Source organism: Neomonachus schauinslandi, chromosome 11 (assembly GCF_002201575.2).
Source record: "Neomonachus schauinslandi chromosome 11, ASM220157v2, whole genome shotgun sequence".
NCBI lineage: Eukaryota > Metazoa > Chordata > Mammalia > Carnivora > Phocidae > Neomonachus > Neomonachus schauinslandi.
Genome location: NC_058413.1, coordinates 57057035 through 57128832, shown reverse-complemented (window position 1 = coordinate 57128832; position 71798 = coordinate 57057035). Strand labels below are relative to the sequence as shown.

At 39.6% G+C, this 71798-nt stretch overlaps 3 protein-coding genes across 5 annotated transcripts in view; 2 read left to right on the top strand and 1 right to left on the bottom strand.

The window, feature by feature from the left end:
- The window catches only part of RSF1 (remodeling and spacing factor 1), a 165430-nt gene extending 161766 nt beyond the window's left edge, over positions 1-3664 (top strand). The window contains exon 16 of the mRNA XM_021704606.1: positions 828-3664. Within this exon, the coding sequence (XP_021560281.1) occupies positions 828-1393 (566 nt within the window). The 3' untranslated portion in view covers positions 1394-3664. The remainder of the gene's footprint in view (positions 1-827) is intronic.
- A 19064-nt stretch (positions 3665-22728) lies between these two features.
- CLNS1A (chloride nucleotide-sensitive channel 1A) lies at positions 22729-53054 on the top strand. 2 transcript variants are annotated; one of them, XM_021704641.2, is made up of 7 exons: positions 22729-22979; positions 28685-28821; positions 35226-35330; positions 36005-36112; positions 37229-37402; positions 49688-49777; positions 52275-53054. In XM_021704641.2, the coding sequence occupies exons 1-6, from the start codon at positions 22855-22857 to the stop codon at positions 49753-49755; spliced, it is 717 nt and encodes a 238-aa protein (XP_021560316.1). In that variant the 5' UTR covers positions 22729-22854; the 3' UTR covers positions 49756-49777; positions 52275-53054. The 2 variants fall into 2 exon arrangements, with proteins under 2 accessions (XP_021560316.1, XP_021560315.1); XM_021704640.2 differs by lacking the exon at positions 37229-37402 and having other exon boundaries at positions 22789-22979.
- A 17977-nt stretch (positions 53055-71031) lies between these two features.
- AQP11 (aquaporin 11) overlaps positions 71032-71798 on the bottom strand; it is a 10781-nt gene continuing 10014 nt past the window's right edge. For both annotated transcript variants that reach the window (XM_021704698.2, XM_044919522.1), the window contains one exon: positions 71032-71111. In XM_021704698.2, the coding sequence (XP_021560373.1) occupies positions 71032-71111 (80 nt within the window). The remainder of the gene's footprint in view (positions 71112-71798) is intronic.

The window sequence follows — 71798 nt, the reverse complement described above, 5'->3', positions numbered from 1 at the left end:
GTGGTAGTAAAGGGGTGAAAAGCAGTCAGATTATGGCTCTATTTTGAAGGTAGACTCAAAGGATTTACTGTTTGGTTAGATGGGAGAAAGAAAACAATCAAAATATGACTAAGGAATTAGAACAATAGAGTTGCTAGTAACTCAGATGGGCAAGACCAGAGCAGTGCATGTTTGAGGCAGAAGCGTAGGACCTCGGTTCTGGACATGTTAGGTTTGAAATGCCTGTTTAGAAATCCCAGCATAGATGTTGAGTAGGCGGGTTGTTGATAACATGAGTCTGGAATTTAGGGGTGGCCTAAAACAAATGTGAGTCATCAGCATATAGATGCAAAGCCATGAGATTAGGAGAGACAACCTAGATGTAAATACAGACAAAAAGAAGACATTTAAAGACTACCAAGGAAGGACATTTAATAACATGGGTTAAGAGTTAGCACACTGTTTCAGATGCCCAGAGTTGGGTACTCAGTTTAATCTTTCCTTATCAGTATGTATACATGATTCCATAATTGGAGAGACAGTGGATAGGAGTTTCTCAGTTTGTGACTACCCTATCTTCATTTAATTTAAGGATCATCCTATTTGTTTTCTAAGAAATGTGATTTTGCTCTTTCCTAAAATCTGAGTTAAAAAACACACTATAGATCTTTCTGTGGATTGTTACAGGCCTGAGAGGAGAGAGCAATCAGGCCAATTATTGGAGGGAAATAGGATGCACGGGCAAGTCCGAAAGCAGGATATGGGGTGAATATGGGGAGGAAAAGGAAAATTACTTCAATCTGTTATGGTTAACTGTATCGATGGCTGAAATGTGCTGTTTATTCTAGAGAGCTATATGTCCAAGAACTCTGAAGATGATGAGCTAGCTAAAGAATCAAAGCGGTCAGTTCGAAAGCGGGGTCGAAGCACAGATGAGTATTCAGAAGCAGATGAGGAAGAAGAAGGCAGACCATCTCGAAAACGGCTACACCGGATCGAGACAGACGAGGAGGAGAGTTGTGACAATGCTCATGGAGATGCAGATCAGCCTGCCCATGACAGCCAGCCCAGGGTCCTGCCCTCAGAACAGGAGAGCACCAAGAAGCCCTATCGGATAGACAGCGATGAGGAAGAGGACTTTGAAAATGTAGGCAAGGTGGGGAGCCCTTTGGACTATAGCTTAGTGGACTTGCCTTCCACCAATGGACAGAGTCCTGGCAAAGCCATTGAGAACTTGATTGGCAAGCCAGCTGAGAAGCCTCAGACCCCCAAGGACAACAGCACAGCCAGTGCGAGCCTGGCCCCCAATGGGACAAATGGTGGGCAGGAGGCAGGGGCACCAGAAGAGGAGGAAGATGAGCTTTTAAGAGTGACTGACCTTGTTGATTATGTCTGTAACAGTGAACAGTTATAAGACTTTTTTTCCATTTTTGTGCTAATTTATTCCACGGTAGCTCTCACACCAGCGGGCCAGTTATTAAAAGCTGTTTTATTTTTCCTAGAAAACTCCACTACAGAATGACTTTTTAGAAGAAAAATTTCAACAAACCCTGAAGTCTTTCTGTGAAGTGACCAGTTTTGAACTTTGAAGATAAATAATTGCTGTAAATTCCTTTTGATTTTCTTTTTCCAAGTTCATGGTCCTTGGCAATTTCATTCATGGAAAAAAATCTTATTATAATAACAACAAAGATTTGTATATTTTTGACTTTATATTTCCTGAGCTCTCCTGACTTTGTGCAAAAGGGTGGATAAGAATGCATTCCGAATCTGTGAGGGCCCAAAACAGAATTAGGGGTGGGAGAAAGCACTTGTGCTTTAGCTTTTTCATATTAAATATATATTATATTTAAACATTCATGGCATAGATGATGATGAACAGACTGTTTAAAAGTTCCAGTCTGTATTGTTGCAGTTTGAGAACTGTAGATAACATCATACATAAGTCATTCAGTAACAGCATTCATAATATCAACTTGTTTACTATTGGAGATAACCACACTTAATAAAGAAGAGATGGAGAAAGCACCATCATTAAAAACTCTAACCTGAGTTTCTGTTATAGCGGAGTTTCTTATTTAAAAAAAAAATCATCTGAAGAACATTTGTACAGTAAAATGTATAATGAAGCTTTGACAACCAGATTGTGCTAGCAGCAAATTTTTCTAAGCAGCTTTATGCAGTGGTGATGAGGTGGCCTCTAATATCCTATCAATGAGAGTTATTAGTGAAATAAGTGTGGTCTTTCTTTAGGCCCAGGTGGACTGTAAACTTTGCAGATAGTGTAACTCTTGTCTTCTGGCCACTTAATATTTAAATATCTGAAATATCCCATTTTGAAAGAAATACATCTATACATAACATACATGAAGAGATGCTAAGCTGACAGCAGTATTTTAGCACATTTGATGACGGGGAAAGGATTTTCAGGTGAATTTTAACTGGTCTATTCTTGCCCTTAGTATCTACTTCAAATTGAAGTCTACAAACAAAGCAGTTCCTTTGGGAGGTTTTTAGTTTGAGTTTTAGCATGTATGTGTGTGTATACGTGTGTGTGTATGTGTGTGCGTTGGAATTTCCTATCTGCCTGGATATATTAGCAGGGTTTGAATGTAGTTTTGGCCTTTGGCCATTAGACTTCTATTAAAATTCATTAATAGTCACACGACCAACCTAGAGTTGATTGAGAACCGCCAGTATGCTTAATGGGCATGACATCCATTTCAAACATCTCAACACTTCAGTGAAAGATGAGCCCTTTGTTTCAAGAAAAAGGGGTTTATAACTAAATATCTAACATGTAATTGACACTAAAATATGAACTTTGTCTTATTTAGTTACTGTTACAGCTGTAAAATTTCAGGCAGAGCCATAAATAACATTGTATAAAGTGTAGCACTTGTGATTAAACCTTGCCTGTCAAATTCTGAAACCTTCAGCCATTACTTCTGTGAATACTTTTGCCCTGGGATTTGGGTTTTTCTGTTCCGGTGTTGTGTCTGTTGCCGGCAACGGACACACCATATCTGCTGCTGGCCCAAGGAACTTTGTTAATTTTTCTTTCCAAATTAAGCATTATATGTGCTAGTCAGTGTATAGTAAAGCACTTCTCTTTTTTATGATTAAAAAGCTGGCATTAGACTTGCATTATAAATACCTCTCTAGAAACTTTATACTCCTTCTTTTCCTTCCTCAACGGGTGTTGCCCTTAAATCTTATCTTTTGGCCTTGAAAGTTTATAGCTGTTGTTTTTCATTTGTTGGTTCTTTTGTTTGTTTTGTTTTGTTTCACTTTAGTTGTGTAGTACCTGCCCATTAATATTTTTGCTTTGATTCTAGCAATGTGTATGTATCTGTATAAAAAATAAAATAATGAAAGCAGCCTAAAAATAGGATGCACCAATAGCATGTGGTTCCAAGCAAGTTGTGATTTTTATTTTGAGACAATGTTCCACTGGAAGGGAGGGAAGGGCTTACACTTACAGACAGTAGAGCAGGGTTACGTAAGGACCATATTCACGTACCAAGCCACCATTCTAGCCAGATTTGTTCATTTGTTTGAAAGTCAGGTAAGAATGTTAGCTAGCCTTTTTAACTGTCTTAACAGGCAGGCAACAGAAGGATTCCTACTAGTGCAAGGTAAGTGTTTAGAACGTGCGGGCGGCCTCCCCTGCCCCCCGTTGTTCCTCTAGATTTTAGTCCTGCAGCTGGGTAAAGCCACTATGGTGTAGAAACTCGCACGTACGCTGTCTCTACCTCTGGACACACCACCTCCTGCTTCCACCACTCTATAGTTAAGCAAGTGATAAGAAGTATCCAATGGGGTAGATTATTTATTTTACAGGATGCCTAATGTGAAATAAAGGAGTTCTTTTTACCCTTCTCCTACAGAGAGCAAAAGGTCATTGTTACCATAGTAAAGACTGAGTATTCAAGTTAGCATAGGTCCCACTGACATGGGTTATGATACCACTTTTGCTGCCTATTAATTTACCGAACTTGAATTAAGTATTTGTGAACTTGATAGTGAATGTCTGCCTTCTAACCTTACATTCTAATTAAGCCAATTAACTGTTTCACCTACAAAGAGTGCAATCCAAGCAGCTGAACTTAAAAATTACTATGCAGACAGGTTAATTATGGGCAGTTAAATGTTGGACAGTGCAAAACCAATTCTGCTGCTTGGTGATTAGATTTAGTCCCTCATAAAGTCTTAACGTTCACTGAAATATTAACTGAACATGCTTTGAAGAAATTTTTAAAAATGTAGGAAAAAGTAAATGGTCCTGTATCCAAAGATATAATTCAGTCATTAGGAACTGGACAGAGTATAGGAAAGCAGCAGCTCATCTAGAGTTTAGAACACCTTGGATCCTTAGAGTACTAACCATGGATTTAGATGCATCCGTAGCTGCCATATAATACAGTCCTTTAATACTTTAAACCTTTTTTGAAATACAGGTGGACTCCCAATGTCCCACTAACAGTCTAGCACATGTATTAAGGGGAGATGTAGTTTAGTGCACAGAATATTTAGTTTGCAATTTCTGTATAAGTTTGAAAGCTAGCCAAATGTTCACAAAGCAGAAGCTTTGAATTAAAATATATGAAAGGAACTCAGACTGAAAATACACATTTTGGTTTTGTAGACTTGTGTCGATGAAATAGGGTGTCGTGTAAAACATTTTCCGTTGTTGGCACGTTATTAGAGAATGATGGCAGAGAGCTTTTCAAGAGTTTACCTGATACAGTGAGGTTGGATTTCCTTGACACATCTTTTTCCAGTTGGTCAAGGTTGCAGATGCAGAGAATAAAGAGGAGTTTCATTTAGAATAAATTCATGTCTACTGATAGTCTTTTTTTTTTTTTATGACCTGCCAAAGAACCAAGGACTGAATGCTAAAGAAGTTGTTGAAAAAAACATTTTTAAACAAATTTTAAAAGGATATTACAAACTCCAGTTTTCACTTTTTGGTTGCTAGAGCCCATCCCATAGTATGCATCTAAGCAAAGTATATATACTAAGACAAATGTAGGAGTGTACTTGTTTAGAGGTAAAATGGTGAGAAAATGTTACCAGTTTTTAAATGGGTTTGATAGAATTTACTTTGCCACAAAGAATGCCTTTTTAGCTTATGTTTGTGGGGATGAGAGATGTTAACCATGCGCTAGTTCTACCATATGACTAGAAGGAACCCAGGGAATCTGTAAGTTGAATACTCAGAAAAAGTTGTGAACTCTGCCCTTCACCAACACAGTGAAACAAGTCCGTGATTGCCTCACAGCTATAGAACAAGTATTCAAAGACCCAGATCTTCTTTAAAAAATAGAACATGCATATATGTATGTATATGTATGTTAATATGTGTATACATACTTTAGATGTTAGCAGAAATTAAGAATGAATCCTTTGAAATCATTAATTGACATTGTAAAAAGACATAAGACAATTGTAACTGATGTGAAATTACGAACATTTAATTACAGAAAGTCCAGAGAAAAATAGTGAAGTTCCTCTTCTTGATATTCTAAGAAAATATTCCTGGTTCTCTAAGAAGTAAGAATGCCAAGACTGCTTATCTGCTATAGTCTACCTAGTCCTCTGCTTAATATTGTTATTAAACCCTCTTAGAATAAAATCCATTCCTATTTTATCCACCATTCCCAGTGTGTACCTGTAAACCTACTTTGCAAGTGGCAGTTCAGCTGCTGATTTTCTTATTTTTATACCAATCCCAGAAGACAAGGCCCTTTGCTATCAGTGTATTTAAACTGGGTTATTGTGTTATGTGTACACTTAATAATTTGTTTTCAAGATATTTCACTTCAACTTAAATTATCATTTATCATTTTTTGAGTGCCAAGAATTGCTAAGTAACTAACATACATTGAAGAAGAGTCATTCCCCAGCAAGCAAGCAGTCTTCATAAGCCAAACTGTAGGGTGCTTGGTATATAACCACTTTATAGATTATCCACTCGATACTTCTTTTATTCACATAAACCCTCTCAGAAATTGATTAGGACTCCATTAGTGGATTTTTTTCCCCCTGATTTTGGTCATGTGAGCGCAATTTTTTTTCATTTTATATTTATATGATTTCATTCTGGGAAATGCTGCAAACCCAGTTCTGGCACATTGTGATTTCAGTTAATGAAAATGTTATTTTTATTTTAATAACTTTTTAAGATATAGCCTATGCATAAGTTATATGAGAGGGCATAACAAATTATTAGATGAATAGAAATTTATTAATTAAACTCCTTAGACATTTTGAATGAGAAAAAACATCTAAAGGAACTACATTTGTGTTTTTTGCCAAACCAGTACAAGCTAGTAAATGCACTAAGGACTGAGTGACCTGCCTTGTTCATTTTGCCACTGGATGATGTAAGTTAAGAATGGAATTGTTAACCCTCATTATATATTTTCTTGACTTTCATCACTTTCTAAAGAAATCTAATTTAAGTGTTTGGGGTTTTGTTTGACCTGTATTTATTGAGTTCTGGTCATAGACCAGGAGCTGCATGTCATGCTTATGGATGGCCAGAACACAGTCATTGGGATACTTAATGGCTCAAAACCTTCTGAATCATTTAACTTATTTTGTATGTTGCAAAAAAAAAAAAAAAGGTTTATTTTGCTTGAGAGTCACATTTTTTATATAACTGTACAGCTTTTAAGGGTTGGGAGGTGGAAAAATACCCTAAAATAGGATGTAGATTTTTACAATTGTGTTTATGCTAGAACATCTACAGGTGCATTATGTAATTAAACCTAAAATTGTTTAAAAATTTGTGCCATGGTCTTTTTCATTTTCCTGCCCTTTAGCAGAGTTTGTGCATGTCAATACTGCTATGTGGACAAGCCTTGGAATTAGGCTAATAACCCTTGTCTCCAAAGCTTTAAGATCATTGCATGAAAATTATACACAAACACATATATACACACACACATATAGACACATACATGTGCACACATGGATCTAGTTTATATTAGTGTAAATGAATTTTCAATTTCGGAACAGCTATAATAGCCTAAATTTGGCAGTTAACAGCATATTATAGTGTGTGATTTTCGTGATGCCTAACTAGGGTATTCTCAATGTTGGTCTAGTGTTTTGTTCTCTTAGCAAAGTAGCTTCTTGATAAGTATCTGAATTGTAGCTTGCCCAAACCTGCCGGGAGGTTTTGCATACAGCTTGAAAGGGAGTGTCCTGTGCTGGGATAGGCGGGGTGGGTTGGGGCAGAGCTTGGTTTCTTTTCAATCTGTAAAAAAACGGAAAACTAGAATTGCTTGATTTGGTTCTTGTTATTCAGTAGACTTAATGCCACAGGAATATTTTTCTGCTGGAAGGGATATGAGATTCAAATTTCAATTCTCTCCACATTTGATGAAAAGTATCTTTAAAGCTTGTAGAGGTGCTGATTCTAGCAGTCTTTTACATGGCACATTTTACCATAACTTATATTAAGACACCAGTATGTTTGCCATCTGATAATCTTACCATTCTAACTCCTCACCTTTATAGCACAAGTGTATTCTTATAAAGAACTAAATTCATCTAAGTGTGTCAAAATTTCTATCTAAACTACCTTAATCTATTGTCAGCTAGTGTGGGATTGTCAATTTCTTTGCTAGCTTCATCCATTCAGAGGAGAAGCCTGGGAATCATGAATTTCCAGGTGAAGAATACAAATTCCAGATAAGAATTTGTAAATGGTATATGTTAAATTTTCATTTTGATTTTAAAGTAAAAGTAGCTGAGATTCAGGGAGTATTTGATCAAAATGCCTCTTGGATTTTCAGACATGCTTATATGAAATGCTTTATTTTCCTATGCATAAAAAAATTATTCCTGGAATAGGTTCTCAGAATGCTTTATTTTGTTTCTAGGAGATGAGAGCTAAAGCAGAAGCTCCAAGATTAGCATAAAACTGTCGAGGTAATCAGGAACGTGCTGTTAGTCAAATAGGGGAAGCTGGAGTGCTCTCTGCCACATATAATGTACTGCATGTGTGTGTGTGTTGGGGGGGGAGGTTTGAAAACTGGAAATGTGATTCCAATAATGCACAAAGTAAATTTTGTGCATAGAAAATATGGGAATTCCTGGTAGCTTAAAGCTTCAGGGGTTAACTGCAGTGTATGAACACCTAGTGTGTTAGAATTGCAGTGCATAGTTGTTTAAATATAATATTCCTTGTGACAACCAAAATATGTTGTGGCTGGTGCCAACATTTTTTGTTAATGAAATGTTCAATGTCTCACTACAGTCTGATCAGAACTCTTGGTGTTATAAGCCAGGCCTGAAGCTATTTTATAGTTACTGGCCTAATTGTGTAACTTTTTCTTTCAAAATGTTTTATTATAATACTTCTGTCATTTCTTTCACTTAATATATGTCAATTGTCATAATAAAAAATTTAAATAATTTCATGTATTTAGCATGATGTGTTTGCAAACTTAGTTTAAACTTCATGGCACATAGAAAGCTAAGAATTTTCAATAATAGTTGATGAAGCCTGAACATTTTGTCATCTAAGCAACAGATGAATTGTTCTCTACTGTTTAGAAAGTAAATTTGCAAGTGTATCAATTTCCCCAAAGTAATTATTTTTTTAAGATTTTATTTATTTGACAGAGACACAGAGGGAACACAGCAGGGGGAGTGGAAGAGGGAGCTGAGCTCCCCGCTGAGCAGGGAGCCTGCTGTGGGGCTCGATCCCAGGACCCTGGGACCATGACCTGAGCCGAAGGCAGACGCTTAACAACTGAGCCACCCAGACGCTCTTCCCCAAAGTAATTTTAAAAATTTTTAATTTTAGCTCTATGCCAGCTAGGGGAATTACAGGTATTACAAGGCTATCTATTGGGGCACCTGGATGGCTCAGTCGTTAAGCGTCTGCCTTCGGCTCAGGTCGTGATCCCAGGGTCCTGGGATCAAGCCCCGTGTCGGGCTCCCTGCTCTGTGGGAAGCCTGCTTCTCCCACTCCCACTCCCCCTGCTTGTGCTCCCTCTCTCACTGTCTTTCTCTCTGTCAAAAAAATTAATAAAATCTTAATAAATAAATAAACATAAATAAATAAATAAAAGGCTATCTATTGGGAGATTTCTCTTTAGCTTCTAGAGAATTGACACATTAAAGACGCCTTGGACTTACTTGTTCAGTGTGGGCCTGTGGGAGCACAGAACTAGACCAGAGGGCACACAAGCCATAAGGCAAAAGCTTTTATTCTATAAGAAATTTTTTTACAGAGTTCTGTAGTAATAACTTTGGGAGTGAATTCTCACCAATAGGGGATGTTTGGGTTTAGGCTGAATTGCCACTTGGCAGGAGTGTAACAGATCAACACATTTGAAAAGTGGTTAGACCAGATGACTTTAGGGGGCCCTTCTAACAATCCTGAGTGTGATTCTTACGTACAAATGCTTACGTATTCTGGGATATAGTAAGATTGACAGTGAACTCTCTCTCTGTCTCTCTCTTTTTTTTTTACCAACAAACTAGTGGAATTCATCACTATTTGCAATTCTGATTTAAAATACTGATTAACTGGGGAGCCTGGGTGGCTCAGTCAGTTGGGTTACCGACTTTTGATTTTGGCTTAGATCATGATCTCAGGGTGGTGAAATCTAGCCCTGCATGGGGCTCTGTGCTCAGTGGGGAGACTGCTTGAGATTCTCTCTCTCCCTGTCCCTCTGCCCCTCCCCCTGCTCACGCTCATGTGCTCTCTCTCTTTCTCTCTAAAATAAATTGGAGCGCCTGGGTGGCTCAGCCAGTTAAGCATCTGACTCTTGATTTCGGCTCAGGTCATAATGTCAGGGTCGTGAGATCGAGGTGAGATGGAGCCCTGCATCAGGCTCCCCACTCAGCCAGGAGTCTGCTTCTCTCCTCCTCCCTTGTCCCTCCCTACCCCCCGCAAATAAATAAATAAATAAATAAATAAATAAATAAATAAAATCTTTTAAAGAAAATACTGATTAACTGGCTCAGCAGGTGGAGCATACGACTCTATGATCTCAGGGTCATGGATTTGAGCCCCATATTGGGCATAGAGATTACTTAAAGAAAATACTGATTGACTATTTAGGTAAAGAACTTTTTAAAGCAGAATTTCACTTAATGGAATGAAAGCTGATCTATGCTGACAAGAAATGACCAGCTACATTTTCTCAGTGGTTTATTTGAAATTTTCACTTAAACAGAATCAGTTAAGTGGAGGTGACAGTGCTGTGGCAGCCTTGAGAGAGTTTCAAGGAATCTTTTCTGGAGCTGAGAGTGACTCCAGAGAATGGCTATCAGCCCACATCTCTTTCAGGTTATGAGACCAGAGGATGTAGAAGAATTCTTTTAAAAACTGAGAATTGGTATACTATACTGGGACCATTTAGTGGAGGTACAATTATAAAACTGGGTGGCTCAGTCGGTTAAGCATCTGCCCTCGGGTCAGGTCATGATCTCAGGGTGCTGGGATTGAGCCCCACGTCGGGCTCCTTGCTCCTCAGGGAGTCTGCTTCTCCCTCTCCCTCTGCCCCTCCCCTCCTGCTTGTGTGCTGTCTCTCTCTTTCTCTCTCTCAAATAAAGAAATAAAGTCTTTTGGGGGCGCCTGGGTGGCTCAGTCGTTAAGCGTCTGCCTTCGGCTCAGGTCACGATCCCAGGGTCCTGGGATCGAGCCCCGCATCGGGCTCCCTGCTCTGCGGGAAGCCTGCTTCTCCCTCTCCCGCTCCCCCTGCTTGTGTTCCCTCTCTCACTGTGCCTCTCTCTGTCAAATAAATAAATAAAATCTTTAAAAAAAAAAAAAAAGAAAGTCTTTTGAAGAAAATAACGAAAATATTCTACTGAAACTAAACTAAATGTTGGGTGAAATGAATGCTTCTATCATTTTGACCCTTCAATGACTTTGCATGAGTTCCTTAAGTTCCTAAAAGTCTAAATGAAAATCAAAGAAAAAGAACATTCTAAGGGGATGTGACTTAATATTTGCAGCATTAATTTAGCACATGAAGTCATATCCCAAATGAAAAGTTAACTAGGAACCTACTAGTTCACAGTATAGGCCACCTATAGCTTCCTTATTCTTCTCCTTGTCCATTTCAGAGCTACTTTATCCACACTCAAGCACTCATCCTTCTCTCCAGCCTGTCTCCAAGAAAGAGGTGTCTCCTGTTTTTGTCATATCCCTTCCGTGTCCCTGATCTGGCCCCTTCCCTCTTACCTCCTATAGGTCTTCACATTTCAGTGATCTCACTCTGCTCTCCACCCCTCTATACTCCATTCCTTTCTATACAAACCTCTATCCTGGAAAACAAAAGTGTCACCCTGTCTTCCATTCAATCTGCCTCTCAGATATTTCTTTTTTTTTTTTTAAGATTTTATTTATTTGTTCATGAGAGACAGAGACAGAAACACAGAGAGAGAGAGAGGCAGAGGCAGAGGCAGAGGGAGAAGCAGGCTCCCTGCGGATCCCAGGACACTGGGATCTTGACCTGAGCCAAAGGCAGATGCTTAACTGACTGAGCCATCCAGGCAGGCACCCTCTCAGATATTTATTTGACTACCAGTCTTTAAAATAATAAATAGATTATAGAAATGTTAAACTTTATTTGAAGACTTGCTGAAATGTCAGAAATTCCTAAGAGAAACTCTGGGAAGCAGCAGGCTTCTCAGCAGTGTACTTGAACTCCATCATTAGGAACAACTGTTACAGAAAGCTGAAACTTAAAATAGGGGAGATGTTGCTCCCTTTTCCCTGCAATTGTTTCCTATCTTTCTGTGAAAATGTCCATTTTATTTTCTCTTTGGCATTATTGCCTGCTAGCAGGATACCAGTAATTGCACCATGAACTCATGAATCAAATAGCCCTTACTCTATTTTGGAGCCAAGAAGTTAGAGGAAGGACTTGATTAATGATGATAGAACCTGATTAGAACCTGTGCTATCTCTAGTCTGCACCATAAAAGTAAATTTTCTGTATTTCAAGTCTAGTTTTTTTTTTTTTTTAAATAAGGATGAATTTTGACAGTAACTAGGGCTTAAGAGAAGCACGCTGGCTCAAGTCTGGAAAACTGGAAAGTTGGCTTCAGATTCAGACTGATCTGGAAGGCAGGGCTGGAGTTTGAACTGGGAGATGTTGTAAGCAGAATCAGGACAGTGTCAAAGAGGCAAGGACCCACAACCAGAAAAGGCATATGAGAGAGGAAGAGAGGGCTAGGAAGCAGTCTTTGCGATGATTGTCCTCTCTGAGACACAGCCATTTCTAATAATCTAGATGAACTTATGCAGTGGTTTCCAAAACAAAAGTTCTTGTAAATTTCATTTTAAAACCTTTCTTCTTGGTTTTTAAAATTGAGATATAATTCACATACCATAAAAGTCACCATTTAAAGATGTACAATTTAAAGGTCCTTAGTATATTCAGAAGTTTGTCATCACCCCCAAAAGAAACCCAATATAATTGGCAGTCTCTCACCATTCTCTCCTTCCCTCAGACCCTGGCAACCATTAATCTACTTTCTGTCTATTGCCCATTCTGGACATTATATAGATGGAATCATACAAAATGTGGCTTTTTGTGTCTGACTTCTTTCATTTAGCATGTTTTAATGACTTAATCCATGTTTTAGGCATGGATCAGTACTGCATTCCTTTTTATGGATGAATAATATTCTACTATATTGTTTATTCATTCATTGGTTGATGGATATTTGGATTATTTCCACTGTGGGGCTATTATGAATAGTAAGCATTTGAGTACAGATTTTGTGCGGAAATGTTTTCAATTCTCTTATGTACATACCTAGGAATGGAACTGCTAGATCATATGGTAACTCTTGTTTCACATTTTCAGGAACTGCTAAACTGGTTTATGCAGCATCTGCATCTTTTTACGTTCCAACTGGTAATGCATGAGGGTTCCAATTTCTCCACATCAGTCATGCTTATTGTCAGTCTCTTTTTATTATAGCCATCCTAGTGGATATGACGTGGTTTCTCATTGTGGTTTTGATTTGCATTTCCCTGAAGTTTAACGATATTGAGCATCTTCTCATGTGCTTATTGTTTAACTTCTTTTCAGAAACATCTGTTCAAATCCTTTGCCCATTTTTTAATTGGATTACCTGTATTTTTTATTGTTGTGTTATGAATCCTTTATTTATTATGGATACCAATCCTTACCAAATATAGGGCTTGACTTGCAAATATTTTCTCCAATTCTTCAGATTGTTTTTCTGCTTTCTTGATGGTGTCCTTTGACACAAAAAAGTTTTTAATTTTGATGAAGTCCAATTTGTTTTTTTCTGTTTGCTCGTACTTTAAGAAACTGTTTAAGAACTTAACAGTTAACTGTTTAAGTTTCTTAGGTTTAAGAAACTAAACCTAAGAAACTGTTGCCTAATGCAATGTCACAAAAATTTGTTTTATGTTTTTCTCTAAGTTTTATAGGTTTAGCTCTTAAGTTTAGGTGATTGATTCTTTTTGAGTTATTTTTGTATATGGTGTCAGGGAGAGATCCAAATTCATTCTTTTGCCTGTGGCTATCCAGTTATACCAGCACCATTTATTGAAAAACCTATTCTTCCCCTCACGGAATTATCTTGGCATCCTTTCCAAAAACCAGTGGACCAGAAATGTATGGGTTTACTTCTGGACTCTTAATTTAATTTTATTCCACTGATTTATGCATCTATCCTTATGCCCAGTGCTACACAGTATTGATTACTGTAGCTCTGTAGTAAGTTTTGAAATCAGGAAGTGAGTCCTCCAACCTCTTTTTCTTTCTTTATAACATTATTTTGACAATTCTGGGTACCTTGAATTTCGTATCAATTTCAGGTTCAGTTTGTCAATTTCTGTAAAAAAGATAATTGGAATTTTGATAGGGACTGCATTTAATCTGTAGGTCTGTTTTTCTAATTCCCAAGAGATTTGAAAAGATACTTACCAAATATATATATAGCCAATAAACACATGAAAATGTGCTTAACACTATTAGTTGTCAGAGAAATGTGAATTAAAACCACAATAAGGTATACTACACACCCACTAGAATGTTTAAAATGAAAAAGACTGGCAACACCAAACGTTGATAAGGCTATGGAGCACCTGGATCTCCCATACATTTTTCTGGTGGCAATGTAAAATGGTAAAACCACTTTGGAAACTATTGGCAGTTTCTTAAAAAGACAGACAAACCACCTAGCCTATAATATAGCAAATCCACTCCTAGGTACTTATCTTAAAGAAATGAAAACCTATACCCACACAAACCTATGTATAAGAATGTTCACAAAGCTTTATTCACAATGGCCAAAAACCAGAAATAGCCCAGATGTCCATCAACAGAACAGATAAAGAAACTGTGGTATATTCACACAATGCAATACGACTCAGCAATAAAAAGGATCAAACCACGGATTGAGTAACAACATGAATGAATCTCAAAAATATTATGCTGAGTAAAAGAGGATTTGCACAAAAGCATATATTCTATATAGTTCCATTTATATATAAAGTTCTAGAATAGGGGCACCTGGCTGGCTCAGTTGGTAGAGCATGTGACTCTTGATCTCAGAGTTGTAAGACTGAGTGCCACGTTGGATGTAGAGATTATTTAAAAATAAAATAAAATAAAAATAAATTTCGGGGCGCCTGGGTGGCTCAGTTGGTTAAGCGTCTGCCTTCAGCTCAGGTCATGATCTCAGGGTCTGGGGATCAAGCCCCATGTGTTGGGCTCCCTGCTCAGTGGGGAGTCTGTTTCTCCCTCTCCCTCTGCCTCTCTCCCCGGCTTGTGCTCTCTCTCTCTCAATAAATAAGTAAATCTTTAAAAAAAATAAATAAAGGTCTAAAATAGACTAATCTACAGTGATAAAAATCAGATTAGTGGTTGCTTCTGGGAGGGATAATTGCTAGGAAGAAAATGTATTTTTTTTTTTTTTTTCTTTTTATTTATTTATTTGAGAGAGAGAATGAGATAGAGCATGAGAGGGGGGAGGGTCAGAGGGAGAAGCAGACTCCCTGCCGAGCAGGGAGGCCGATGCGGGACTCGATCCCGGGACTCCAGGATCATGACCTGAGCCGAAGGCAGTCGCTTAACCAACTGAGCCACCCAGGCGTCCCAGGAAGAAAATGTATTTTATATATCAATAGGGTTGTATGTGTATTTGTCAAAACTGTACATTTAAGGACCATGAATTTCAGCATAAAAAATATACGTCATCAGAAATTTTTTTTTCAACGTGGGGCTTGAATCCTTGACTCTGAGATCAAGACCTGAGCTGAGGGCACCTGGGTGGCTCAGTTGGTTAAGCGACTGCCTTCAGCTCAGGTTATGATCCTGGAGTCCCGGGATCAACTCCTGCATCAGTCTCCCTGCTGAGCAGGGAGTCTGCTTCTCCCTCTGACCCTCCCCGCTCTCATGCTCTCTCTATCTCATTCTCTCTCTCAAATAAATAAATGAAATCTTAAAAAAAAAAAAAAAAAAAGACCTGAACTGAAATCAAGAGTCGGACACTTAACTGACTGAGCCACCCAGGTGCCCCATTTCATCAGAAAATTCTTTTTTTTTTTTTAAGATTTTATTTATTTATTTGAGAGAGAGAGAATGAGAGAGAACACATGAGAGGGGGAGGGTCAGAGGGAGAAGCAGGGAGCCCGATGTGGGACTCGATCCCGGGACTCCAGGATCATGACCTGAGCCGAAGGCAGTCGCCCAACCAACTGAGCCACCCAGGCGCCCATTATCAGAAAATTCTTTAAAAAATCGAATCCTTTTACGAATTTATGTTATAGCATTTCACAGTTCATCATGCACAACATACACCTTATTTCTTTTCACCTGGCTAATTCTAAATGATAATTATTTAAGATGCCACTCAGGCACCACCTCTTCCAAGAAGTCTGTCCTCACCCTTCAGGTTGAGTTAGGTGCTCCTGTATGATGCTGCGTATTCTATATTATACTGCTTAATGAACTATACTGAATTTGTTTTTCCAGCTACTGTTTGATAGTCAAGGGCTATCTGCTCTCAATCCTCAATGTCTAGCAAAATGCCTTACATTTAAGTCATTTAAAAATAATAACAAATCTCACTTGTCACTCACCTAATCACAGGAAGTATTATTGTTCCCATTTTACAGAAGAGAAAACTGAGGCTCATAGATTAAGTATTTGTCTAAGACTCCAAGTCAATATTCTTTCTACTACAGCTTCTTTTAATTCAGAGGCATAGATAATAACCTGACTCAGCTTGCATGCCAAGTAAGCACTCAGCCTCGCTGTTTCGTGGGCCATTCCAATGAGTCATTTCAGGTTTCTATCTGAAAACCATACCAGCAGAGAAGGCCAATTCTCTAAGTCCTAGAGTTTCTCCCACTATTAGTCTTTTTTTTTTTTTTTTTAAGATTTATTTGAGAGAGAGAGAGAGAGCATGAGCAGGGGGAAGGGCAGAGGGAGAAGCAGACTCCCTGCTGAGCAGGGAGCCCGTGGGGCTCGATCTCAGGACCCTGGGATCATGACCTGAGCTGAAGGGAGACACTTAACCAACTGAGCCACCCTGGCGCCCCATTATTAGCCTTTTTATTTATTTTTAATTTAATTTAATTTAATTTTTTTAAGATTTTATTTATTTATTTGAGAGAGAGAGAATGAGAGAGAGAGCATGAGAAGGGGGAGGGTCAGAGGGAGAAGCAGACTCCCTGCCGAGCAGGGAGCCCGATGCGGGACTCGATCCCGGGACTCCAGGATCATGACCTGAGCCGAAGGCAGTCGCTTAACCGACTGAGCCACCCAGGCGCCCTATTAGCCTTTTTAAATAGAGTTTTTCTTTATTGATAAATTTATATATGCTTATTATAGTAAACAGACAATAAGAAAAATTAGTCACATCCCCACCACTCAGAAATAACCACTCAAAAAGTTAGTGCATTTCCCTTCAGTATTTTTTATTTGCAGATTAAAAAACTAGATCTTTCTGAACAAAGATCCTTCATAATAAATTTGACAGTTTATATTACCAAACAACACACTCCATTATCTGTAAAAGCCAGATGACCCAGGCTGCAGGAAGCTTTGAGAATGAAGAGCACAATCTTTGCTCCTGGGTCAGCTGCAGCCCTGAGGGGACATGGGAGGTTTTCGATAGAGAAAGGCAGTGGCAGCTGAGGAAGCAGAAGGCGGGGAGTCAGTATTTTCCTGGCCCAGACCCTCATAGTTTAGGCTTTGAAACTTCTTTCCTAAATTGCTACCTCTGGTCACGAGATCTCTGCTGCCATATGTTGTAACACAAGCTGCTTTCTTCAGTTTGGGTCACTTTCTCATTCAGACTCTGGCATCTGAAAGAATGAATGTCTGCTGATGTGGTGATGTTACACCCTCTGTGATTTACTAGCTATACAGTTAAAAGAGGGACCTCAGTGGTTTGTTAAAACAAGGGCATTGTTGTCTGATCTCACCTCCTGGGCCTGTTTCAAGATTCACCATCTTCCCTGATAATCCTTGCCCTGCAACTCAAGGACGAAGGGGGAACCCGAAGTGAACCTTACAGCTTTAATATTAACCTTCTCCTGAAAACCCTGTACACAGTGGGGGACTATGTTGCCTGGCACCTTGGTGTACAAGCAGTGGGAGTTGTGAAACATCATTAAGTGGATTAAACTCTCAAATCCATATGCTTGAGAAATCAATGGGTTAGGAGCAATTCTTTTTCAAAGTTAAAACCCTATGATAGGTGTCACATAGAGCTAACACAGAAACAAAATCACTATTCTAATACATTTTCTCACTTCATGGTTTTTATTTTTTCTATATTCTTTTTCCTCCTGGTTCGTGTTTTTCATCTATTTAATTTTACTTGTTTATTCATATGCATCACCCATTACCTTATAAAAGTTCACTTTTGCTCACACATGAGATTGTCCAGGTATGTTAACAGAGACCTTCTCAAATCCTTTAATTCAGGAACATCACCATAGTGTATATGGTACCCTCTCCTCCAACCACCCCCTCCCCACAAGAAAAGAAACTCAACATAGTATAGTTTTTTGTATTTTTTTTTTTTTTGAAAAAGCGAGCACATGCACGTCAGGGGAGGGGTAGATGGTGGGGAGGGACAGCGGGAGATGGAGAGAGAGAATCTTAAGCAGGTTCCACGCTCAGCGTGGAGGCCAATGCAGGGCTGGATCTCACGATCCTGAGATCATGACGTGAGCAGAAATCAAGAGTCAGACGCTTAACCAACTGAGTCACCCAGGCCCCCTGGTAAACTATAGTTTTGCGAGAGTGGAAAGGTACCTTAAGTCATGGTAAGAGGCAGGAAAGCTGCTAAGTTGAGTGCAAGTGCAGGGCAGTCGACTGGGCTCTTTCATCATTTCACCATTGTTTTAGCAAAATGTTACAGATTTGAGGGATAATCTGTGGCAAGTCATTCACCAAGGGTTTGCTGTATACCTGGCCCCTCCCAGACCATCTTGGCCTACTTTCCAGCCCCATCATGCCATCATGTGCCACACACAAATTCTTGCAATTCCTCAGACACTGCATGCTCCTTCCTATCTCTGTGCAACAAAATGGAATTACCTCTACCCGTGCTTTTCTTTATCTTCGAACTCTTCATCCTCAAGTACCAGCTCAAATGTCATGTTCTCCTAGTTCTCTAGATTCTCATGCAGAGCAATCCCATGGCACTTGGCGCAGACTTCAATACAGCACTTACCACATGAGATTATAATTCCTGTGCCTCTGCCCCAAAGACTGTGAAGTCTCTCGGTTCAGTGAACCAAGACCAGTTTGGAGACTCTTAATAGAGAGATGACCTGAGTGGGCAATAGTGGAGGAGTGAGGGGTCAGATTCATGAGATGGGAGTTAAGAAGGAACAGGACTTGGTTGACTGGACGCAGTAGAATATCGTGGTTAAAGGATGCAGGGCTTTGCTGCCCAACAGCATAGATTCTAAATCAAGCTCTGCCACTTAGTAGGTAAGGACCTTGGGCAAGTTACTTCATCCTGATTTGTTTTTTTAATCTGTAAAACAGGAATCATGATAGCATATATTTTCTAGGGTTGCTATGAAGATTAATTGATACACATAAAATGCTTAGAACAGTGAGTACCTAGCGTATAGTAAGCCTTCCATAAATGTTATTTGCTGTTTTTGTTGTTGTTATAATAATTATAATTATTATTATTACTGAATATGAAGAGTGAGGGAGAAGAAGGAAATAACGATGAATTCCAGATTTCTAACTTGAGCAACTAAACATGAGGTGGTATTTTCCCACAGAATGGACACTGAAGAAATAGCAGAATTGAGTGAGAAGTTGGCAAATTCAGATTTTTATTAAAACTATTTCTTAGAGTAGTTTTAAGTTCACAGCAAAATTGAAGGGATGATACACAAATTTCCCATATACCCCTGCCCCCAGTCATGCACAGCCTCCCTCGTTATCAACATTCCCCACCAGAGTGGTACATTTGTTGTAGCCAATGAACCTAATTGAGACATATCATTAACACCCAAAGTCCACAGTTTACAAGTTCAATCTTTGATAAGCTGAATGAGAAGTGTCTGTGGAACTGCCAGTACAGAAGTCTAGCAGGCTGTAGGAGGTAAAAGTCTGTAGTTCATGAGAGAGTTCTGGGATGGAGATACAGACCTGGGAGTCCCTGCACAGGGTAATTCAAACTATGGGCATGGACAAGCTTGCCAAGCCAAGTGTATAAGGAGAAGCACAGTGACAACACTATTCAAGGTTCTCTCTCACTTCTCTTTAGCTAGTCTGTTAGTTACTGCTAGGTTTACCCCAAAACTTAGTGACTTAAAATAGTATTATCTCACAGTTTCTGTGGGTCATCAATCTGGGCCATTTAGCTGAGTGCCTCTGCCTCAAAGTCTCTCCCAAAGCTGTAGTCAAGGTGGCAGCCAGGGCTGCAGGCATTTCATGGCATATAATACTACAAGGTTCATTAAAAAAAAGAAAAAGAAAAACCCAGCCGATCCTACTTGTGGTCACACTCTGTAACTTCCAAGGCTAGGTTAGAAGAGCAGTTTCTATCAGTCTCTCTTTTGGGATACTCACCTTCAAAACCCAGCTGCCATGCTGTGTGGAAGCTCAGGCCACATGGAGAGGCTATGGAAAGGTATTCCAGCTGATAGTTCCCACAGAGGTCCCAGTTGTCAGCCACAATATGTCAGATGTCAGTATGGAAGGCTGGGAATCTCAGGGTATATCTAGTCCTGGTACATGGTTTTCACCAGTTCTTCTTTCAACTCTATCACTTATCTTCAAGAGTCTTTTTTTTTTTTAAGATTTTATTTATTTATTTGACAGAGAGAGAGAGACAGCGAGAGAGGAAACACAAGCAGGGGGAGTGGGAGAGGGAGAAGCAGGCTCCCCACCGAGCAGGGAGCCCGACGCGGGGCTCGATCCCAAGACCCTGGGATCATGACCTGAGCCAAAGGCAGATGCTTAACGACTGAGCCACCCAGGTGCCCCTCATCTTCAAGAGTCTTAAGAGGACTATCAGGAGTATGATCCTAGTAAGAATGGATATACAGGAAGCTCAATTCTTACTATCACCAAAAGGCAGGACATCTTTATACCTCTCTGCTAACTAGTTGTAAGAGGTGGTGGTTTGTAGTGAAAACACTGAACTTGACATAAAAAGGAAGGAATTTAATTTCTAGCTGAGTACTAGTAATGTAGCCAGCAGCAAATCACTTACTTTCTCTGATTTCAGTTTTCTTATCTGTACAGTGGGCATAATAACAGCCACCCTGCCTACTTACAGAATTATTATAAAGATCAAAGGAGCTAACGGGTGAGAAAAGCATTCTTTTGAAAAGTAAAACACTATGCATTCGTGAGACCTATTATGCCTTGCTGTTTACTCGTTGGGATTTACATAGGAGGCAAAGGAGCAAATCCTGCCCTTCTTTAAATTCTTAGTGATATGCCTTTTTGCTCTGACATACATTTGCTTAAATGCCTCCTCTGAGCCTGTCACTGTAACAGGTGAAGAACTCTTTGTCATAGCCAAGATCCCCTTTCTTCAGTTATAAACTTGAATAAAATGTTTTGCCATTAGACAAGCATTTTTTACAAAGACACTATGAAAACTATGTCAAATTGATATGAAATTATTATACAGGTTTTAGCCAATTTTCTCTCTGCATGATTTGGGGGAGTCCATTTCTGAACAAAGCACTGGCTGCTTTACTAAACAGCCAACCACATGTAGCTGTCCCATGGAACCTTGAAACTCTCCATTTCTCATATCAGATTGTTAGCTGCTCTCAAAGCTCCTCCCGAATTCTCCATCTTGGAGAAATGAGCCAGCATCCACTCAATCACTTAGCCTGGGAATCATCCTTGACTTCTCTCTCTTCATCCATCCTCATTAGCATTTTCACCACCTTCTTTCTCTGTCTCTGAGGATTTTACCTTTGTAATAGCTCCAGCCTCTTCTGTTTCCATTCTCACTGCCACTCTCTCACCTACACTGTGGCAACAACTTCCTAATACTCTCCCTGCTCAGAGTGCCCTCCTCCAGTCTCACTACCAACAAACGAATCCTAGATAAAAAACAAAAACAAAAAATCTAACACTCCTCTCTTCAGCAGACAGAAATACAGCTACTCCACATGTCCAGTCATCCAGCCTCAACAGTGCTACAGCAATAGGTATGATCATGCTGATTTCACAGGCAAGAAAATTTGGCCTAGAAACTGACTGACTTGAATTCCACTAGGTCTCTCAAGGCTAAACTCTCGCTCTTCAGTTAATGCCTCAGGCTTTCCATCTGTAAAACTGGATCAATAATAAATTTCTCATATAATTGGCATAAAGAGGAAATGAAGAAATAATGCCGGTAAAGGGCCTGGAACAGTGCCTGGCACGGAACACTCGGTTACCTTTACCTATTATTTCCTGATGAAAGCTTTCATTGCTCTGATTACTTCGCTCTTCAGTGCCCAACAAAGAAATAAAGCACGGGTTCCAAATCTGATGGACTAATTCTTTCCTTTCAGCGCTCCAAGTCCTCCCTGACATAGCCAACTCTTCACCCAGAGCTCATTACCTGTTTGGGCTCGTTTGCCCGCCTGAGACGCGGGGATACGCGGCTGCCGCAGTGGGGCAGCGTCAGCACCTAGACTGATGGCGGAGGCACGGCCGTTAAGCTGGGATGTGGACAGGCAGGGCTGAGGCCCGCGCAGGCTAGAAGAGCCCTGAACCCATTAGACCTCCGACCTCTAGATGAGCGCGGTCTTTGATTCCTGTCCAAGGCTCAGGCCTCTGTTTCCTTTTTTGTAGAAAAGCACATTCCTGGGCGCCTGGGTGGCTCAGTTGGTTAAGCGACTGCCTCCGGCTCAGGTCATGATCCTGGAGTCCCAGGATCGAGTCCCGCATCGGGCTCCCTGCTCGGCAGGGAGTCTGCTTCTCCCTCTCCCACTCCCCGTTTGTGTTCCCTCTCTCGCTGTGTCTTTCTCTGTCAAATAAATAAATAAAATCTTTAAAAAAAAAAAAAAAAAGAAAAGCACATTCCTTGCGCCTCCTCTCTCACAGGGTTGCTGTGACGACCCAGCAGTAGGACGTCGGAGAGAAAAGTTCAGGTATCTCAAGCGCGGAGCCTTAAAACGGCGAGGAGGCGGGGCCCGGAGAGAGGAGTCACGTGACCAACGCGGCCGGGTCCGGTCAAGCCTCCGGGGGCTCGCCCCCAAACGACTCGTCTCTATGGTGGATGGGGCTCAAATTCCGGTGCGGACTAAGTTGCTCTTCCGGGGTGATTGCCACCGCTTCCGGGGCGGGGCGAGGCTTGCAGCTGGGGTCGCCGTGTTTCAGCTCCCTCCTGGCCTGTGTCTCCGCGCTAGCTGCTGCAATGAGCTTCCTCAAAAGTTTCCCGCCGCCCGGCTCGGCTGAGGGGCTCCGGCAGCAGCAGCCGGAGACCGAGGCTGTGCTGAACGGCAAGGGCCTCGGCACCGGCACACTTTACATCGCTGAGAGGTAAGCTGGGTTCCTGTTTGCCAGTGTCGGCTTCCTGCGCGCCGCCTTCGTCCCGCTGGCGCGGGCTGAGTGGCGGGCCGGGGGCGAGACCGCGGTCTCGGGGGCTGCTGCAGGCTGAGCGCGCGTGCTCCGGGTCGCCTCGGGGAGGCTTCTGCCGGGGCGAAGACTCGATTGTTGTGGTGTCCTCTCCTCCCGAGTCTTCCTCTTTTTCTTCACGCGGAGTTCTCTTATTGATTATGCTTTTTACCTGCCTGTTTTCCCGACGTCTGGTGCGTGCGTCGCTCTTTACTCAAGGTTTCGTTTTAAGGTTTTGGGTTTCCAGCCCCTGAGAATCATCGATGTGCCTCTCTTTCCTGTAAAAAGGTGCGGGAGGTGTTGCCCTGGGCAAAATATGTAAGTTTAGAGCGGACTGTGGAGGATTTTAAAAGTTTGGTTAAGAAGTATGGCTTTTCTTCTGTAGGTGTGGATGGGGAGAGGAACATCCTCAACCCCACGCAAGCTGAGGTCATATCCAGAGGGACGAGACTCCCATTTCTCGTTTCCCATTTCTGACTCCCATTTCCATTCCTAGAAGGAATCGCCCTTTTATTTGGCCGCCTGAAGCGCTGTACTTTTACAGTAAGACAGTAGTGTCTCAAATATCGTAGTTGTAGGACTGAGGTCCCTATTTCCTTGACACATGGTTCCAGTCATCATCATGCCCACAATGACACACTGAATCCTTCCCTTCCTTGAAATTTGTCTGACTGCTTTTGTCTACAGTCAGGGAAATTTCTCTCCTTTTAAGAGCTCATGTGATTCCATTGGACCCCCACAGAATATCCGGGATGATCTCCCCATTCTGTTAACTGATTAGTGACCTTAACTGCATATACAGGTTTTCTCTTGCCATGTGACAATATATTCACAGGCTTGACACGGGGGAGGGAGGATTTGAAGGTCCTGGGGGAGGCAAATTTTTGCCTACCACAGAGGGCACAAAAAAAATGTAAAGAACCCTTTGTTTGAGGGAAATCTAAACATTGAGCAAAGCTTAGGCTTTTTTTTTTTTTTTAAAGATTTTTATTTATTTGACAGAGAGAGAGAGAGCGAGAGCAGGAACACAAGCAGGGGGAGTGGGAGAGGGAGAAGCAGGCTTCCTGCCGAGCAAGGAGCCCGATGTGGGACTCGATCCCAGGACTCTGGGATCATGACCTGAGCCGAAGGCAGACACTCAACGACTGAGCCACCCAGGCGCCCAAAGCTTAGGCTTTTGACCAATGACTGAGATAGGAAAAACAGATGGGAGGAAAAGCAAGTTGGGGGTGAGGTGCAGATATTGGTCTGGACATATGTGATTAATTGGACACAAGAGTGTGTATCTTGGAAGAGTGGAATTAAAGATAGAGATTAGGAAATCATTAGTATAAAGGTTAGCATATACTCATGTGGGATAGGTTAGATACCCCAGAAGAGAAGAGAACCAAGGCATATATCTACAGTAAGAGGTAGGTTATGGAAGAAGAGACTTGAGAACAGACAAGAGGGAGAAGCAGTCAAAATCTGAAAAGCATCTGTTGGGTAATGACAAGGAGATCTTTAATGATTTTGGGAGAGCAATTTCTTCTAAGTGGTGGAGAGAGCAGCACAGATAGATTATTAGTCCCTACACCATCCCTTTTTCTCCATGGCTTCTCTATATATTGACTCTTTCTAAAATACAACTACTGTTTGGGGAAGGAAGACAAGGCCCTAGGTTTGTCTTTTCATTTTGAAAAACTTCAAACCTAAAGAAAAATCTCAAGTGTTGTTAATTAATACACACAAAGATTCATCAGTTGTTAACATTTTACCACAGTTATCTTTTTTCTGAGCTGTTTGAGAGTTGCAGACATGTCCCTTCATCCATAAATACTTTAGCAAAAATTTCCTAAGAACAAGGATATTGTTCTGTATAATCACAATACAGTTATCACACTGAAGAAATACAAACTCCTTGTAAGGTCTTATATGTTTAAAAAAAAAATTTCGTATCAACTTTTCACTGAGAAATCTCTTACCTTCTTTAAGAAAATATTTTTGTAAAATATACATACAAAAAGGAATATACATTATATATGGATGATTTAAAGAATTATAATTAAACCAACCCTTGTATGTCCACCATCTAGGTTAAGAATAGAATATTATGGGGCACCTGGGTGGCTCAGTCGGTAAGCGTCTGCCTTCGGCGCAGGTCATGATCCCAGGGTCCTGGGATCGAGCCCCGTGTCGGGTTCCCTGCTCCGTGGGAAGCCTGCTTCTCCCTCTCCACTCCCCCTGCTTGTGTTCCCGCTCTCGCTGTCTCTCTCTGTCAAATAAATAAATAAAATCTTTAAAAAAAAAAAAAAAGAATAGAATATTATGAGTACCATGGACAGCTATATTCATCACCCTTTACTCTGTTAGCATTACATCCTTGGTCTCTTTCCACTTTTCTTTCCCCCAAGCATTTCCAGGTCTTGATAGAATCAAGGCCTCAACAAACTAGGAAGGTTTCCTAGAGGATATGACAAATGAGTATTAACAGCCAGGTGAATGAGTTGGGGCTGAGGGGGAACATTCTGTTTAGAAGAGACAGGATGCTCAGAGGCAAGGGTGAGAAACAATATTTAGTTAGTGCCAGAATATATAATACACCATATTCATCTGAGGGAATGAGGGGAAAAGAGTGGAAAAATAATAAAGCTGGAAAAGGAGAGAGCTATGCTCCATGAGTTTGGCTTATTGCCCAAAGGCTTTGAGAAAATTACTTTAGGATTTTAGGCAAAGAGAGATAGGGTCTGATTTAATTTAGGTGGTTTCTCAGATGTGTGTTGAGAGATACAGAACTCTCAGGCTTATTTTCAAAGTTGAGTTTTCACAGGGAGTTGACTTTGTTACTCAGGTAAGGAACGGATCAGAGGCATGAATCATTCAAAATAGCTCATGTGAAATGGATAAAGAGGGTAATTAAATTATATCTTAAGCCAAAGTTAATTTTAAACCAAATAATTAAGCCAACTCAAATTCAAAACTTTTCTCTTTCTATCCTGTTTTTCACCTCATGCCAGGAATAAGGTATAATGATCATACTTGTTCAAAAGCATTAGAAATTAGCAAAACGTTCCTTTGTATTACTGTCTAATTGTTTTTCCCTTTTGTGACTCATGGCTTCTTTGGGTTGGGTATAGTTAATTAGATATTTTGGTTTGGGAGGGCTTTTCTTCTAGAATATGTGAAAAATGAATAAGAACATAGCAGTCAGAGTAAATGTTGCTTTTGAGTGGAACTTGCTTCTGTTTTGTAGAGTGCATATCCATGTCCATGTATAAGGAACTACAGAGCAATTATTATGTGCTTTTTAAAGACCATAGGGGCGTGTTGGTAGCTCAATTGGTTAAGCGCCAGACTCTTGATTTGATTTCGGCTTAGGTCAAGGTCTTGGGGTTAAGAGATCGAGCCTGATCGAGCTCAGCAGGGAGTCTACTGGGGATTCTCTTTCTCCCTGCCCCCCCCAGGTGTCTCAGATAAATAAATAAATCTTTAAAAAAAATAAAGACCATAATTTGATAGGCACTGAGTCCATTTTATATTTCAGTTTTTCCATCTTCTAATTGAGTCATTAAAGTTTTGTGGCTCTGGATATTTGAAATCATTTTGGACACCCAAATTTGGGCTATTACTTTCGGAATTGTGATGATGCTGGGGCATTTTTGAGATGAGAAAAGGGAGTTTATTTGCTTAAAATAATAGAGTTTTAGTAAAGGACTAGCAATATTTCATGGATATGTGAGGACTATTTCATCTCCACATTAAGAAAGCAGTGGACAGGAAAGGCACATATAGCACACACAATCTATTACAATAATAAAATCTATTTCTTTGGAACTAATGGGATGAATCATTCTGGAAAATCATTTCTAGAGCTTTTACCTCTTTAAGCTTCTTAAGATTTATCACTTTAAGCCTCCCAGGTTTTCTTTTTCTGTTTTTAATAAACATGTTGAAGGGAAATCCTTGCAAATGACAGTGCATCTTTTCTTGTTTTTGCTTTCTTCAGTGTACAAGTCATTGCATTTTAGTGTATTTACAGAGTTGTACACATTTTCACCACAATCTAATTCTGCCTTTGCTTTTGATAAGTGAGGGTCATGTATTATATACACTTAATTGTGTTGTCAGACATGAATTTCCTTTAGGGGGACTGAGGTGTCAAGTTCAACCTCCCCTTACATTGAATGTGAATGATCTCAGACTGCTGGGCTGCCATTTTTCTTACCCAAGAGAGTCCTAGGTTCATTATTGTATTTGTTTTTGCTTGGTTAGAAATGAGACAACCAGGCTTGTTAAAATTGTATAAAAAGTAGAATGATATGGGGGTGTTATTACATTAATTTCTTTTTTTAATAAAAGTTTATTGAGATAATTCACATAGTATACAATTCAGTGGTCGTTAGTCTATTCACAGAGCTGTGCAACCATCACAATTGATTTTAGAATATATTTTTTAAAAGATTTTATTTTATTTATTTGAGAGAGAGAGAGCACAAGAGGGGGTCGGGTCAGAGGGAGAAGCAGACTCCCCACTGAGCAGGGAGCCCGATGCAGGACTCGATCCCGGGATTCCGGGATTATGACCTGAGCCGAAGCAGTCGCTTAACCAACTGAGCCACCCAGGCACCCTAGAATATTTTCATCACCCCAAAAGAAACCGACACGCATTAGCAGTCAATCTCTATTTCTCTCCAGCCCTATGCAGCCACTATATTGCATTAACTTTTATCCCATTAACATTTTTTTGTGTGTGGTCTCTTAAGGATCTTTTTGCTACTTTTTTTTCCTGCTAAGTGGTGCAGTTCCAGATGGGTGAAGTATTGCCAAAAAGTTAGCCAGCCTTTAATCAAAACTCAACATACTGATTTTGGTGATATGTTTCCTTTATTATACCAATAAAATATTTGCATTTGGCCACTTTTGAAGGAAAACTAGACTTTATTTGTGGCTTTCTTTTAAAGCTGCAGAATAAGTGAAAGGCTCATAAAGTCTTTCAATGGGATAAATATTGTCTAACTTGTGGTAAGTATTACAGCCATTTCATGTGTATGTCATTTAATGTAGGACTTGTGGAGAAATTAGTGACTCCCAAGCATCTATTGCACACTTACATGCTGAGCACTAATGCTAGTGGTTTTGAAGAATGTGAAATAAAGGAATATGACAGGTTCTGTCAAGTAGCTCATATTCTGTCAGGGTACATATGAGATTCATTACCACAGAGTTAAGTGCTAAGTGGCCTATTACTGCGCATAAGTGCAGTTCAGAAAAAGAAGAGATTATTATGGACTGGAGTAATTGGAGGGAGGGCTCAAGGAGGAGCTGGGACTTAACCAGTTGAGGAATTGCAAAAGCAAGGCACCTGAAGACATTCTAAATAAGAACCAGCATGGAAGGCATGGAAACACATGTGACTTAAAAAAAAAAAAAATTGCATTTCAAATTTTTTTGAATTTTTAGCTAGAGGAGAAGAGAACAGAATCAAGAAAGTCATTTCCTGCTGCTGAATTTTATTATTTTAGGAATATTTCTAAACACTAAGCTTGAATTTATTCACATGCATAAAAGTGTCCAAGCTGAACCTTTATAAACTTTAGGATTAAATTAGGATTTAATTTCTTAAAATAATCTACTTTACACATGTTTTTCAGCCGCCTGTCTTGGTTAGATGGCTCTGGATTAGGATTCTCACTGGAATACCCCACGATTAGCTTGCATGCAGTGTCCAGGGACTTAAATGCCTATCCACGAGAGCATTTGTATGTTATGGTGAATGCCAAATTTGGAGGTATGTATGGTGTAATTTAATCTTGAGCTTCCTTTGGTGGAATATTAAATATCATATATTTAAAAAGCAGTCTTTGATCATAAAGTAATATTCAAGCCATTGACCTCTTTTGGATAATGGTTTATTAAGCAAAATTTCAACTCAGTAAAATAATTTGGACACTGCTTTTTACTTTCTCTATATATTTGCACTTAGAATTATTCAGTTATTGTGGATTTATATTTCTACTTTTTCCTCTTGCATTGAATTGTTTATTCTTTTTTTTTTTTTAAGATTTTATTTATTTGAGAGAGAATGAGATAGAGAAAGTGAGCATGAGAGGGGGGAGGGTCAGAGGGAGAAGCAGACTCCCCGCTGAGCAGGGAGCCCGATGCGGGACTCGATCCCGGGACTCCAGGATCATGACCTGAGCCGAAGACAGTCGCTTAACCAACTGAGCCACCCAGGCGCCCTGTTTATTCTTTTTGTAAAGGCATTTATATTTGGCACCCTTAGAAGCTTGGATCAGTATACTTTGTGCTTCTAAGAGTTTAGCGTAGAACCTGTTGTTTTGTTTCGTTTTATTAGAAAAGTGGTTCTCAGTGGGGGACAGTGTTGTGTCCCCCCCCCCTTTAGGCAGTGACATTTCGATTGTCATGACTGGAAGGGGCATAGAGTGCTGCTGGCATCTAGTAGTTAGAGGCCAGAGATGCTACTTAACATCCCACAAGGCACAGGACAGCCTCCCACAATCAGGAATTACCCAGTCCAAATGTCAGTAGTGCCAAGGTTGAGAAACCCTGTGATACAAGATTCCCAAGTTTTTGCTATTGAAATAATTTGAAAGATTCATAAAAATCTAGTGAAAGTGATAAAAGAAGGGGTAAGAAAGAGAAGAAAAATCCACTTTGGGGGTTGTTGACAATGGGTTGTAGGAATTCCAAATGAGAAGTTAGGCACAAAATTAAAACTTGTGTTTAATTTTTGTAAGCGTGACTAGATGAGAAGTTTTTCCTATATTGTGTTAGTTTAATATGCTCAACTTTTGTAGAAATGCAGGACTTTGTGACTGAAAGGACAATTTGTTACACTTTTACTGAACTTGTGCTTTTAAAATAATGGGTTGCCTTTCTCTGAAATAGTGTGTAAGAGACAGTTCCATGAATTTACCTGTTAAGCTATTGCTCCTCCAATTTAGGATTTTAATATGATTTCACATATAACATGACCACTTATACTTAGTGTGACGTTAATTATCTAATAACTTTTAGGGCTTTTGGCAAGCCCTGTCTCATCAGCCCTGCCTGATTCAGCTATCTGAAAATATTTTTGTTATAAGATTTCAAACACTTGCCATTGGAAAAAGTGCAAAGATTTCTAATGAAATTTGAAAGAGAGGGTAAGGAAAAGAAAAAGCTGTTGACCTTGGGTTGTAGTAAGACTTCCAAATGAGGAGGTATTGGGCACAAAGTTCACTTTCCAAGTAGGTGCAACTCTGATTTTATAACCGAGATTATTATTATTTCATGTTTAGTTTAAGCCATTCATTCATAGAATTGCAAAGACTCAGAGGTGACCTTGCCAGTCATTTCCAAATCCTGGTGTGAAATGCCCATAGATAGTGGAGAGCATTAGCTTTGGGCAAAGGTGTATGTCAGGTGTATGTCAAAAAATTAGGTTAGAGAGGCAGGGCTTCAATAAAGCTAAAGAGAAAAACACATTGGATGAGACTGTCATTAACTTGGTAAGCAAGTTATTTTCGTCTCTCTGAGCCTCAGTTTCATCCAGAAAAATGAGGGGATTGTAGTAGTCTTTAGTTCTTAAACCTGGCTGCACAGTAGAAACACCTGGGGAGCTTGTTAAAAATGCAAATACCAGGAGTCCCAAACTAGGCAGTAAGGATTCAGTAGGTTTGGGATAGGTATTTTAAATGTTTCCTCTATATGATTATTTTCTTGAAATTAATGGGACTGTGATTAATCCTTTCTTACTAAACTAAGTCAGACTTCACTTCTTACTAAAAAGTAGAATCCTCCTGGGTCACATTTATGTAGTACTTCTCCAGTTCCGTTTATGTGGGATTCAACTCTTCTCATAAGTTACACGTGCTTGGATCCTGTTTTCCCAGCCTTTGTTCCTCTCATCCTGATTCTCCAAGCTTCAGATGTTTGTTTCTCTTTGGAACCTCCATAAACCTTATTAAAGTGGACTTTCAGCTTATAGTTGAAGATATTAGATTATTTTTAAAATAACTAAAAACTTACTCCCACTGTTGAAAATTTAGAAAGATTTAGAGACTGGAAATACGGCAGATACTATGATCTAGCATGAGATAATGAGTGTTGGTCATGGTTGTGTTTTTTTCTTACTTGCAAAAATACTGTATTGCATTTATATTTCTTGCCTTAAGGTAGATTCCTGAGGTAAAAAACAGATTGTTATAATTGTTACTTCTAGGGAGAGGAACTAGAGTGGTAAGGACTTACTTTTTCCTTGGACTACATCTACACTCTTTCAATTATTTTTATACCAGCATGTATTACTTTTATAATATAAAAAGTGATGTTCATTCAGTTATAGAATAATAGTTCTAATATGATACCATTTTGTTTTTTAAAACACTGAAAAAGTTTGGTAATACCATAATGTATTCAATTCAACTGTTCAGAGTTATTTTATTTTATTTTATTTTATTTTTAAAGATTTTATTTATTTATTTAAGAGAAAGAGAATGAGAGAGAGCACATGAGAGTGGGGAGGGTCAGAGGGAGAAGCAGACCCCCCGCCGAGCAGGGAGCCCGATGTGGGACTCGATCCAGGGACTCCAGGATCATGACCTGAGCCGAAGGCAGTTGCTTAACCAACTGAGCCACCCAGGCGCCCTGTTCAGAGTTATTTTAGAATTCTCCAGTATTTTTGTATTATTTCACTTGTTTACAGAGGACGGTATAACAATGTAACCATATAACAGCAACAGGACAGAAAAAGTCCTATGAAATCTGTGATTTAAAATTGTAAATACTGGGCATTTAAAATTTTTTCCTTTTTTGTTTATCTGTATTTTTTCATTCTATATTCAGCTTGTATGACTTAGAGGAAAAAAAAAGCATTTAGATACCCCCTATAATTGATTCCTATGAGTAGAATTGCTGCTTTAAAGGTAGTACTTTTAAAGCTCTTAACATGTGTTGTCAAATTGCTTTCCAGAAAGTGTATATCAATTTACACTTTCAGTAATAGTATAAGAACCTTTCTACCTTATTTTCATCTGCATGGAGAATTAAAATTTTTTTAAATGGTAACTTTAATATGCTAAACAACATTTAATTTATATTTTTATGTGTTTTTTTAATTTAAATTCAGTTTAGTTAACATATAGCGTATTATGAGTTTCAGGGGTAGAATTTAGTGATTCTATTTAAGTATTTTGTTGACCTGGTTTTTAAATTTTTTATACTTTTTATTTTTTAAAGATTTTTTTTTTCTTTAAGTTGTTTTTTTTTTTAAAGATTTTATTTATTTATTTGACAGAGACACAGCAAGAGAGGGAACACAAGCAGGGGGAGTGGGAGAGGGAGAAGCAGGCTTCCTGCTGAGCAGGGAGCCCCATGCGGGACCCGGTCCCAGGACCCTGAGATCATGACCTGAGCCGAAAGCAGACGCTTAACGACTGAGCCACCCAGGCACCCCTAAGATTTTATTTATTTATTTATTTATTATTATTTTTTTTTGTATGTGTTTTCTTTTTATTTTTCTAGTAATTTATTTTTATTTGTATTTTGATACTTTTGGAAATAAGAAACAACTGGTGCTTCCCCACAAATGGTCTGAGGAGCAATGCTCTAAAGTGGTGCTTTTCAACCCTGGTTGCACAGGACACTGACCTGGAGGAGTTTTGTTTTTTTTTGTTTTTTTTTTTTTTAATTTATTCATGAGAGACAGAGAGAGAGGCAGAGGGAGAAGCAGGCTCCCAAGGAGCAGGGAGCCCGATGCGGGACTCGATCCCAGGATGCTGGGATCATGACCTGAGTCGAAGGCAGACGCTTAACCATCTGAGCCACCCAGGCGCCCAGACCTGGAGGAGTTTTTAAGATTTTATTTATTTATTTGACAGAGAAAGACACAGCGAGAGAGGGAACACAAGCAGGGGGAGTGGGAGAGGGAGAAGCAAACTCCCCGCCGAGCAGGGAGTCCGATGCGGGACTCGATCCAGGGACTCCAGGATCATGACCTGAGCCGAAGGCAGTCGCTTAACCAACTGAGCCACCCAGGCGCCCCTGGAGGAGTTTTTAAACAAATCCCCACACCAGGGTTCATACCGCACATCAGTAATTTTTTCTCTTTTTGACTTTTTTTTTATTATGTTAATCACCATACATTATTACATCATTAGTTTTTGATGTGTTCCATGATTCATTGTTTGCGTATAACACCGAGTGCCCCATTTAGTACATGTCCCCTTTAATACACATCACCAAGCTAACCCATCCCCCCACCCCACTCCCCTCTAGAACCTTCAGTTTGTTTCTCAGAGTCCATTGTCTCTCATGGTTCATCTCCCCCTCCGATTACCCCCCTTCATTCTTCCCCTCCTGTTTTCTTCTTCTTCTTTCTTTTTTTTTTTTTTTAACATATAATGTATTATTTGTTTCAGAGATACAGGTCTGTGATTCAACAGTCTTATACAATTCACAGTGCTCTAAGATTTTATTTTTAAGTAATCACTGCACCCAAGGACTTAAATTTAGAACTCTAAGAGCAGGAGTCTCATTCTCTACTGACTGAGCCAGCCAGGCACCCCTAAAGATTTTATTTTTTATGTAATCTGTACATCCAGTGTGGGGCTCAAACTTAAAATCCCGAGATCAGGAGTCAGTGTCCTCTACCAACTGAGTCAGCCAGGTGCCCGACCTGGTTTTTTAAAATTATGGAATAATTCAAACAGTGAAAAGTACAGAGAGTAATAAAAAATTTTCATTATTCATGATCTAGCATAAATTCTAACTTTTTTTCATAGTTACTCTGGTTTTTAAAGAAGTAAAACTGGGGGTGCCTGGGTAGCTCAGTCAGTTAAGTGTCCGACTCTTGATTTCTGCTCAGGTCATGATCTGAGGGTCCTCAGATCGAGCCGTGTGTCTGGCTCTGCGCTCAGCGGGGAGTCTGCTTGAGATTCTTTCTGTCTCTCTCCCTCTGTCTCTTCTCCCTGCTCGCTCGCTCTCTCTTTCTAAAACAAATAAATAAATCTTTAAAAAAAACAAATAAGACTGTATCAGTACTGTTAATCCTTTTCGTACCTTTCCCATTTTGTTTCATATTTTATCTCCCAAGTTAAACATTATCCTAAAGGCGGTATGTGTCCTTCGCATCTAAACTTTTAGATTTTTACTGAATATGTATAAATCCATAAGCAATATAATGGTTTTGTTTTGTGTTAAACTTTTAATATGTAAGTGGTATTATTCATATATATTCTTTTTTTTTTTAAAGATTTTATTTATTTATTTGGCAGAGAGAGAGATAGCGACAGCAGGAACACAAGCAGGGGTAGTGGGAGAGGGAGAAGCAGACTTCCTGCTGAGCAGGGAGCCCGATGCAGGGCTCGATCCCAGGACCCTGGGATCACGACCTGAGCCGAAGACAGACGCCCAATGACTGAGCCACCCAGGCGCCCCTATTTATATATATTCTGCCATTAGTTTTTTCACTCAGTTACATTTTTTAATCTATGAGTTTTGATACATATAAATATTTGTTCCTTTTTAACTGCTGTCTATAAAATATAATATGATCGGGTTACAATACATGTTTCCTTTTTTTTAAATTAACATTAATTTTTAAAATTTTCGCGAGTACTTCAGTAAACATTTATGTATAAACTCCTTGTGTACATAATAAATACATAGATGAGGAATTGCTGCATAGTAGGATATGCACACCTCCAGAATAGTTGTAGCAGTTCCTGCTTCCACTGTGCTAGTTCTCTTCATTGAACATTTGTATTTTTTTCTTGCCTACAGACTTTGGTAATTTATCTGTTGGGTTTGCTAACTTTTATGGGCCTTAGTTTTCTCATCTGTAAATTATTGGTGATAAATCACATCAGCGGTTTACAAACTGCTACTGAACCCTTTGTTTCATGGTAAAAGGTAAGAGAGACAGATGACAGTGGAACTGTACTTGTTAGAGGCCTGTTTGGGTTTCCTCACCCCCACCATGACTTTGAAGGGGGCTTGGAATCCCTAGGGCTCAGTGAAAGTCCACAGTCTTTTTTAGCTCTAAAATAACCATGTTCTTATAATTTGAAGTAAAAACTGTGTTGCACTATTTAGATACATCAATAAGCATCCTTTATGAAATTATTTTAGGCTTCTTTTTTTCCAAAACAAAAAACATCATTTAAAAAGTTCTTTTTATTCCCTTTCTAGAGGAATCAAAAGAATCTGTTGCTGAAGAAGAAGAAGAAGAAGACAGTGATGATGATGTTGAACCTATTGCTGAATTCAGATTTGTGCCTAGTGATAAATCAGCATGTGAGTATTCTATAGAATTGATTCTTTTCCCTTTACATACCAAGCATCCCACCCCCATACACACACACACACACACACACACACACACACTTTTACTGTTACCCTCATTACCTTCTGTCCCATTGCTTTTTCTTCATTCTAACATCTGTCATATCGTTGAGGACCAGATACCTATTAATATCAAAGATTGTCAATGTGGTGAGAGTATAGGAGACACTATGTTATTTGGTGTGTTTGTGAATGAAGAGATCTGGTTATTTTTATTGACTTGATGCTGTTGACTTTGAATCTTACCAGATAGACGGCAAGGGTCATGGCATTTCCAAAGTGGAAGATGCCAGGATAGCTGGAAAAGAGTCCTATCAACTAAAAGGGGCTCCGCCCTGATACCAGCAGTCTGACCAAGACTCTGACTCTTTTTCTCAGAAAATCCAGCCAGGCATGAAGAGATCTCTCTTAAAATGAACTATTACTATTTTGTGACTTGTCCATTGCCATCAAGTACTTCTCAAGATTGATTCTCCTTGGAATTTAGCAGGTTTTGTAAATAGTGTGACTCTGGTATATTTCTTGTCTACTCATTGAATTTATTTGTACTGGTGGTTATATTATTAAATTTTTACTCTACACTGGCCAGAAAAGAATGTTCATTACAATTTAACTTCCTTGTTCAGTGGAGGCAATGTTCACTGCAATGTGTGAATGCCAGGCTTTGCATCCTGATCCTGAGGATGAAGATTCAGATGATTATGATGGAGAAGAATATGATGTGGAAGCACATGGTTAGTGACACGGATTTTTTTTTAAATGTGTGTGTGTTTCATTTTAAGCACTTATTTGTACTAAGGGTATGGGATTATAGTTCTTTATATCTCTATTAAATACTCATAGTGTGGTTATTAATAAAAGTGAATGGCACAATTCATGTCTAAGCCAAACTGGAAAAATAGTTGGACTTTCCAAGCTTGAAGGTAAAAAGTAGATATTATTGGGAGCAGAAAATGGATAGAGATAAATGGAAGGGAAGAAAACAATAGATGAGAAAGTGGGTGGTTGGGAGAATCTTTTAAGTTGATGCAGCTCCTCCCAGAGAACAAAGCCTTCTCCCTCCACCACTTGAAATCTTTATCATCTGCATCTTTACTTAACATAATCCTTCAGACAACTCACTACCAAAGTCATTTTCTCCCCCCAGAACCATACTTCATTTGTCTAAGATTATTTCTCTTTGCCTCCCCCAGACCAAAATACTGTCACTAGCCTGGTAGAGTCTTGTAACTTGAGGTGCCTGCTCTTCTCTTTTCTTCTTCCCACTGCTCTCATGTCCACTGATCTGGCTGTCCAAAGTCCTTTCCTCCATATGTACCTACTTCCTGGCCTGAGACAAATTCGGTTCTGGAATTCTCCTTCATATATCTAAATACGTTCTCATTTCTGCTGAGATTTTTGAATGATTTTGTTTTTTTATCCTTTTTATATTTTCCAGAATTTCTGAGTTTTTAAAAGGAGCATGTATTTTAATCCACAAAAAAATCAGTACAAGTTAGTATCAAATTAATTTGCACTCACCTATAAAATTCCCAGCTTGGGATAACATAAGACTTCCTGGCCTTAGGTACACCCTCTTTTCCTTCTAGTCCTTGGACATTTGATTTTTTGAGAATTGCTGTTTACTGGGTCATTATCTTTTGGAATCCCTTCTCATTCTAGAGGGTAGAGACATTTTCTTTCTGTCTTTATTTTTAACAGATGACCTACATCTGAGTATTAAATGAATATTGAAAAATATTTTCCTGGAAGCCTTTTTAAACTGTACCTTATCTTCAGTAAATGCATTATTGATTATCCATGTTTTTCTAATTGCTTTATAATAGCTTAAAAGCATTTTATTTGTTTAGAACAAGGACAGGGAGACATCCCTACATTTTATACCTATGAAGAAGGATTATCCCATTTAACAGCAGAAGGCCAAGCCACATTGGAGAGATTAGAAGGAATGCTTTCTCAGTCTGTGAGCAGCCAATATAACATGGCTGGAGTCCGGACAGAAGATTCAGTAAGAGATTATGAAGGTGAGTATCCTTTCTTTCAGTGTGAGCAGTCAGATGGTCCTTGGGTAACAAGGAAAGTTACGGAGATAGATACATATACATAGATATGTACGTATGTTCTTTTGGAAACTCTTAAGACAGAGAAATCTCAGAATTAACTTACAGTGTAGGAAGCAAATGTAGAATTATATAGAATGGGAATTCTCATGAAACTTTGTTTTTGGTTTTTTTACTTCTTTCCCTCAACTACAAAAATAGTGTGTTCACAATCAAAAAATTTTTTAAATGGGCACAGGCAAAGAAGAAATGAAAAATCAAGTGTAATTACAATTGGAAGACCTCTTAATTTTTCTATTGCCTATCTTTCCAGTCTTTTTGTTTGTTTGCTTATGTGTATATGTGTGTGTGTGTGTGTGTGTATCTATGCTGCTGTTTTTATTTTTAAAATGAATTCCTACATGATTATGTGTAAAACTAGGATAGTCAGTTGATTAAAAGGGCTAGACAGCATTCAAGAAACTTGGGTTCTTGTTTTGTGACACACTTCTGGACCTTAAACAAGTGGCTTTCGAATTTGCTTCATTTGTCTCCACTCTGTAGGCTTCTTTGTAAATATTTCCCCTATAAGACTGGTTTGCTTTTCTGAGTATCCTATTTCAATCAGACTGTTGAAGTATTCTTTTGACTCAGCCTTTACTTCCTTTTTTTTTTAAATTTTATTCTTAAAAAAAATTTTCTTGTTATGTTAATCACCATACATTACATCATTAGTTTTTGATGTAGCGTTCCATGATTCATTCTTTGTGTACAACACCCAGTGCTCCATGCAGAACATGCCCTCTTTAATACCCATCACCAGGCTAACCCAACCTCCCACCCCCCTCCCCTATAGAACCCTCAGTTTGTTTTTCAGAGTCCATCGTCTCTTATGGTTCTTCTCCCCTTCCGATTTCCCCCTCTTCATTCTTCCCCTCCTGCTATCTTCTTCCTTTTTTTTTTTAACATATATTGTATTATTTGTTTCAGAGGTACAGGTCTGTGATTCAACAGTCTTGCACAGTTCACAGCACTCACCATAGCACATACCCTCCCCAATGTCTATCACCCAGCCGCCCCATCCCTCCCACCCCCCACCACTCCAGCAACCCTCAGTTTGTTTCCTGAGATTAAGAATTCCTCATATCAGTGAGGTCATATGATACATGTCTTTCTCTGATTGACTTATTTCCCTCAGCGTAACACCCTCCAGTTCTAGCCACGTTGTTGCAAATGGCAAGATCTCATTCCTTTTGATGACTGCATAATATTCCATTGTATATATATACCACATTTTCTTTATCCATTCATCTGTCGATGGACATCTTGGTTCTTTCCACAGTTTGTCTATCGTGGACATTGCTGCTGTAGACATTGGGGTGCACGTACCCCTTCGCATCCCTACATTTGTATCTTTGGGGTAAATATCCAGTAGTGCAATTGCGAATCGTATGGTAGCTCTATTTTCAACTTTTTGAGGAACTGTTGTACTGTTTTCCAGAGTGGCTGCACCAGCTTGCATTCCCACCAACAGTATAGGAGGGTTCCCCTTTCTCTGCATCCCCGCCAACATCTGTCGTTTCCTGACTTGTTAATTTTAGCCATTCTGACTGGTGTGAGGTGGTATCTCATTGAGGTTTTGATTTGGATTTCCCTGATGCCGAGCGATGTTGAGCACTTTTTCATGTGTCTGTTGGCCATTTGGATGTCTTCTTTGGGAAAATTGTCTGTTCATGTCTTCTGCCCATTACTTGATTGGATCATTTGTTCTTCGGGTGTTGAGTTTGAAAAGTTCTTTATAGATTTTGGATACTAGCCCTTTATCTGATAGGTCATTTGCAAATATCTTCTCCCATTCTGTTGGTTGTCTTTTGGTTTTGTTGACTGTTTCTTTTGCTGTGCAAAAGCTTTTTATCTTGATGAAGTCCCACTAGTTCATTTTTGCCCTTGTTTCCCGTGCCTTTGGTGATGTTTCTAGGAAGAAGCTGCTGCGGCTGAGGTCAAAGAGGTTGCTGCCTGTGTTCTCCTCTAGGATTTTGATGGACTTCTGTCTCACATTTGGGTCTTTCAACCATTTTGAGTCTATTTTTGTGTGTGGTGTAAGGAAATGATCCAGTTTCATTCTTCTGCATGTGGCTGTCCAATTTTCTCAACACCATTTGTGGAAGAGACTCTTTTTTCCATTGGACATTCTTTCCTGCTTTGTCAAAGTTGACCATAGAGTTGAGGGTCCATTTCTGGGCTCTCTGTTCTGTTCCATTGATCTATGTGTCTGTTTTTGTGCCAGTACCATACTGTCTTGATGATGATAGCTTTGTAATAGAGCTTGAAGTCTGGAATTGTGATGCCACCAGCTTTGCTTTTCTTTTTCAACATTCCTCTGCCTATTTGGGGTCTTTTCTGGTTCCATACAAATTTTAGGATTATTTGTTCCATTTCTTTGAAAAAAGTGGATGGTATTTTGATGGGGGTTGTAGTGAATGTGTAGATTGCTCTAGGTAGCATTGACATCTTCACAATATTTGTTCTTCCAATCCATGAGCATGGAACGTTTTTCCATTTCTTTGTGTCTTTCTCAATTTCTTTCATGAGTATTTTATAGGTTTCTGAGTACACATTCTTTGCCTCTTTGGTTAGATTTATTCCTAGGTATCTTACGGTTTTGGGTTCAGTTGTAAATGGGATCGACTCCTTAATTTCTCTTTCTTCTGTCTTGTTGTTGGTGTATAGGAATGCCATAGTTTCTGTGCATTGATTTTCTATCCTGCCACTTTACTGAATTCCTGTATGAGTTCTAGCAGTTTTGGGGTGGAGTCTTTTGGGTTTTCCACATAAAGTATCATATCATCTGCAAAGAGTGAGAGTTTGACTTCTTCTTTGCCGATTCAGATGCCTTTGATTTCTTTTTGTTGTCTAATTGCTGTGGCTAGGACTTCTAATACTATGTTGAATAGCAGTGGTGATAGTGGACATCCCTGCCGCGTTCCTGACATTAGGGGGAAAGCTCTCAGTTTTTCCCCATCGAGAATGATATTTGCTGTGGGTTTTTCATAGATGGCTTTTATGATGTTGAGGTATGGACCCTCTGTCCCTATACTCTGAAGAGTTTTGATCCAGAAAGGATGCTATTCTTTGTCAAATGCTTTTTCTGCATCTATTGAGAGGATCACATGATTCTTGTTCTTGTTTTGTTAATGTATCACATTGATTGATTTGTGGATGTTGAACCAACCTTGCAGCCCAGGAATAAATCCCACTTGGTTGTGGTGAATAATCCTTTTAATGTACTGTTGGATCCTCTTGGCTCGTATTTTGGTGAGAATTTTTTCATCCATGTTCATCAAGGATATTGGTCTGTAATTCTCCTTTTTGATGGCGTCTTTGGTTTTGGGATTAAGGTAATGGTGGCCTCATAAAATGAATTTGGAAGTTTTCCTTCCATTTCTATTTTTTGGAACAGTTTCAGTAGAATAGGTATTAATTCTTCTTTAAATGTTTGGTAGAATTCCCCTGGGAAGCCATCTGGCCCTGGGCTCTTGTTTTTTGGGAGATTTTTGATTACTGCTTCAGTTTCCTTAGCGGTTATAGGTCTGTTCAGGTTTTCTATTTCTTCCTGGTTGTTTTGGTAGTTGATACATCTCTAGGAATGTATCCATTTCGTCCAGATTATCTAATTGGCTGGCATATAGTTGCTCATAATATGTTCTTATAATTGTTTGTATTTCTTTGGTGTTGGTTGTGATCTCTCCTCTTTCATTCATGATTTTGTTTATTTGGGTCATTTCTCTTTTCTTTTTGATAAGTCTGGCCAGGAGTTTATCAATCTTGTTAGTTCTTTCAGAGAACCAGCTCCTAGTTTCGTTGATCTGTTCTACTGTTCTTTTGGGTTCTATTTCATTGATTTCTGCTCTGATCTTTATTATTTCTCTTCTCCTGCTGGGTTTAGGCTTTATTTGCTCTTCTTTCTCCAGCTCCTTTAGGTGTAGGGTTAGGTTGTGTATTTGAGACCTTTCTTCTTTCTTGAGAAAGGCTTGTATTGCTATATACTTTCCTCTTAGGACTGCCTTTGCTGCATCCCAAAGATTTTGAACAGTTGTGTTTTCATTTTCATTTGTTTCCGTGAATTTTTAAAATTCTTCTTTAATTTCCTGGTTGACCCATTCATTCTTTAGTAGGATGCTCTTTAGCCTCCATGTATTTGAGTTCTTTCTGACTTTCCTCTTGTGACTGAGTTCTAGTTTCAAAGCATTGTGGTCCGAAAATATGCAGGGAAAGATCCCAGTCTTTTGGTACCGGTTGAGACCTGATTTGTGGCCTAGGATGTGATCTATTCTGCAGAATGTTCCATGGGCACTAGAGAAGAATGTGTATTCTGTTGCTTTGGGATGGAATGTTCTGAATATGTCTGTGAAGTCCATTTGGTCCAGTGTGTCATTTAATGTCTTTATTTCTTTGTTGATCTTTTGCTTAGATGATCTGTCCATTTTGGTTAAGGGGATGTTAAAGTCCCCCACTATTATTGTATTGTTGTCAATGTGTTTCTTTGATTTTGTTATTAATTGGCTTATATAATTGGCTGCTCCCATGTTAGGGGCATAGATATTTACAATTGTTAGAGCTTCTTGTTGGATAGACCCTTTAGGATATAGTGCCCTTCCTCATCTCTTATTACAGTCTTTGGTTTAAAATCTAATTTGTCTGATATAAGGATTGCCACCCCAGCTTTCTTTTGGTGTCCATTAGCCTTGTAAATTGTTTTCCACCCCCTCACTTTCAATCTGGGAGTGTCTTTGGGTCTAAAATGAGTCTCTTGCAGACAGCATATCGATGGGTCTTGTTTTTTAATCCAGTCTGATAGCCTGTGTCTTTTGATTGGGGCATTTAGCCCATTTACATTCAGGGTAACTATTGAAAGATACGAATTTAGTGCCATTGTATTGCTTGTAAGGTAACTGTTACTGTATATTGTTTGTGTTCCTTTCTGGTCTATGTTGCTTTTAGGCTCGCTCTTTGCTTAGAGGACCCCTTTCAATATTTCTTGTAGGGCTGGTTTTGTGTTTGCAAATTCCTTTAGTTTTTGTTTGTCCTGGAAGCTTTTTATCTCTCCTTCTATTTTCAATGACAGCCTAGCTGGATAGAGTATTCTTGGCTGCATATTTTTCTCATTTAGTGCTCTGAATATATCATGCCAGTCCTTTCTGGCCTTCCGGGTCTCTGTGGGTAGATCTGTTGCCAATCTAATGTTTCTACCATTGTAGGTTACATATCTCTTCTCCCGAGCTGCTTTCAGGATTTTCTCTTTGTCTCTGAGACTCGTAAGTTTTACTGTTAGATGTCAGGGTGTTGACCTATTTTTTATTTTGAGAGGGGTTCTCTGTGCCTCCTGGATTTTGATGCTTGTTTCCTTCCCCAAATTAGGGAAGTTCTCTGCTATAATTTGCTCCAATATACCTTCTGCTCCTCTCTCTCTCTCTTCTTCTGGGATCCCAATTATTCTAACGTTGTTTCGTCTTACGGTATCGCTTATCTCTTGAATTCTGCCCTCGTGATCCAGTAGTTGTTGATCTCTTTTTCTCAGCTTCTTTATTTTCCATCATTTGGTCTTCTATATCACTAATTCTCTCTTCTGCATCATTTATCCTAGCAGTTAGCGCCCCCATTTTTGATTGCACATCATTAATAGCCTTTTTGATTCCGACTTGGTTAGATTTTAGTTCTTTTATTTCTCCAGAAATGGTTTCTCTAATAACTTCCATGCTTTTTTCAAGCCCAGCTAGTATCTTTAAAATCATTATTCTGAACTCTAGTTCTGACATCGTACTAATGTCCGTATTGAGTAGGTCCCTGGCAGTCGGTACTGCCTCTTGTTCTTTTTGTTGAGGTGATTTTTCCCGTCTTGTCATCTTGTCCAGAGGAGAATAGATAAATGAGAGAACAAAATGCTAACAGGGTAACCACGTCCCCAGAAAATATACTTTAAATAAATCAGAAAAGACCTGAAACCGGGGGAAAAGAAAGGGAAAGAAAAAGATAAAAACAAAAACAGAACAAAACAAAAAAAACAGAATATGATCAGATATGATCAGGCTGGTGCATAGATCAGTGCCACACACTAGATTTTGGGTGTATTTTGGTCTGTTAGAAGAAACTGCCTCTCAAAATTTTAAAGAAAGAAGAATTTACATATGTATAAAAATAAGGGTTAATACGATGAAGGGTTGGACTATGACTAAAAATGAAAATTATAAAAAATTTTATAAAAGGAATTGATAAGTTGTTTGGAAAAAGAAGAGGATTTAAAAGAAAAAAGAAAAAAAAGGGGAGAGAGTGTGATCAGGCAGGAGACTAGAACAAAGCCATACACTAGAGATTTAGGGTATATTTTGATCTGTTAGAAGGAACTGTATCTCAAAATTTTAAAGAGAGAACAACTTACATATATATGCCAAAAATAAGGGTAACTACTATGAAGGGATAGAATATGACTCTAAAAATGAAAAATAAAAATGTTTTTTAAAAAAGGGATTGATAAGATGTTGGTTGAAAAAGGGAAAAAGAAAAATTAAAAAAAAAAAAAAAGGACAGTTAAAAAATTAACTTTGAAAGATGAAGGAATCATGGTAAAAAGGCCATGAATTCTATGTGCAGTATTCCCCTAGCGCTGCAGTTCTGCCGTTCTCATTGATCAGTAAACTTGGGCTTGGCTGGCTGTTCTTGCTGATCTTCTTGGGGAGGGGCCTGTTGCCGTGGTTCCCAAATGTCTTTGCGGGAGGTGGAATTGCCCCACCCTTGCCGGCCCCAGCTAAGTAATCTGCTCGGGTTTGCTCTCGGGAGCTTTTGTTCCCTGCAAGCTTTCCGTACAGCTTTGTAGGACCAGAGTGAAAATGGCAGCCTCCCAGTCTCCGCCCGGAGGAGCTGAGAACTCGGGGCCCCTCTCCTTAGTGCGTCCCCAGAGAAAAGCAGTCAATCACTACTGTCTTCCTGGTCTCCGGCAGCACTCCGTGCTCACCCGGCCTGTTGCTGAGCATTTCTATCTCTGGCACACGACCCCATGTGGAGTCTCCAAACCCAGCAGATCCCTGCGGTGTGCTCCCACGCCGCTCCTCCCGGGGAGGAAGGGGAGTCTCCCCAGATCTGCCGCTTGTTGGGTCCCTGCTGGAAGAGCAGTGGCCCGACTGTGCTGCGGATCACGGTTTATGGCAGCGCCGAGCTGAGAGCCCGCACCTCGGCTCCATCTCTGCAGCTGGCTTCCCTGCTCTGATATCTGGGAGCTCTGCTGCACTCAGGCACTCCCGGTCTTTCTGTGACCCCGAGAGTCCTGAGACCACACTGTCCCGCGAGGGTTCCACCCCCCGCTTAGCCACTGGAGCAACGTCCCTCAGCAGAGCAGACTTCTAAAAGTTCTGATTTTGTGCTCCGTGGCTCTATCACTTGCCAGAAGTGGTGGACGGAGGCCCCCTCCCCCATCATCTATCCTCCCGAATTTTGCCTCGGATTCACTTCTTCACACGTCCTACCTTCCAGAAAGTGGTTGCTTTTCTGTTCAGAGTTGTTGCTATTCTTTTCTTTAATCTCCTGTTGAGTTCGTAGGTGTTCAGAATGTTTTGATCCCTATCCAGCTGAATTCCTGAGACCAGATGAAATCCAGGTCTCCTACTCCTCTGCTATCTTGCTCCTCCCCCCTCAGCCTTTACTTCTTATTCCTTGCTCTAGTGTAATACTAGGTCCCATTGATTTTTTTCATTTAAGTGACTTTCACATTTCCTTGCTATTACTGCTGCTGTCCTTCAACCCTACCTAGGCCCTTGTCTTCTCACACTGGATTTACAATAGTAATTTTTTGCCTCAGTCATTCCTGCCTCCAGCTCACTGTGCCATCTTAATCTTCTGAGAACACTCTGTGGTCACCCCTATATAGGGATGTCCCCTCAGTGATTGCCTGATAATCACCATATAAAGTTCTAACTCTGAAGAGACAACCTTGCCTTTGCCCCAGATATCTCCAAGCTTATTCTGCTACTCTCAATAGAACATTCAGCTACTGCTCTTATGTGCCAGACCCTGATTTAAGCATATTACACATAAGTACTCATTTAATCCTTCCAAGAATGCTCTGTGGTAAGTATTATTTGATCCCTATTTTACAGATGAAGAAACTGAAGCACAGAAAGATCATATAACTTGCTTGAGGTCAAATAGCTAATAAGTGGTGAGAGGATTAAATGAGCTGATACATATAAAAGTGTTATAAGCATATAAGCACTTCTTGCAGCTTACATGTATTTAATATATACTAGTATTTTATGTTGCCATAGAGTCTTAGCACTTCTAATTTTTAGAGGTGCAGAATGTTCTTAAAGAGGGTTACCGTAGTTTTTCATTTTTTTAATTAAAGATTTAATTGATTAATTTATTTGAAAGAGAGAGCATGTAAGCGGGGGGAGGGACAGAAGGGGAGAGGGAGAGAATCTAAGGCAGTCTCTGCACTGAGTGTGGAGCCCAATGTGGGGCTCGATCTCAGGACACTGAGATCATGACCTGAGCCAAAACCAAGAGTCAGATGCTTAACAAACTGAGCCACCCAGGCACCCCTAGTTTTTCTTTTATTGGGCAATATAAATTTCTGTCATAATGCTGTGATAAATATCCTCATGCACATAGCATGTTGACCTGGGTATCCTGAAGCCCTAGGATTATTATTATTTTTTTTAAGATTTTATTTATTTATTAGAGAGAGCACGAGCAGGGGGAGGGGCAGAGGAAGAGGGAGAGAATTTCAAGCAGACTCCCTGCTGAGCAGGGAACCCCATGCGGGGCTCGATCCCAGGAGCCTGATATCATGACCTGAGCTGAAGGCAGATGCCTAACCATCTGAGCCACCCAGGCGCCCCAGTCCTGGGATATTTTAATTTGGAAAAGTTTAGGCTTTGGGTCACACTGTTATTCCTTGTATATCCTCTCCATTTTAAGTCCTACTTGGTGAGCCTATAACATAGGCTATAGGATGAGATGGCTCAGATGATTTCTAGTGTACTACTAAACTCTTAGCTGAAAGAATTCAAGATGGTACCTTCTTTTTATTACAGTGATTGATGGGAGAGTGTCCTTGGACATTGAAAAGCCTTTCTTCACTGAAGAGTTTTTTTTTTTAATTGTAAAATTCCTTGTTTAATGCTTTATAGCAGATGATTTTAAGATCACAAACACTTTTTGCTACGTGAGATTTTTGAACTTTTATTCCTAAGCCTTATTAGCGTATTGAGAGTTGCCTATATATGAAACTTTTTCAGCCTATACCGTTCCCCATCTTCTAAAGTCCTAAGTACCCATGTCACTCTTTTTGCCATTGATTTATTTTGTTTGACTTGTGCATTTTTTTTAAATTTATTTTTAAAATTTTTTAACTGGCTAAAAATTGTTTATGTTTAAGGTATGCCAGATGATGTTTTCATATACATAGTGAAATAATTACTACAGTCAAGTCAGTTAACATACCCATCTTTTCACGTAGTTACCCATTTTTTTGTGGTAGAACACCTAAGATCGCTGTCTTGGCAAATTTCAATCTTTTTGCCGTTTAAATACACCCTGTCACAGTTCTTTCTGCCCAGTCCTGCTCCCCATGCTTTAATAAAACCATCTTTTTTGCACTGAAAAACAAACACCCTATCTCCTTGTGGTATGTCAGTGCTTCATGTGCTTATTTATGTAAGAAGTGTTTATTGAGCTATTATGCCAGGTACAGAGAATATAGCAGTGCCCAAGTAAGATGAGATTACTGTGTTCATATCAATGGCATTCTTGTGTAGAGAAAAATTAACTAATTAGGCAGTACATTGTGATACAGCACTAAGTTATAGGGGAAGCTTGAGAAGCTATGGAATCAGAAGCTGGACTCTTCACCCAGCCTGGATAGTCAGAGATTCAAGTTTCATGGAGTAAGTGACATCTAAGTCAAGATCTGAAAGATGAATAAAGTGACCGGGGTGAAGGGGGATTACGTACAGGTTGGGGAGAGAGGCAGGTAACATGATCAGCCATATGCAGAACTTCAAGAGACCATTCAACTTAGGGGACTGAAAGTAGTTCATTATGTCTGGAACTCTTGAGTATGAAGGGTAGTTATTACAGCAACAGATAAAGGTGGAGTAGTGAACTGGTTGTATCTTAATGGAACTTGAAAGCTGTTTTAAAGAATTTCAGTGTTACGCTTAGGCCAATGGGAATGTGAAGTGAAGAATTTTTAGTTTGATTAGTGTTTCAGAAGATGACCCTGGCTGTGATAATGGAAAATTGATTGCAGAGGGAAATATTGGAGGATAGAAGAGAAACTCTTTTTTTTTTTTTTTTTTAAGATTTTACTTATTTATTTTAGAGAGAGAGAATGCACACAAGTCAGGGGAGGGGCAGAGAAGCAGACTCCCTGCTGAGCAGGGAGCCTGATGTGGGGCTCGATCCCAGGACTCTGGGATCATGACCCGAGCTGAACACAGACACTTAACGGACTGAGCCATCCAGGTGCCCCAAGGAGAAACTCTGTTAAATAAGTTATGATTTAAATTAGATGAGAGATCATGGCCTGCACTTGATAGTGGCAGTGAATGTTAAAGACTTAACAGATTTGAGAGATGTTTGAGAGAAGCAACAGAAATTAGAGATGTGGTAGGGGTTTCTGAATTGGACAGGTGAGAGGTATCCTTTAGTAAGAATGTTAGGATAGAGAAACTTTTTTTTTAAAGATTTTTTTTTTTTTTTTTTTTTTTTTAACAGAGAGAGACAGAGCAAGAGAGGGAACACAAGCAGGGGGAGTGGGAGAGGGAGAAGCAGGCTTCCCGCAGAGCATGGAACCCGATGCGGGGCTCGATCCCAGGACCCTGGGATCATGACCTGAGCCGAAGGCAAAAGCTTAACAACTGAGCCACTCAGGTCCCCCCCCCCTTTTTTTAAAGTAGGCTCCGCACCTAATGTGGGGCTTGAACTCTTGACCCTGAGATTGAGTTGCATGCTTTACCAACTGAACCAGTCAGGTGCCCCACGAGAAGCATTTCTATGTAGAAAGATGATGAGTTAGTTTTAGATATGTGTTACATTTGCACACCCTGCTGCATGTCCAGGTGGAGTACTGGGGGGCTCAGGCAGAAGCCTGTTGTGGGCTGAAGAGTTGAAGGTGAATGGGAGGTGCCATAATGGAGAAAGCAGTTCTAAACAGCTCTTTCCAGAGGGCTTTTTTTCCTTGTCTCTCCACACACACACACACACACGCACGCGCGCGCGCGCTTTTTTCCCCCCATGAAATGAGAAAAACAGGCAAGAACCTCATTCTACTTATTTTGTCTTTCCTCAGAATTATGTCATCAGCTTTGTGAGGATAGGACTTTTATACCTTTAAAAATGAAAATAATGGGGGGGGCACCTGGGTGGCTCAGTCGTTAAGCGTCTGCCTTCGGCTCAGGTCATGATCCCAGGGTCCTGGGATCGAGCCCCGCATCGGGTTCCCTGCTCAGCGGGAAGCCTGCTTCTCCCTCTCCCACTCCCCCCGCTTGTGTTTCCTCTCTCGCTGTGTCTCTCTCTGTCAAATAAATAAAAAAAAAAATCTTAAAAAAAAAAAAATGAAAATAATGGGGCACCTGGGTGGCTCAGTCAGTAAAGTGTCTGCCTTCAGCTCAGGTTGTGATCTCTGGGTCCTGGGATCGAGCCCCGCATCGGACTCCCCATTCAGCAGGAAGTCTGTTTCTCCCTCTGTCCCTCCCCTCCGCTCATGCTCTCTCTCTTCTTCGTTCTCAAATAAATTAAATCTTAAAATAATAATAATAATGATAATGTCACACAGTAAATACCCAGCACAGTTCTGTGAAGAGTGAACAGTTGATGCTAACTACATTAAAAACTTTTTTTGTTTTAATTTTTCTTTATTAACGGAACACATAACTGAGTTTTCTTCCCATCACTTTAGAATCATTTCGTTTCTGAGCAAGATGAACAGCATCTGTATGCTCAGAGCACATATCAAACTCTTTACTACATTAAAAACTTCTTATCTAATGTTCTTTTAGTGTTGAGGTTGAGAATTTATAAAGTAAAAAAATGTACAGGTGGAATTTTTCTTTTTTGGTTGTTCCTTGTTACTTTTCCACAGTAGAAAGAAATAGCAACTTTGACCAACAGAGGGCACTAGCTTCCTTCTGCTTGATGAATAGGTTGACCCTTTACCTGTCTGAAGAGCTCAGTAGACTGTTGCTCAGCAGTTGATTTTTTTTTTTTTTTTTTTAGATGGGATGGAGGTAGACACTACACCAACGGTTGCTGGACAGTTTGAGGATGCAGATGTTGATCACTGAAAATGATTTATGCTGCTGTGGGGTGAGTAGTTTATTTTCTTCCTTGTCATTGAACTTGAAAATCATGTGAAATAATTTTTATTTTCAGGAGAACTCTATATAATTAGCAGCTTGGAAAGATGTTAGTTATCCATTTCTGAAATTATTGAGACTTACGTGGTTTTTTTCCCCCTAAGGAGTCAAGGTCTGCAAACAGTGATGTTCAGGTTAACATTTACTGAGCATTACACATGTTAAGTGCTGTGTTAGACATTGGGCAGTGCTAGGCATTGAGGCATGAAAGAATAAGACACACCCAACTTCATTGAACTCAGGAGGAGGACATTAGCCCATTATTCAGAAATGGGCTCCCTGGTTGGGAGCAGCAGAGCCTGAGATAATCTCCCGTTCTGCTCTTGAGTCACCTTTTCCCACTTGTGGTGTTTGAAACCTTAACATGTACATCAGAAATCACAAAGCAAGATTTGCTGCAACTCACTGCTGTTCAGTTTAGGGAGGAAGTAGTAATTCCATACTGTATCTAAGTCTTTAATTTAATCATAATCCTTTTTTTTTTTTTAAGATTTTATTTATTTATTTGAGAGAGAGAGAGCAAGAGCAGGAGAGGCGGTAGAGGAAGAGGGAGAAGCAGACTTCCTGCTGAGCAGGGAGCCCAATATGGGGCTCCATGCCAGGTCCCTGGAATCATGACCTGAGCTGAAGGCAATCACTTAACCAACTGAGCCACCCAAACACCCCTAATTTCATCATAATCTTGTATTGGCTTCCCTCCTTCTGAAAATAATGGAGGACCAAGGTCCTGGGCACCTTAGCGTTCAAGACCAGTTTGCCAAACCGTAAGGCCATGCACACTTTTCCAAAAGCTATCATTTCCCAAGTTGCTTCATTCCTGCTTTCTTGACTGACATAAGAGCTCACAGCCAGTTTTCCCTGACACATTCTTGTGAGCTTTGCCTAAAGTTTGTCCCTGACTTTGCTGCATGTTACCCTGAGAAATAAATTGTCCTTTGCCAGCTTGAGTATCTCAACTGTATGTTTGATAATAACTGAGGGTTATGTGGTTAATTCATACCACGTAGAGCTCTAGGACTAGTAATCCTAGTTGGCCTTCCCTTATGAGCTGTAAGATTTTTACTTTGTTAAAATTGTTGTCCCTCTTTCCCCTCTACAGTGTCCTACTTCTGACCAGGTAGCATTTTCTTGAATACTGGCTGTCTCCAGTCTTTGAGGTGTTACTTATGCCCAGGTCCTTTATTTTAAAGCATCTAGTAATAGTGTGGCAAGATTTATATATTTTGGCTTGACTCTTATACTATTGTGAGTCATCCAGTTGGGTTGTGAGATCCCTCCTTTTTCCAAGTTCCATTTACCTTCCAAATTGTTGCCATGTGAACATAACATTTCTTCTTACTATAACCATGAAAAATGATAATGAATCTCTGTTTTCCTCTCAGGTGCTGCCAGTGGAACTATCAGAATAATCTCTTAGAGTTCTGTGATTTATATTTCTTGCTTTAAATACTTAATTTTTATTTCCACAGCATTTATTTCTGTCATTGTAGCCATATAGTCTAAAACCAGCATTGTCTCCTCTGCAATTAGCTAAAATTACGTGTTCATATTGCTGCAGCTCTGTTACCTTTAATTTTCAGATCTTACAGTTCCAGATATCAGTACTTCACTCTTACACTGTATGGGAAATCTTTTGGTGCCAACTTAAGTCTTCTTCCCTTCTCACTTTCCTGCTTATCATGTTCTTTATAGCATGTTAACTTTTTCAGTTCAGTAATACTTAGTAACTTTTATTGAAACTGGAAAACATTTTTTGATCTTCTGGCTTTTACGTATTTCTTCTTGAAAAATAGACTATTCAGAGAGTACCCATTACTGTATTAATAAGAAATGCATTTGTTGTGTCACTAATGGTTACACAGATGAGATGTTACTGCAGTTCACTGGTGAGAATTCTTAGGATTCTTTGTAATGTAATTTTATGGTGAAATAATCATAAAATAACCACAAGCTTTCTAATGAGCTGATGATTTGTTTTCTATTCATTTTATGCTACAGCTGGAGTAAAGAGCTATTTTGTTCATAAAGTTTATACAAATTATTCATCTGGATAATTGACCTGAATTCCAAACAATGTCTTTAAATTTTTAATCATTTTAAATTGTTTTTGCCTTTAAGGAATGAAGAAGGAATAATTAGAGTGTTTATGCAACCATTAATGATTTCAAGATAATGGAACTAGGACCTCTCGGTGCAGGAGATGGGGTGGAGTCAAGGCACAGGAGTGGTAGAATCACAGCTCTACCATATACCGGCTCCTGTGCCTTTGGACAAGGCACATAACTTCTTTAATCCTCAGTTTCCTCATTTGAAAATGGGGTTGATAAACTACCTGGCAGGATTGTTGCAAAGACCAAGATATATATCTAAGTTCTCTGGCACTCTTGACGAGGCATTCAATAAATAATAGCTATTATTATAAACACTGTAAATCTTTTGTTTTTCAGATTCTGCTCGTAACTAGGAAAGAACTTGGTGCCTCTTCTATTGTGGAGTGGATGTTGATGAGATCTTTTTCCTTCTCCAAATTTTACCTGAACCAGTTCTTTTTTGAGACTATACTGAGACAGAAAGTTGTCACCAGCAGAAGAAACTATGACCTTTATTAACAAAGGTGAATTAACTTAACCAGTAGGGTATTTGTAGTTTATCATCTACCCCAAAATTTCTGTGTATAGGTGCCCTCTGAGTAGGCCTATAGTTCCAGCCTTCACTATATGCATCTTCTGTAACCTGGCAGACCTACCTGAGAATGCGCAGGCACTTGAAGACGTAGGTAGACTGGATGGGAAGGAGGGAGGCTGAATCTAAGATAAACCCTTTTACAGTCTAAGAGTCCCATTACCCCTTAAAAAGAAAGACAGAGAGATCTCAGAGAAATCTTGGCCTCTGCTCGTTCTTCACAGGGATAAGGGTTTTTTTTTTTTTTTTTTTTTTTTTACTAATTTGGGACCCAGATTAATTAATTCAGGCACCTTTAGGGAGCCTCTTGGGAAATACCCTAGCCACATAAAATACCACTAACACGGATGCTTCTGACTAGCTTTTACTCCTTTCACCATGTTTCACCAGTCTGTTTTGTTATAACCTCTTAGGTTATGTCCTTTAATTTCTAACCTCTTAGGTCGGTTTCCATAACAAGTGAAATTGGGATGAAATCCTCAGAGTGCTTCAATGATAATTGTTTTGTCTTTGTAATAGTTTAACAAATAAATCTAGGTTTTCTATATTGTGCTCTCATTCTTGACTGAAACCATTAATGAGAAAAAAATTTTTTCATTAAGACTGTTAAAAAACGAGTCTTTTTCGTTTATTTTTGTTTGACTTTTGAAAATATGAACATGAAATGAGTAAGAAAATGTATAGGTAGAGTTTCTGGCAAATTTTTAGTAGGGCAGGGATTTAATACATTTCAAGGGATTTCTGCTTCTTTCACTTGGATCAGGAATAATTTCTTACAACTCTCAATTTTAGTTTTCACAGACACCAGGGTATTTGTAAGGCTGATTTATAATGACACATTTATACTTGGACCTTCTATACCATTATATGACTTTAAAAATATGGTTAGAAAAGCTATTCAGAATCACTTGGCTAATTAGTGACTAAATTTTAGTTCATGACTACTAAACTACTAAAAGAACACATTACCAGTGTTCTTTACAGCACTTTCATTTGGTTTCTGTCATCCTGCATGGTAGATTAAAAAAAAAGCTGATTGTCCTTTTTCTGACCAGACTCTCAGAAATACTGAATTTGTTACAATAGGCAAGTAAAAGGGCCACTTGGAAATGGAAACTGAAGTTGACTGAGGCCTTCTCTGTATCAGCCATTGTCTTGGGTTCTTTATACACATTACACATATAATATTCTTAATTGTCTTATGAGGTATAGGTGCTTTTATTATCCTGTTTTAGAGATGAAGAAACTACAGAGAGAGCTAAAATAACACTTAAGGTCATATAGTGAGCTGTGATTTTTAAGCCTGTGCTCCAAAATACCATATAGCCTTACCATCTATCAGCAGTAGAAAGGAAGCAAATTCTCTCTTAACTGCAGGATTTTAAATGTTAAAATTTCAACGGACAGCACAGGAAGTTCCCAAATTTATGTGCTGTCAGTCTCAGCAGCACTCATATTCTATCCTAGACATTTACCTCTTTTTCAGTAAGCAGTCAGGTAGTCTCATGGGCTAATCTTAGAAATTCTATTTGGGTCCTTTTTTGAAGTCATACCAACTTGTCATCATGACTTTTAGTGAAGTAATAAAGTGCTCTGATAATATTGAAAAAATGTTGAGATTGGTGTCCACTGTTTTCCTACAGGCACTGCTGTGGTCACCTTGTTATTATGGGTAATGCAGTCATCTAAGATGCAGGAAACCAAGCATCTAATTCTGGCTTGTTAGACAAGGTATTTAAACCTCTCTGGACCTGTTTCCTTATCTGTAAAATGAGGCAGCTAGACTAAATGATTTCAAAGATTCAGCTATAACATTCTAGAATATTAGTCAGTTGTACCCATAACTGAGAATATAGAAGGTGAAATAAAAAGATCAGGTCAGACTTACTAAAAATGAAATTCATAATGCTCAGCCAAGCCAACATTTCTTGATTCTATTTGAGCTTAATTTTAATGTTACTGTAATTGTTTTGCTTCCTATTTCTTTTTTTTTTTTTTTTTTTTATTTGAGACAGAGAGAATGAGAGAGAGAGAGCACATGAGAGGGGGGAGGGTCAGAGGCAGAAGCAGGCTCCCCGCCGAGCAGGGAGCCCGATGCGGGACTCGATCCAGGGACTCCAGGATCATGACCTGAGCCGAAGGCAGTCGCTTAACCAACTGAGCCACCCAGGCGCCCCTTGCTTCCTATTTCTTGATGTAGAGGAAATTTAAAGAAAAGCCATGGACATTTTCCCCCATAATGTGAGCCATCTAAAATAGCCATGAAAGCTAGTGAGTAGTCATCTGTTCTAAATTCTTTTGTTTAAAAAATGTATTCATAGGGGCACCTGACTGGCTTAGGTGGTAGAGCATTTGACTCTTGACATTGGGGTTGTAAGTTCAAGCCCGAAGTTGGATGTAGGGATTATGTAAAATCTTAGAAAAATAAGAAAATAAAAAAAATGTGTTTATTGAAATGACCCTGGTGAGTTTTCTCCTCCCTCAGATCAGTTTGTCAGATATTAATACTTTTCAAATAAGCTTGTTTAAATCTTTGTACGTTACGTATTTTGAAAGCTTGTTAGGATCTTTGTCAGTACTGGTAAAGATGAGAGATGATGCATAGATGGTCACGGTATATAGCCCTTTACTTATTTTTATTTTTTTAAAAGATTTTATTTATTTATTTGACTGAGTGAGTTAGCGAGAGCAGAAACAAGCAGGGGGAGTGGGAGAGGGAGAAACAGGCCTCCTGCTGAGCAGAGAGCCCAATCTGGGGCTCGATCCCAGGACCCTGGGATCATGACCTGAGCCGAAGGCAGACGCTTAACCGACTGAGCCACCCAGGTGCCCAATAGCCCTTTACTTTTAGAAGAAGACGTGTGATTACTCATTGTTCAGAGAGATACTAGATTTTATTTATTTATTTATTTTTAGAATTCTCTTTTTTTTTAAGTTTTATTTTATTATGTTATGTTAATCACCATATATTACATCATTAGTTTTTATGTAGTGTTCCATGATTGTTTGCATATAACACCCAGTGCTCCATTCAATACGTGCCCTCTTTAATACCCATCACCAGGCTAACCCATTCCCCTACCCCCTCCCCTCTAGAACTCTCTGTTTCTCAGAGTCCATAGTCTCTCATGGTTCGTCTCCCCCTCAGATTTCCCCCCCTTCATTTTTCCCTTCCTACTATCTTCTTCTTTTTTTTTTAACATATAATGTATTATTTGTTTCAGAGGTACAGGTCTGTGATTCATCAGTCTTGCACAGTTCGCAGTGCTCACCATAGCACATATACTCCCCAGTGTCTGTCACCCAGCCACCCCATCCCTTGCACCCCCTCACCACTCCAGCAACCCTCAGTTTGTTTCCTGAGGTTAAGAATTCCTCATATCAGTGAGATCATATGAGACATGTCTTGACTTATTTCGCTCAGCATAATACCCTCTAGTTCCATCCATGTTGTTGCAATAGCAAGATTTCGGGGCTTTTTTGATGGCTGCATAATATTCCATTGTATATATATATATACCACATCTTTACCCATTCATCTGATGATGGACATCTTGGCTCTTTCCATAGTTTGGCTATTGTGGACATTGCTGCTATAAACATTCGGGTGCATGTACCCCTTCGGATCACTACATTTGTATCTCTTCGGTAAATAACCAGTAGTGCAATTGCTGGGTAATAGGGTAGCTCTGTTTTCAACTTTTTGAGGAACCTCCATACTATTTTCCAGAGTGGGTACACCAGCTTGCATTCCCACCAACAGTGTAGGAGGGTTCCCCTTTCTCCGCATCCTCGCCAACATCTGTCATTTCCTGACTTGTTAATTTTAGCCATTCTGACTGGTGTGAGGTGGTATCTCATTGAGGTTTTGATTTGGATTTCCCTGATGCCGAGCGATGTTGAGCACTTTTTCATGTGTCTGTTGGCCATTTGGATGTCTTCTTTGGGAAAATTGTCTGTTCATGTCTTTTGCCCATTTCTTGATTGGATCATTTGTTCTTTGGGTGTTGAGTTTAAGAAGTTCTTTATAGATTTTGGATACTAGCCCTTTATCTGATATGTCATTTGCAAATATCTTCTCCCATTCTGTCGTCTTTTGGTTTTGTTGACTGTTTCCTTTGCTTTGCAAAAGCTTTTTATCTTTTTTTTTTTTTAAAGATTTTATTTATTTATTTGACAGAGAAAGAGACAGTGAGAGAGGGAACACAAGCAGAGGGAGTGGGAGAGGGAGAAGCAGGCTTCCCGCCGAGCAGGGAGCCCGATGCGGGGCTTGATCCCAGGACCCTGGGATCATGACCTGAGCCGAAGGCAGACGCCCAACGACAGAGCCACCCAGGTGCCCCAAAAGCTTTTTATCTTGATGAAGTCCCACTAGTTCATTTTTGCCCTTGATTCCCTTGCCTTTGGCGATGTTTCTAGGAAGAAGTTGCTGCGGCTGGGGTCGAAGAGGTTGCTGCCTGTGTTCTCCTCTAGGATTTTGATGGACTCCTGTCTCACATTTAGGTCTTTCATCCATTTTGAGTCTATTTTTGTGTGTGGTGTAAGGAAATGATCCAGTTTCATTCTGCATGTGGCTGTCCAATTTACCCAACACCATTTGTTGAAGAGACTGTCTTTTTTCCATTGGACATTCTTTCCTGCTTTGTCAAAGATTAGTTGACCATAGAGTTGAGGGTCCATTTCTGGGCTCTCTATTCTGTTCCATTGATCTATGTGTCTGTTTTTGTGCCAGTACCATACTGTCTTGATGATGATAGCTTTGTAATAGAGCTTGAAGTCTGGAATTGTGATGCCACCAGCTTTGCTTTTCTTTTTCAACATTCCTCTGCCTATTTGGGGTCTTTTCTGGTTCCATACAAATTTTAGGATGATTTGTTCCATTTCTTTGAAAAAAGTGGATGGTGTTTTGATAGGGATTGCATTAAATGTGTAGATTGCTCTAGGTAGCATAGACATTTTCACAGTATTTGTTCTTCCAATCCATGAGCATGGAAAGTTTTTTCCATTTCTTTGTGTCTTCCTCAGTTTCTTTCATGAGTATTTATAGTTTTCCGAATACAGGTTCTTTGACTCTTTAGTTAGGCTTATTCCTAGGTATCTTATGGTTTTGGGTGCAATTGTAAATGGGGTTGATTCCTTAATCTCTCTTTCTTCTGTCTTCTTGTTCGTGTATAGGAACACCATAGTTTCTGTGCATTGATTTTATATCCTGCCACTTTACTGAATTCCTGTATGAGTTCTAGCAGTTTTGGGGTGGAGTCTTTTGGGTTTTCCACAGAAAGAATCATATCTGCAAAGAGTGAGAGTTTGACTTCTTTGCCGATTCGGATGCCTTTGATTTCTTTTTGTTGTCTGATTGCTGTGGCTAGGATTTCTAGTACTATGTTGAATAGCAGTGGTGATAGTGGACATCCCTGCCGTGTTCCTGACCTTAGGGGGGAAAGCTCTCAGTTTTTCCCCATTAAGAATGATATTTACTGTGGGTTTTTCATAGATGGCTTTTATGATATTGAGGTATGGACCCTCAATCCCTATACTCTGAAGAGTTTTAATCAAGAAAGGATGCTATTCTTTGTGAAATGCTTTTTCTGCATCTATTGAGAGGATCATATGGTTCTTGTTCTTTCTTTTATTAATGTATTGTATCACATTGATGATTTGCAGATGTTGAACCAACCTTGCAGCCTAGGAATAAATCCCACTTGGTCTTGGTGAATAATCCTTTTAATGTGCTGTTGGATTCTATTGGCTAGTATTTTGGTGAGAATTTTTGCATCCAATTTCATCAGGGATATTGGTCTGTAATTCTCCTTTTTGATGGCGTCTTTGTCTGATTTTGGGATCAAGGTAATGTTGGCCTCATAAAATGAAGTGGGAAGTTTTCCTTCCATTTCTATTTTCTGGAACAGTTTCAGTAGAATAGGTATTAATTCTTCTTTAAATGTTTGGTAGAATTCCCCTGGGAAGCCATCTGGCCCTGGGCTCTTGTTTGTTGGGAGATTTTTGATGACTGCTTCAATTTCCTTAGTGGTTATAGGTCTGTTCAGGTTTTCTGTTTCTTTCTGGTTCAGTTTTGGTAGTTTATACATCTCTAAGAAAGCATCCATTTCTTCCAGATTATCTAGTTGGCTGGCATAAAGTTGCTCATAATATGTTCTTATAATTGTATTTCTTTGGTGTTGGTTGTGATCTCTCCTCTTTCATTCATGATTTTATTTATTTGGGTCATTTCTCTTTTCTTTAATAAGTCTGGCCAGGGGTTTGTCAGTTTTATTAATTCTTTCAAAGAACCATCTCCTAGTTTCGTTGATCTGTTCTACTGTTCTTTTGGTTTCTGTTTCATTGATTTCTGCTCTGATCTTTACTATTTCTCTTCTCCTGCTGGGTTTAGGCTTTATTTGCTGTTTCTCCAGCTCCTTTAGGTGTATGGTTAGGTTATGTATTTGAGACCTTTCTTCTTTCTTGAGAAAGGCTTGTATTGCCATATACTTTCCTCTTAGGACCGCCTTTGCTGCATTCCAAAGATTTTGAACAGTTGTGTTTTCATTTTTATTTGTTCCCATGAATTTTTAAAATTCTTTAATTTCCTGGTTGACCCATTCATTCTTTGGTAGGATGCTCTTTAGCCTCCATGTATTTGAGTTCTTTCTGACTTTCCTCTTGTGATTGAGTTCTAGTTTCAAAGCATTGTGGTCCGAAAATACACAGGGAATGATCCCAGTCTTTTGGTACCGGTTGAGACCTGATTTGTGACCTAGGATATGGTCTATTCTGGAGAATGTTCCATGGGCACTAGAGAAGAATGTGCATTCTGTTGCTTTGGGATGGAATGTTTTGAATATATCTGTGAAGTCCATTTGGCCCAGTGTGTCATTTAAAGTCTTTATTTCCTTGTTGATCGTTTGCTTAGATGATCTGTCCATTTCAGTGAGGGGGGGTGTTAAAGTCCCCTACTATTATTGTTTTGTTGTCAATGTGTTTCTTTGATTTTGTTATTAATTGGCTTATATAATTGGCTGCTTCCATGTTAGGGGCATAGATATTTACAAGTGTTAGATCTTCTTGTTGGATAGACCTTTTAATTATGATATAATATCCTTCCTCATCTCTTATTTAAAACAGTCTTTGATTTAAAATCTAATTTGTCTGATATAAGGATTGCCACCCCAACTTTCTTTTGATGTCCATTAGCATGGTAAATGGTTTTCCACCCTCTCACTTTCAATCTGGCGGTGTCTTTGGATCTAAAATGAGTCTCTTGCAGACAGTGTATCGATGGGTCTGTTTTTATCCAAACTGATACCCTCTGTCTTTTGATTGGGGCATTAGTCCATTTACATTCAGGGTAACTATTGAAAGATAGGAATTTAGTGCCATTGTATTGCCTGTAAGGTGACTGTTACTGTATATTGTCTGTGTTCCTTTCTGGTCTATGTTACTTTTAGGCTCTCTCTTTGCTTAGAGGACCCCTTTCAATATTTCTTGTAGGGCTGGTTTTGTGTTTGCAAATTCTTTTAGTTTTTGTTTGTCCTGGAAGCTTTTTCTCTCTCCTTCTATTTTCAGTGACAGCCTAGCTTTATATAGTATTCTTGACTGCATATTTCTCTCATTTAGTTCTCTGAAGATATCATGCCAGTCCTTTCTGGCCTTCCGGGTCTCTGTGGGTAGATCTGTTGCCAATCTAATGTTTCTACCATTGTAGGTTACAGACCTCTTGTCCCGAGCTGCTTTCAGGATTTTCTCCTTGTCTCTGAGACTTGTAAGTTTTACTATTAGATGTTGGGATGTTGACCTATTTTTATTGATTTTGAGGGGGGTTCTCTGTGTCTCCTGGATTTTGATGCCTGTTTCCTTCCCCAAATTAGGGAAGTTCTCTGCTGTAATTTGCTCCAGTATACCTCTGCCCCTCTCTTTCTTCTTCTGGGATCCCAGTTATTCTAATATTGTTTCGTCTTGTGGTATCACCTATCTCTCAAATTCTGCCCTCGTGATCCAGTTGTTTCTCTCTCTTTTTGGTCTTCTATATCACTAATTCTCTCTTCTGCCTCATTTATCCTAGCAGTTAGAGCCTCCATTTTTTATTGCACCTCATAGCCTTTTTGATTTCAACCTGGTTAGATTTTAGTTGAGATTTTAGTTCTTTTATTTCTCCAGAAAGGGTTTCTCTAGTATCTTCCATGCTTTTTTCAAGCCCAACTAGTATCTTTATAATCGTCATTCTGAACTCTAGTTCTAACATCTTACTAACGTCCGTATTGATTAGGTCCATGGCAGTCGGTACTGCCTCTTGTTCTTTTTTTTTTGAGGTGAATTTTCCATCTTGTCATTTTGTCAAGAGGAGAATAGGTGAATGAGAGGACAAAATGCTAACGGGATAACAACGACCCCAGAAACCTATACACTGAACAAATCAGGAGAGACCTGAAACCGGGGGAAAAGAAAAAAAAAAAAAGAATATGATCAAATATAATCAGGCTGGTGAATAGATCAGTGCCACACACTAGATTTTGGGCATATTTTGGTCTGTTTGAAGAAACTGCCTCCCAAAATTTTAAAGAAAAACATTTATATATGTATAAAAATAAGGGTAAATAAGATGAAAGGATAGAATATACTGGAGATGAAAATTATAAAAGATTTTATAAAAGGAATTGATAAGAAGTTGGTTGAAAAAAGGAAGAAGAGAAATTTAAAAAAAAAAAAAAAGGGAGAGACTGTGATCCAGCAGGAGACTAGAACAAAGCTATATACTAGAGATTTAGGGTATATTTTGGTCTGTTAGAAGTAAGTATATCCCAAAATTTTAAAGGGAGAACAACATATATATATACCAAAAATAAGGTTAACTACAATGAAGGGATAGAATATGACTCTAAAAATGAAAAATAAAAAAGATTTTTTAAAAAGGGATTGATAAGATATTGGTTGTAAAAGGGAAAACAAAATAGAAAAAAATTTAAAAAAAATTAACTTTGAAAGACTAAAGAATTATGGGGGAAAAAGCCATGAATTCTAGGTGCAGTATTCCCCTAGCGCTGGAGTTAGGCCGTTCTCATTGATCGGTAAACTTGGTCTTGGCTGGCTGTTCTCACTGATCTTCTGGGGGAGGGGCCAGTTGTCATGGTTCCCAAATGTCTTTGTGGGAGGTGGAATTGCCCCGCCCTTGCCTGTCTCAGCTAAGTAATCTGCTCGGTTTGCTCTCGGGAGCTTTTGTTCCCTGCAAGCTTTCCCTACAGCTTTGAGGAGGAGAGTGAAAACGGCAGCCTCCCAATCTCCGCCCCAGAGGAGCCGAGAACTCGGCGCCCCACTCCTCAGTGCACCCCCAGAGAAAAGCAGTCAGTCACTCCCGTCTCCCTGGTCTCTGGCCGCACTCCATGCTCACCCAGCCTGTGACTGAGCATTTCTATCTCTGGCACCTGACCCCGTGTGGAGTCTCCAAACCCAGCAGATCCCCTGCGGTGCACTCCCGCGCCGCTCCTCTTGGGGGAGGAAGGGGAGTCTCCCCGGATCTGCCACTTGTTGGGTCCCTGCTGGAAGAGCAGTGGCCTGACTGTGCCGCAGATCACGGTTTATGGCAATCCCGAGCTGCGAGCCCGCACCTCGGCTCTGTCTCTGTAGCCGGCTTTCCCGCTCCGATAACTGGGAGCTCTGCCACACTCAGGCACCCCCAGTCTTTCTGTGACCCTGAGGGTCCTGGGACCACACTGTCCCACAAGGGTACCACCCCCCGCTTAGCCACTGGAGCGACGTCCCTCAGCAGAACCGACTTCTAAAAGTTACGATTTTGTGCTCCACTGCTCTAGCACTTGCCAGTAGTGGCTCACGGAGGCTCCCTCCCTCGCTGTCTATCTTCCCTAATACCGCCTTGGATTCACTTCTCCGCACGTCCTACCTTCCAGAAAGTGGTCGCTTTTCTGTTCAGAGAGTTGTTGCTATTCTTTTCTTCGATCTCCTGTTGAGTTTGTAGGTGTTCAGAATAGTTTGATAACTGTCTAGCTGAATTCCTGGGACCAGACGAAATTTAGGTCTCCAACTCCTCCACCATCTTGCTCCTCCTCGAGATACTAGATTTTTTTTTTTTTTAAGATTTTATTTATTTGACAGAGAAAGAGACAGCGAGAGAGGGAACACAAGCGGGGGAGTGGGAGAGGGGGAAGCAGGCCTCCCACTGAGCAGGGAGGCCAATGCGGGGCTCGATCCCAGGACCCTGGGATCATGACCTGAGCCGGAGGCAGACGCTTAATGACTGAGCCACCCAGGCGCCCCTGAGGTACTAGATTTTTAAAAAGATTTTATTTATTTGTTTCCAGAGAGAAAGCGCGAGGTCATTAGCAGGGTGGGGAGTGGAGGAGAGGGGGGACAGAGTATCTCAAGCCAATTCCAAGCTGAGCATGGTGGTGGTCCCCAGGCTCAAGCCCTTGATCCCAAGATCAGTACCTGAGCCGAAACCAAGAACCAGACCCTCAACTGACTGAGCCACCCAGGTGCCCCTAGATTTTTTTTTATTATTTATTTAATTTATTTTTTAAAAGATTTTATTTATTTATTTGACAGCGAGAGAGGGAACACGAGCAAGGGGAGTGTGAGAGGGAGAAGCAGGCTTCCCGTGGAGCAGGGAGCCCGATGCGGGGCTCGATCCCAGGATCCCGGGATCGTGACCTGAGTCGAAGGCAGACGCTTAACGACTGAGCCACCCAGGTGCCCCTAGATTTTTTTTTAAAGATTTATTTATTTGAGAGAGAAAGAGTGTGAGAGCATGAGGAGGGAGAGGAGCAGAGGGAGAGAGAATCTCAAGCAGACTAGCTGCTGAGCATGGAGCCTGATGGGGGGCTTGATTTCACGACCCATGAGATCATGACCTGAGCTGAAATCATGAATTGGACCCTCAACCAACTGAGCTGCCCAGGCACCCCGATATTAGATATTTTAGATAGAATTTTATTTATCTGCACGATTTCAGATAGTATCCTTACTATGTAGCTAATTCTTGTGGAAATCCTGTTTGAAAAGTATTTCTAGAATGGATGAATCTGTATCCAGTACCCATCCTTGTGGCTAATATGAAATGATTCTAAGCAAATCCCTTATGAGGATTCTAATAGGATTATTGCCATTCTTTGACAAAGGAGCTAAACAAACATTTTCACTAGCATCTCACTCTGCTTATATATACATAGGTAAAACCAGTATGTAATGTGGAAGACTTCATAATTTCAGATGAGAAGTCAGAAAAACTTGGGAGAGCAGTGAACCTAGTCAGAATTTTTTTTTTTTTTTTTTTTTAAGATTTTATTTATTTATTTGAGAGAAAGAGAGAGAGCACACGAGAGGGGGGAGGGTCAGAGGGAGAAGCAGACTCCCCGCTGAGCAGGGAGCCTGATGTGGGACTCGATCCCAGGACTCCAGGATCATGACCTGAGCCGAAGGCAGTCACTCAACCAACTGAGCCACCCAGTCGCCCAGAATTTTTGTTATTAACATAATTTTAAGAAGATAAAGGAAATATGGGCGCCTGGCTGGCTCAGTCACAGAGTGTGCAATTCTTGATCTTAGGGTTGTAAGTTTGAGCCCCATGTTGGTCATAGAGATTACTTAAAAATAAAACCTTAAAAAAAAAGATAAAATAGAGATATATAACCCAGGGATAAGAAGGCTAAATAAAAGTGTACTGAGGCTAATTCTTAGGACTTTTTAAATTATTACTTTGAAGATTATATGAATCACAAATATACTTAGAACAACAGTGCCTAGAAAATGGCTCAAAAAATGTTAACTATTACACAATAGTAGCAATTAATTATTTTTATAACAGAAAGAAGAAGCTGCAGATAGTGTTAACTCACACTTAGAATGTATCTGAGAAATCTGAATTTAAAAATCTGAGCCATTAAAATAGATGTAATGAAATTTATGCATTTTCCTCATAGGACCTTTTGGTCTTCACTGCAAGTCTCTATTCCTACTCTACAGACAGGTCCAGTGTACTTGAGTATCTAGTTTTTGGGCATGCAACAAGTCAGAAAAGGAGAAAGGGGTGGTTGCATCAGGCATATCAATAGCAGTAAATAGTTGACAGGATTATGAAGAAAAGCAAATACAGGTTACCCCAAAATACAGCAGTCTGAGCCTTTAGAGTGTGTAGTGCAAATATGAGGATGGTGCAGCAATTTATGTTCACAAAAGTGTGACTAAAATTAACAGCCCAAACTCTGGTTTTAAGTAAATCCAAATCTGGCTTTTAAGCAGAAAAATTTGTTAGAATGCTCTCTGGTAGCTCACAAAATGGTCAGGAAAGCAGAAATAAACCAGGCTCATAAAAAGATTAGGGGTGGTCTACATAAGATGCTATGATTCTTCTGTTGCTTTTAGATCGATTTCTTAATTGATCCCATGTCTTTGAGTCACCACAAAGTCCTGATTGGCACTCTGTGTGTTGTCAGGGACAAAAAACAAGAGTATTTGGCCCCTTCAGCTTCTGTAGTGGGAGGGCATTTCCTCTACCCAGATCCTCACAGCAGCAGATTACCCCAAATAGAAAGGATGCTTTGGCTGTTGGCTTGCAAAAAACTTACGCTGTCTGCTGCAACTCCAAATCTTAAAAAATAATAATAATAAATTGAGATTGTATATCATAAAATTTAAGATTTTGTATAAAAAATGAAGGATACATTATTTGTCAAAATTAAAAATGCAAATATTGTGTGACCCAGAAACTCCATTTAAAGGAATTTATTCTATATTTATTCTACATTAGGAAGAATCATACATGTAAGGATATTAATTGCAGCTTTATTTGTAAAAGCAAAAGACTGAGTACAATCTCAATGTCTATAATTAGGCCTGAGTCAATTGTTTACAGTGTATCTGTATAATGGAAAACTGTTTCTCAAAAAGAATTAGGTAGATCCTCGTGTACCTATGCTGAATAAGCTCCAAGATACATTAAATGAAAAAAAAAATTAAGATATTTTATATAGAAGAAAAAGGGCTGGAGCTTACTGTGGGGATTATATGTATCCTGTGCTTATGTATATATAAAATATCCTTGGAATATCATAAGAAAATGGTAGTACCTGTTTCTGAAATAAGTGGGGGACTGGAATAGGAGGAAGACTGAGGCTTTTGCCCACTTCCTGTTTATATTTCTGTTCTACATGTATCATCTGAACACTCTGTGGTATTGGGTTGCATGTTTGGGGTTCTTTGGTTTTTTGTTTTGTTTTTTTTTTACTTTTTTAACTTTTATTTTTTTAATGTAAGCTCTACACCCAATGTGAGGCTTGAACTCATGACCCTGAGATCAAGTATCACATGCTCTGCTGACGCCTGAGAAATCTGTATCCAGTACCCATCCAGACGTCCCAGGGTTGCATGTTTTTTTTTTTTTTTAAAGATTTTATTTATTTGACAGAGAGAGACACAGCGAGAGAGTGAACACAAGCAGGGGGAGTGGGAGAGGGAGAAGCAGGCTTCCCGCCGAGCAGGGAGCCCGATGCGGGGCTCGATCCCAGGACCCTGGGATCATGACCTGAGCCGAAGGCAGACGCTTAACGACTGAGCCACCCAGGCGCCCCGAGTTGCATGTTTTTAAACATTCATTATTTGAAAACAACACAAAACACACTCATTATTTGAATCCTTCAGCTGCTTTTCCTATTCAGCACTTTAAAAGTTTTACCCAAGTTGATACAGGCAGTTCATCCATTCTCTTGATGGGTATTTAAGGTTCCAGTTATTCATTATTAAGGCATGCTGCAGCAAATATTCTTATGCATGTTTTATGCACATGTGTGCATTCCTCTATTGCAGTGCCTTTCTTTTCATTATGCCTACAATAAGAAATACATTCCAGTTCTAGCATGCTAGTACATTTTTGCTACAATGTATTTTTAAATAACATGAACTAGCTCACAGATAATTGCTAATTAGGGCAGTGATGTCAGTATAGCTCAGAAGTCACATTGGTTCATATGTAATTTTTCCTAAAACATTAATATTTTGCACCCCCAGTTACCTATAATTTTATAATAGAAGATGACATGCCTTTAGGTCTAAAATAGGAAGCTGTGGTATGATTGACTGTTTTAATAGGATCACTCAAGCATTAGAACAGGAAGTTAACTGCAGTAACCTGGGCAAAAGTAAGTAAGTAAATGGAGGCTTGAACTAACCTGGGCTAGTTGGCCATAATGCAAAGTCTGAAAGCCTACTTACCCTAGAGAAACACAGGTACACAAGAAGCATTGCTTTAATAGTGACTAACTTCTAGTTATTCAGGTATTTCTAATACCATCAATAGACTGGATAAACTATGCAGTTTGAATTAACTAAAGCTGCATGTATCAGTTGAGTTATCAGACACCAAGTAGAGATGTCAAATATACAGATGGATACGGAGTTCCGGACAGTTGTACAAGCTGAAGGTACAAATTTGGCAGTCACTAGGATATATTTGCTATAAGGTACAAGACTGGATAAAATTACCAAGAGAGTATAAATAGAAGAGAGCTCAGAGGACTAAATCCTGGGAGACTATCATTTAGTTTGGGGAAAGGAGGAAGAACAAAAGAAACTGAGAAGGCAGGGATTTTGTGGAAGTGAAGTATTTTCAGGAGGGCATACAATCAGTTGTATCAAATGCTGCAGATAGATAAGGATGAGAACTTGCTTTAACAACATGGAAGTCATTGATGGCCTTGGCAAGAATTTGAGTGGAATGGTGGAGCTGAAGTCTTGATTAGAATGCTTCAAGAAGAAACAGGAAGAGTTGCCTGGGTAGCTCAATTGGTTAAGTGTCAGACTCTTGATTTCGGCTCAGGTCATGATCTCAGGGTTGTGATATTGAGCCCCATATCAGGATCCACGCTAGGTGTAGAGTCTGCTTAAGATTCTCTTTCTCTCTCTCCCTCTGTCCCTCCCCGCTCTCTAAAGAAATAATTTTAAAAAAGAAGAAACAGGAAAAGGAAAATAGAACTTCAGACTCCCAGCACATCTGCCTAACTCTTCTTGTGCCCCTAAGTTCTTACCTTTTCTCCTGCTACTATGAACGATCTAGCTTTGCCTCTGTCTGAGACCAACCCCTGTGTACTTGATTCTGTCTTTAATAGCCTAGTATAAAATACAGACCTGGGAAGTCTCCCCTCCCTCTTCTACATCGTCTGCTGTATCATTCCCTAGTGTATAAACGTGCCAGGATCTTTTCCATCTTAAAAAAAGATTCTTTCTTGACCGAATTTCCACCTTCACTGACTGTCCACATTTTCGTCCCATTACAGCCAAGCTCTGAAAGAACTGTCCTACTGCTATATCTCATTTTTGTTTCTACTTCATGTTCAGGTGCAGGCAAGAAATAAGCAGACAGTTGGGTTTAATCATACTGTGGTTAAGCCATGTGAGTATGATGAGATAAAAGAACAAGGGAGTAAAGATTCTCTGCAAGTGTGTAATTTAAGCTGCTTACAGAGAAAGAAGTACTTGAGAAGGGTGAGAGATGTGAAGAGGTGGTGATATCGGTGGACAGAAGTTCTCCACAGAGGTTGAAGGATTATTGGAGATGAGGTACTAAAGTGAGTGAGCTAGAAGGAGAGGTTAGTGGTTAGAGGTTTGAGATCATAGAAGAGTCTGAGTTACTTGTAATTAACAAGCTTAAGGTTATGACCAAAAGTTGTAGTTGAGGCAGAAAAAAGAAAAATAATTGAAAAGCCTTTCAAGTTCAGCCAATGAACTGAGAGGCCAAGACACTGGGAAGATCATCTTTGTGGGTATTAAAATCCTCAAGAACTGTAACTGGAATGGTGTTGTAGAGGCTGAGAGTGAGACAGGAACTAAGTTCTTAAAGGACCAGGGGGAATTGAGGGCACTACAGGGTAGAAAATTGCAGTAAGAAGTGCCCAGGTGGCAGAGGGCATGGTCTGAGGACAGGTTTTTAATGGAGGGAGCAGAGGTAAGCAGCCACGAGGAGAGAGGAACCTGTTCCACCTCCAGGCCCCATGGTATCAGAGGTGGTGTGGAGAGAACAGCTACCATTTCAGAGGGCTGCAGGGGAAGCACTGTCATCTACAGTTGTAAATTCTGACACACTTAGAGGGCTGGGTGTTTTCACAAATTAATATTCATTTTTCTTGAACCAGAGAGTCTCATGAAATAGTAGTTGAAACACAGCTTCATGTTTGGAAGACACAGGGAGTGGCAGAGGGATCATTTAAAAGGGAACAACCTTTATTTTGTGTTGCTTGTGAGAGGATTCAGGCCTAGTACTGGCAGATCTTTGGTTTTTTCCCGAGAATCCAGAACTGGATTTTTGTGTGAAAAAGACTACAACACTAGCTTATTTACTTATTTTAAAATATTGTGCAGGCCAAATAAACTGTATTTAGCCACTGTCAAAATTTTATGAATTCTGCTTTTTAAAATAGAAAACTAGTATTTGTAAGTTCATGAGTCAAAGTCCATGATCCTCAGCCTGGCTGCCTTGTTGGGTAGCCTGCCACCGTTCAGTCCAGTCTGCAGGTGTAAAGGGAGTGACTATCACAAGCTGATCACCAAGCAGCACTTAAATTACCTGGCAATTTATCAGTTGTTTAATTATTATTACTCAAACAGATCTGATCTCACCCCATATTTTTTTACTTTCAATTCTAACCCTGATAATGGAATTTCCTTGGAAGAGAAATACACTTAACCTTATTTATAGCCAGAACTTTTTTTTTTTTAAAGATTTTATTTATTTATTTGACACACAGAGACACGGCGAGAGAGGGAACACAAGCAGGGGGAGTGGGAGAGGGAGAAGCAGGCTTCCAGCGGAGCAGGGAGCCTGATGCGGGGCTCGATCCCAGGACCCCGGGATCATGACCTGAGCTGAAGGCAGATGCTTAACGACTGAGCCACCCAGGTGCCCCTATAGCCAGAATGAAAAGTAGACCTCCTACAATAAAACAAAGCTTCTAATGGGAGAAAACTTAGAGGCTCTTTAAGCCCAACAAAACAAAACAAAAAACTAGTTAATTCCTAAATAATTTTAACATTATAAAATCTTTTTTTTTCAAGATTTTTTTTTTAAATGAGAGAGAGAAAGAGAGAGAGAGCATGAGAGGGGGGAGGGTCAGAAGGAGAAGCAGACTCCCCACTGAGCAGGGAGCCTGATGCGGGACTGGATCCCGGGACTCCAGGATCATGACCTGAGCTGAAGGCAGCTGCTTAACCAACTGAGCCACCCAGGCACCCCTAACATTATAAAATCTTTAATGTTGCTTCAAAATCTTCAATTTTACTTTAATCATAATGATGACCAAGAAGATTTTTTGTATTGAAACAGAAGTCTAAGGATGGTATTTGGCTCTTTTTGACCTCAGGGAAGCAAACCCCTCTGGACTTAGTGTCCTCATCTGTAAAATGGAGATTAAAAATCCATACTCTACCTACTACATAAGGTAGCTATTAGGATCAAATGAGAATGTGAAAAGCTTACCTCTTGACTTGGTATGGCTGCTTTGTTTTATTCTGTTAAGGAATAGCAACTTGCTGGATGCCTGGGTGGCTCAGTTGGTTAAGCAGCTGCCTTCAGCTCAGGTCATGATCCCAGGGTCCTGGGATCAAGTCCCGCATCGGGCTCCCCACTCAGCAGGGAGCCTGCTTCTCCCTCTCCCTCTCACTCCTCCTGCTTGTGCTCGCTCTCTCTGACAAATAAAAAAATAAAATCTTAAAAAAAAAAAAAGGAATAACAACTTGCCTAAAGCTAGTGAGATTGTCTATTTAGAAAAAATATTTTAGAGTATATTTAAAATTCATGAACCCCTGAGTATGAGTGGATATATAATCTACTTCCAAAAGCAACTTTCCTGTTGATAAATGACACTGCTGATGGTATCATTGTGTGAGGTAGTGGCTGAAATGTACCCTTTCTGGGTCTGTAGGCATGACTGGTCATACTTTGGCTAAAAATCCTGTTCATTCAGGTGAGATTTGATACACACTCTTTCTTTGATCCTACTATCACCTCCCTTTCCTTCTCACCCTGTGCTCCTTTTTTCATCAAAATTAATAATTATCACTTGAGATTCATATTTAAAGTAATGAGTCTTTTTTTTTAAGATTTATTTTTTTATTTAGAGAGAGAGCTGGGGGAGGGGCAGAGGGAAAGGGAGAGAGAATCCCAAGCAGACTCATTGCTGAGCGTGGAGCCTGACACAGAGCTCGATCTCATGACCCTGAGATCATGACCTGAGCCGAAACCAAGAGTTGGACGCTCAACCGACTGAGTCACCCAGGCACCCCTAATGAGTCTTTTCTAGCAACATTTAATACACACTCAAAAGAACAAGTCTTAACTGAGAAACACAGGATATCTCCTTTTCACAGTAATTAGTTTAAGTTCCAGTGATGACAACTACAAGGCAGCTTCCTCAGAGGAAGCTAAACATTGATGAGTCCAGTGCAGCCAGTATGTTGAATATGAGGTGATAAAATCTCTATCACATCCAGGTGACTGTCCTGTAACTTAGTCTGAGTCTTTTGGAATAGTTACTCCTTTTTGTTAATTGTATGGTTGTTATACAGCCATGGAAGGAAAAAGCTGAACATCAGAATCATCAACAATATACCTGAAAGACAAAATAGAGTAAAATAAAAACAATCTAAGGAAGTTCATAATCACTCAGTGGCTATAATTTAAGATTATATACCTAGAAATTTGGAAAGCTATGTTTAAAAGAATTAGCTGCATCAATTCTACATGAAACACATGGATATTTTTTAATGTAACATTCTCACATTTTTCTTCAACCATGAATCCTTAAAAACATATGTATCTGGTAAAACCAGAAGGACCTAAACAGTGAATTGGAAGGATAAATAGATCTGGAGTTCTAGTTCTGGCTCCATTACTGACTTGCTGAGTGAGAAACTCTGGATTTAGGTCTCCATTTGCTCTTCTCTAAAAGATCAACACTGTGTCCCTCCATGCCTCAGAGATGTATGTACTGGGAGAATAAGGCAATTGAAAGCACTCTTTGATTTTTCATTTGGAATGATCAAACATTACTTTCTCCCTTCTCTTTTTTTTCATCAGTCACAATATTAATAGCTTTTAGAGCTGTACCAAGCAAAATGTCTAAAGCAAAATTTTAGTCAGTGCTGAAATTTTATATCAGATAGAAAATATGTGGGGCACCTGAGTGTCTCAGTTGGGTCTCAGTCAGTTGAGTGTCCAACTGTTGATTTCAGCTCAGGTCAAGATCTCATGGTCCTGGGATCAAGCCCTGTGTTGGGCTCCGTGCTTGGTGCAGAGT

What these genes read in the sequence shown, in the direction of transcription:
- CLNS1A (XM_021704641.2), top strand. Translation starts at nt 22,855, where the DNA reads ATGAGCTTCCTCAAAAGTTTCCCGCCGCCCGGCTCGGCTGAGGGGCTC. An exon ending in ACACTTTACATCGCTGAGAG is followed by an intron (nt 22,980 to 28,684) that starts GTAAGCTGGGTT and finishes CATGTTTTTCAG; the next exon opens with CCGCCTGTCTTGGTTAGATG. An exon ending in TTCAGTAAGAGATTATGAAG is followed by an intron (nt 37,403 to 49,687) that starts GTGAGTATCCTT and finishes TTTTTTTTTTAG; the next exon opens with ATGGGATGGAGGTAGACACT.